Source organism: Corvus cornix, chromosome 5 (assembly GCF_000738735.6).
Source record: "Corvus cornix cornix isolate S_Up_H32 chromosome 5, ASM73873v5, whole genome shotgun sequence".
Classification (NCBI taxonomy): Eukaryota; Metazoa; Chordata; class Aves; order Passeriformes; family Corvidae; genus Corvus; species Corvus cornix.
Genome location: NC_046335.1, coordinates 44,636,738 through 44,708,826, shown reverse-complemented (window position 1 = coordinate 44,708,826; position 72,089 = coordinate 44,636,738). Strand labels below are relative to the sequence as shown.

At 40.1% G+C, this 72,089-nt stretch overlaps 2 protein-coding genes across 2 annotated transcripts in view; one reads left to right on the top strand and one right to left on the bottom strand.

Annotated features, from left to right (window-relative positions):
- Positions 1–96, bottom strand: part of ELF5 (E74 like ETS transcription factor 5) — a 4,393-nt gene extending 4,297 nt beyond the window's left edge. The window contains 1 exon segment of the mRNA XM_039552937.1: positions 1–96. This exon segment is cut by the window's left edge and continues 31 nt beyond it. Within this exon segment, the coding sequence (XP_039408871.1) occupies positions 1–96 (96 nt within the window).
- A 35,647-nt stretch (positions 97–35,743) lies between these two features.
- EHF (ETS homologous factor) lies at positions 35,744–69,655 on the top strand. Its single transcript, XM_010406098.4, has 9 exons — positions 35,744–35,885; positions 54,008–54,107; positions 56,566–56,811; positions 57,132–57,191; positions 59,528–59,596; positions 59,687–59,755; positions 62,713–62,772; positions 65,175–65,370; positions 66,194–69,655. The coding sequence occupies exons 2-9, from the start codon at positions 54,011–54,013 to the stop codon at positions 66,291–66,293; spliced, it is 897 nt and encodes a 298-aa protein (XP_010404400.3). The 5' UTR covers positions 35,744–35,885; positions 54,008–54,010; the 3' UTR covers positions 66,294–69,655.
- Positions 69,656–72,089: the final 2,434 nt, after the last annotated feature.

Below are 72,089 nucleotides of genomic sequence, written 5' to 3'. Positions count from 1 at the left end.
GTCACAGCAGAACTGCAACCACTCACAGATGTTGTGCTCACTCCAATATTCTGGGTGGGTGGATGGATGTTCAGAAAGAATTAGAATCTGTAACATATTTGACAAGAAAGAAAAACTGTAATGAAAAATTGACATAAACATATTTCAACCAAAACTAATCCTTTTGCTTTCTCCTGACTGCAGTCTTACTTCCTTATTCCTCCAGAGCACATCAAGCCCTGTGTTTTGCATTTTTCTTTCTGTTATATAGCCTTTAGTACTTCATTTTGTGTGAGATATTTCAAGAGAAAGTGCTTTCACCTGGACATAAAAAGAAAAACTTCCTCTTAAAACTGCAATAAAATTTTTTTAAAAGGTCAAAGTACAGAATTTGTGAAAATTTAGAACTCTGTAATAAAAAACAGTCATGTATTCCTAGACGGAAATAACTTGACTCTTACATGGGAAGGTACTCAGTCAAAGCCACCTAGCTACACTTTATGGCAGATAGATAACTTAAAATAATTTATTACATTTTTTTCATATAAGTCCAGCAAGTTCTTTCACTCATTTCATCTAAAATAATGTTAATGTCATCATAGGGAATATTTTTTTTTGTTAGATTAGAACATGAAAAATCTATTACTCTCAACACACATCACTGGACAAAGAGCTTCCAAGTAACCCTGCCAGAAAATTATAGCCTAAAAGTACTTAGCCAATTAAATTCCAAATTTTTTAACAGGCTTCTCTCCTCAGAAATGCAGTTACTGGGAAAATGTGTGGAAATATGTATATATTTGCAATAAACTTTTTTTTTTTTTTGCCTAGAAAAACTTATTTTAACTGTTACTGGTACAAAATCTAGGCCTGGTATGGTATATATACTGCAGCTAACAAGCATGATTTGTGACTCAAGCACTTTTTTTTTCCTAGAATCAAAGCACAGGCTTTTGTTATTGTATTTTTAACTTTTTAAGGATGACTAGTAATTTCTCTCAGTTTTGATTCTTAAGCAGTTACAGGAATACAAGTGAGGAATTATTGCTTTAGGAGTTTAAAGGATTCTAAATTAATTTAAAATATATTATCTGTAATATTTATTATATCACTTGAGTGGGGCAGTTACAGAACAGTAAATAGCAAAAGAAAGGCCATCAAGGATGTGAATGAAAGAAATATAAAAATGTTCAGTTCATTTTCACATCTCACAGCATCTTATACTTGACCTGTATTTCACAGTTTCTTAGTCCAGTCATCCATTATTCACAATGTAAGTTTCAAATGAATCCAGAACATTTGATTTTAGGCATTGCTTATATAAAATTGTAATTCAAAATGGGTTATGATAGCACTGCAAGTCAAGTGAAGAGTGTCTAGACAGCAAGTTCAGAGTGCAAAATGATGCAAATAGGCTGGAGGAGTTTCCAGAGTAAAACTAATTTAAAGGGCTTGAAATTGTGACAGAATAACTGTAATATGGATCTTGCATCCTACATGGCTTCTGTAAAGTAATTAATACTTCTAATTACTTTAATTACAACTCCTAAATGTTTACAGAGGAATTTGTGGTTGCTTTCATGAATCATTCCCATGCTATAAATATCTTCATATGTATGCACATACAGAATTAATGTAATACTGCCTGCTGCGTTTTAAACCCTTGGATGCTGCTATGACATTGCAGCAAAGCCAAGAGGTGGGCAGAAGCTCTGGGTCTGACTTTTGAGACCCATACCTTGAGGATATTTGAATCTCAGATTTCATTCACCTCCTCATTTAAAAGGAAAATCAGATGAGCTTAACACTGGATGAGCTTTATAAGCCCTGCAGACTGAACACACCTGGCTGTGTCAGGGTCTGAAGGCTTCTGTGGGGGAGAATGGGAGTGCTGGGAGCACCAGGCTCACAGGCCTTCTGCCAGGGGAAAAAAAAGCTTAAAAATTAGCTCTACAGGAACCCCAACTTCAGAGGCTGCTCAGGAAAAGCAGAAGGCTGAATCGATCCCTTTCTGAATCAGGCATATTTATTTATTTTCTTCTTTTTTTAATCCTCTGCCAACAGCCTCCAGCCTCCCTCAGGAAAAATAGAATATCATAACATCCTCAACTAGACAGATTTAGAGGAGATGAGCATCCCTGTGGAGCTGGGCATGAATCCAGACTTGTGTTTCAGGGGCTGCTCTGTGAGCTGCCACAGGCCAGTCCAGACCCTTTCCCTGTATCTGTGTTTCCATATGCAGCCAAATGAAAAGTTCATGGCATCGCTTTTCTATCTACAAGAGTGTTGGATTGCTCCTTGTTCTTCTATCTAAAGGTAATATGAAAGAAAACCAGAAGTATTTGTTTTGCCAATCCACAGGTACAGTGAATAACCTTGAAATACTTTGTCCATTGGGCTTGAAACTTTGATCTGATTTTGATAAATATATCCTCTGGCAATATTTGTACTGTCATATAAATGACAGGACATGTTTCCTTCATGGAACAGCACTCATCTGGTCCCATTTCTGTCTTTGCTTTGGTTTTGGAAAGACTCAGATCATGATTTTAAAATATTTCAAAGCCCCTTGTAGTACTGCTGTGTTTGATGAGCATTTTAAAGGTGCTGTCACCGAGACCTCACCTTCACACATGCTCATATCTTTTATATCTCATATCAATATGAGTAAAGAATTCAGGGAGCTTTGCTGTCTTGTAAATGCTGAACATGATCAAGGTATTATGCCACTGAGGAGGGAAAGATCAGCCAAAGCCAAAGGGTCTGTGAAAGATCTCAGGGGTTTTTTAAGGGAAAAAGAAAGGGGTGGGTAAAATTTCATACCACCTTACAAGAGCATAAGGGCCAGTACACCCCCCTGTGACAGGAACCTTCCAGAACTGTGCCTAAAAGTACAGCTTGATGTGTGTGGGGGAAGGTACCTGGCAGGATGATGGTGAATAGCTGAGGGTGGAGAAGAAAGCATAAAATTCAGATCTTCCCTGTTCCAGCCTTTTAAGGTGATTTTCCTCTTTTCAGGAAGTGATGGAAAACAAAGAGAAGGAATGAAAAGCTACACAATATTTTAATTGTCACAAATGTTAACATCCTCCATTTTGTATTAGAAAAAAATACCCTCAAATATAAATGCTGATCTATTCTGTTTGCCAGAAAATAAAAGCATTAAAATTACCAACATGGGAATGGAAAGGCAAACTTACCCTGTATTTCATCCCATGGGAACATGGGGGTGGCTGCAGTGTCCCAGATGACAGTCCTTCTATGGCTAGGGCCCTGTCTCTGATGAAGTGTGCCAGGACTATTCTACATTTTTGCAGAAAATATTTTAGAAACTGGCTCTGGGCTCATACATTAAAATACCAGTGTGCTTTCTAGAAGAGAAGCTGAGCCCAGCAATAGCCTGTAAATCAGTGGTCTTCATCTGTTTCTAGGCAGTTTTGCCACCACAGTTTAATCTCTTTTAATTGAGCTTCTATTTCGTTTCTACCAAATACAAAACAGGTTTTCAAAAGGCATCAGGATCACAGTCCTTAAGCCTATTACTGTCACCAGAGGAAAGTGTAGGTAGAATGTTATTATGCTGACCTACATTCTTCTCTGGCTTCACAGCAAAGTTCTTTTCTGTTCAAGGGCTGCCTGTGCAATGCTGGTGGTACTGCTGTAGTGGCTTTATCTGTGGGTGCGCAACATGTCATATGTACTTCTAGGATACCATGCAGGAAATGACAAGGGAATTCCCAGGTTGGTTTAAATTTGATTCAGGAGGGAAATTACAGTAACCAAGAAGGACTCCTAGAAAGCCTAAAAGCATCAGGAATTGAGCAATAGAAAACATGTGGAGGAAGAAGCATAGCTCCTACCTTGGTCAGAAAAGGTTCATTATTTCCTCAGCTTTCGTAGAGGCTTCTGACCTGATTGTTGTGTAAAGCTGCGTCTTTTACGAGCTGAGGGAGCTTACACTCAGCTACACGTGGAGTTCAATTTAGCATACTTTCTGGGGTGTAGTTGTTGCACTGCTGTTCATCTGGATGAAGTCAGAGCTGTGCAGCTGTTGCATCACAGACCTCACAGTGAAAACAAGTAACAGTCTGCAGTAAAGTTAGAAATTGCCGAAATGCCTCAGATGGGCTGCTTTGCCTTTGGCAGTCGCTGATCTGCTGATACCACGAGTTCCCTAGGGATTCCTTCAATTTCTGTGTTGGGGTTTTTTGTATGTTTGTTTAAGAAAGTGGAAGAAGATTAAATAACAAGCAAATCTTTAATAGAAATCAAAGCAATTCATGTAAGTGATCCAAAATTAATTTTGAATAAATCCTATCAGGTATTTAGAATGCATGTTTTAGGACAAAATATTTTCTGTGATTTCTGTAATTTCAAATTAAATTTAGAATTGTATTCTAAGATGGAATGAAAACTAATATTAAAATAATATGATTCAAAAAACCTCAATTCCTGCAGGGCTTTAAATACAACCATTTAGTTGAAGCAAGAAGATTTATATTCTACCTCATATGTCAAACTTAGTGATACAGAAACAAAACACTACATGATCAGTAGCTGGATTAGCACCACCAGAAGCCATGAGGAAATTACTGTTATTACTCAAACTGTGTCTCAGCAAGCAAGGTCTTTTCCATAAGATCAGCAGTGTTGTCATGTAAAAGAACAAAGGTAGCTTTGGAAGAGAAAAATGTTGCATGCACCCATAATTTTTTCCCAGTTCTGGCCAAAATTTTGGTTCATTAGCATGAGTTGGTTGTACTACCTCCCTTTTCAGAGCCTCTTGAATGATTCAGCCTGAGCGCAGAGAAGAGTTTCAGGACTATTTGGGAATTTGAACCAACTGTTTAGAAGAGAGAATATTTCTAACAAGCAGTGCTTACTTAAGCTTCTGAACAGGGATCTCATCTGACACCAGAACATTTGGAATGAATTCCTTCAAACAGAGTTGGGATTCCCCACAGGAAATGCAAGGCCTGGTGAAGTATAGGGTTTCCAATGCACAGAGTATTGCTCTCTTAACATTGGAAATTCTGCAGTGGGCAACTCTTGCATTATTACAGATGTATTTCCTCTGGCACCTTTCAGAATCCTTGTTCTTGCCGGATTAGTGTGTATTGACCTGGTCACTGCTTTCATTACCAAGTTGCAGAGCTTTTTAGGAACTAAATCCCACACTTGTACTCACACAGCTGGAGTGGTGTATTGTGTGGTGCTGCCAACTCAGTGGGCAGAAATAAACAGCTGAAAGCCAATTGCTGTCTTGGAGAGAATAGAATATCTCCACAGGTCATTGGAGAGACACAATTTAACAATGATTGCAAAGACAACCTGCTCAAAGTATCTCATTCACTCTCTATACCTGCCTCCCAGTATGTAAGATTTCCCACAAATAAATGTCTGGAATGAAACCCAGAATCCATGAACCACAGAAAATAGATATTCTCAAGGTGAAATAATATCTGGGAAGATGGGTGAACAAGGAAAGGGTGTAAAAAAAAAGTCACTGGATTGAAACTTAGAACTAGGCATGGACTTGATTTTGTAGTTATTGTGAGGATAACTTATTTCTCCAAGCTGGGAAACTGTGAAGTGGAATGGCAACCTCAGTCCCTACAGAGGACTGGATTTGAACTCACAGGTGTGGGGTAAAGCTGCCAGCTGCAAATCCTCTCAGCAGGTTTGACCACATGCCTTACAGGCAGCAAAAGCTATTTGGGATAGAAAACCCCTGTTTTATCCATATGCAAATATATGAATAATTACCATTAATTTCTCGAACATCCCATATAGAGCTCTGGATGTTCCAGAAATTAATGGTAATTATTAGAATTATTAGCAAAGATAATATATTTTCATGCATTTTATGCAAGCAGGATATTGGTTTGGGTCACATTGAATAGTACCTTACCATTAACTGGTGCTGTTTATGTATGCACATATCTGCTTAAATACACTTATGAGACACAGAAAGTGGAAGAGTCAGGCAGGTTTTTTTCAAACCACAGGAGAGCTTTACAGCTCTCAGTCTTACTCATCTGGTGCTGTGTTCACAGAATCTATAAATTAGCTTTTGCATTACAAACAATCTCTTTTGATTTAGTGATACAGGCTGAGATTGCCAATTTACTAAAAGGTGTTGAGGCTCATGCTTGTCTCCACCATTAGTTCATTGAAGCAAAGTCAGTTGTTTATTGTTGAGAAAACTGGTGATGCAGAAATGAGAATGGCAGGCAGTACATCAGTTGAGTGCCTGATTAAATCATCACAGCAAAACCATTTTGGCAGCCTACAGCTTCTTTATAAACAATGACTTCAGTAAAGAAATGGAGCTTGCTTTTAGGTAGGTGATTACTCCTGATGCAGCACTTAAGTCCAGAAGTAGGTCTTGGGAGCAAGGGGGAGCAGAAGGCTTCAACAGCAGCACAGCCCAGCACTTCAGGAATAAAGCCACCTACAGGACTGTGATATATGGAACACCCTAGAGACAGGCTGGTTTGGTTTTTCAAGTTCTTATACACACCCCTTTTGATGACAGTGATAATATATAGCATAGCAGAGCGCAGAGACGGGGAGAAACATTCTCAAGTACAGAAAGTTTATCCTGTGTTGGTTTTTTCCTCTTTGTCTAACAGTGTTGACTTACGCAAACGTGACTTATGGACAACCTAAGCAAACCTGCAGTTTAAGCACTTAACTAAGGAGAGTCTCACTCCTTCTTTTGTGACCTTAGTATGTAAGAAGGGCTGTCAAATTTTGTTCAGAGCTCTCAAAGCCCAGGAAGTGGTGTTCTCACTGTTTGCATCTGGCAAAGACCAGGATGCAGAAAAGTAACTGGATTAAAGCCATGCAGCAAACCACTGTGGGTATTAGAAAAAGAACAGCACTCACCTGAGGCCAGGTGCCATCTCTGTCTGCCTGAGCACCATGCCTCTTAGACCCACAGAAACCTGCTGGGTTCCGGTCCAGATACAGCTGCTTACAGGTCTGATATGATCATTAAGAGATTTGGATAGGATCCATGGATAGGATGCTTGGCATGATAGAAGCAACAGACGAGAGACACCTACACAGAGGTAGTGAGAATGAATTGGTGAATGAAAAGCATACATCTAACATAACACTCTCAAAAAATTTAAATTAGGAATAGTTTTGATCAGAGTAGATTGAAATATTTTTGTGTCCCAGAGCTCCATCTTAATTAGCAGTCTTTTGAGGATGCCTGCATAAACAGCAAGAGCAAAACGTTTAGGCACATATCACTTCAAGTGGAGGGATTTCTTTGCTCCATTATGTGCTGACGGTGACTCATGAGCTTCACCATGCTAGTGTCACGTGCATCTCACGCTAGTGGTGTGACATGGCTGTAGGCAGAAGCAGCTCTGACGCAAGGTGATGTTGCATGGTGTGAATGCAAGGAGAGGTGACTCAGAGGGAGTGCCACATTTTACCTCCCCAGCACAATAGGGGGCATGCCAAGAAATGCTGCTAATGGAGCTGGTCAAGGGCCACCCGGGTGCAGTGTCCCAGCCAGCATTTCAGAACAGCACCTCTTGTTACACAAGGTGATTGCTGACAAATGTGATTAAAGCCTACAGGCTACCTTTTGGCAAAGCCTTAGCCCTGAAGGACCCTCCTTCCTTCTCCCACTGCTCTCTCCTTGCTCTCCTTCAACTGACTAATCTCTCTACTCCATGCTTCTTTTTTAATTTCCTTCTCTGCTTACCTTTCTTCTATCTTTCTCTCTTCACATTTCTTTTGAAATGGTAGAATGGTGGAATTTGCTTCCACCAGTGGGGAAAATGCATATATACTGGTGCAGTTCCATTGCAGGAAGATCTTTCCAGAAACTCAGTTCGCAGTGTATGAGACCAAACATGTAAGGTTGTGCAACAGCTTATCACCTTGTCCAAAGGAATAGTCTGTTTCCTGCAATTTGGCTTTTGCATTGATAAAGCAGTGTATAAACTGTGGGATAATCCAGACAGGAAATTGTTCATAACCTTGTAAACATCAATAACTGTATAAATAAGGAGTTACTACACTGTACAGAAGGGATCTCAAAGGCTATATGAAAAATGTACAGATATAGGTGTAACCCTAAGAAATGAGCCATAAAAAAGGGACTTCCTCTCCTTCCCACTCCATGAAGATATTTAAACAATATTCTCATTTCTCAAGGATGTGGGAAAAGACCTCTCTTTTGATACAGTCTTACAGACATGCTTCCGCACTTGTGAATTCTCAAGTCCATGCTGTGTATTTGGTTTTGCACAGAAGTACCTGAGCCTTGGTGCTCAGGACATGAACAATGGTCTGCTGGTTTAAATAAAACTGACTAAACTCTTGAGATTAGCAGGAAGAAGTTATCAATGGATTAGTCCATGGCAGCATCTTTCATGGTATTTAATAAAATTGTCAATCACAGAGCTTTTCAGACCGATTGGAGAAGTACTGCTGGGGTGTGCAAATGGACACTGAAGAATTCCACAGTGAGATGTCTCTGATTCAGATACATCTCTGATTTTGACTGGCAAAAGTGGACTTTGTTCACAGTCTATTAAACTGGCTTCATCTGATATTTCTTAGTTTATAACCTGTTATTATTTTTTATTGCTCACCATCATAAGAGTGACCCGAGACTTTGACTTATATGATGTGGAAAGTGTGGGGATGATAATACCATAAATACTAATCTAGTTTCTTTTCTTTCAGCTACAGAAGCAGAGAAACTTGATTAACCCTGTTGCCTCCATCCAGAACTCACCAACACCAAACAATTCATGGTCAATCATAGCAGAGGATGTCATGAACACACTGCATCACATCTTCACCCCTACACATGCAAACCCTCTTAATAGGAATCATGCCACACTCAGCATTTATCCAGGCTTTTTCTATGTATCAGCTACTCCTACAAGTTTTCTATCCCCTGAAAAGGTACAGGATTGTCTGCACCAGACAGGGTGGGGCTGGAGAATGATGGAACCACTGACATTCTCCTTGGCTGTATGTGGAATGATCACTGTGTCTTAAAGATTCGCTCTCAAAGAAATGCTGCACATTTTCTGCTCTAAGAAATTTTTGTGAGATGACAGTGTTGAATGTTTTTAGTGTTAGAACTAAAACTGGTGACAGAAAGAAACACTGAGAAAAAACAAAGCCTGACTACAGCCTTGGTGGTGAAGAATAGGCAGCACTTGAGCTTTTTGAGTTTGTCTGGCAAAAGCTGCTTACATTTGTAGCTGTAGATGGATCGGGAAGGAAACTTTGGTTCTCCAGCCAGCCCATCAGCATGGGTTTGACTTTTCTACAGAAAAGAATGCTTTGCTGAGAAAGAATTTGTGCACTTTTTAACTCAAGAAATTGGATTTACTACATTGTGGGAGAACTTGTTTTCTCTCTTGCCTTTTCCTTGACAAAAAAGGAGGCAGGGCCATAGACTTCCCACAGACACTGGCCTCTTAATCCAAAATCCAGTTCACTGGGATGTGAAATGGTTCTACTTTTAGATCCCACTCTTCTTCTAACTACACTCCCAGTTTTAGATGCTGTGAGTGGGCAGCTGCTCCAACAAACAAAAGTATGTAGATAAGTCCCTGCTAAGGAGTATCAGGTGGAGTGACAGCCATTTTTCTCATGTCACCAGAAATGAGGGTCAAAATGCTTTGCACAACCGTATGTTATTTTTTTAAGGGGAAGAAAAATCAAGGGTGTGTCTTTGACCTTTGAAATATGATGGGAATTCCCCTACAGACTAAGGTCAGAGGAGTTAGGAAACAATAGGGTTGATCAATCTGAGACAGCTCAAGGGTTAGAAAACAGTAGGAGAGATCAACTTAGTGCTGTAAAAATTATCACCATTTAAAAATACCTTTCAACTCTTAATTTACAAGCCCCATAAAAAGGCAAAATAAAAGTGCCTAGTTCTCTCAGAAGTCTAGATGGCCAATATTCATGAAGAAGTCTATCTGCACAGGAGATCATAGAATTATTTAGGCTGGAAAAGCCCTCTAAAATCAAGTCCAACTGTTAAGCCAGCACTGCCAAGTCCAGCATTAAACAATGTCCCTAAACACCGCATCTACAGCTCTTATAAATACCTCCAGGGATGGTGATACAACCACATACCTGGGCAGCCTATTCCAATTCTTGACAGCCAGTGAAGAAAATCTCATTGAAGAAATTTTTCCTAATATCCTATATAAACTTCCCTTGGTACAACTTCAGGTCATTTCCTCTCATCCTGTCACTTGTTTCTTGGGAGAAGAGACTGACACCCACCTCAGTACAACCTCTACATGAAAGTAAGGATCTCAGGTAAAAGCAAGTAAAGCAAGGATCCAAAGGTAAAGAATCTCATGTTTGTTCTGACCTGGGGACCATCATCTGTATGCATTTGGTGCTACTCATCACATGATCCTCCCTGAAAATGTTTTCACTTCTCTGTTTAAAAAGTGTGGGACAATATGAATGGCTGATTTAGAGACGTGTACACACAACAGGTTTCTTGGTTTAATAAATCTATCTGTGTCTTAGAACAATATATTTAATCATTCTTAAGTTGAGGCCAAACTTTTTGTTCTTACTCACCAGAGTCTAGAAGGGTATAATGCATTAAATGGGACTTTAGGTAAGTCTGAACAAAGCTATACCCTTCTTTATGCCTTGCAGATTCTGTAGCTTTGTAAGCTTGAGTACCCCTTGTTGTAAAGTCCATGCTCCCATCCCTGGAAGTGTTCAAGGCTAGGCTGGATAGGACCCTGAGCAACCTGGTCTGAGGAGCAGTTTGCCCTGTGGCAAGTTTGGCTGAAGCCCTCTGTGCTAGGCAAGTTTTGGAGACATTGTTGGGTTTGCATGCCTTGAGCATGGTCCTTGAGAAAGGATGATTCTGGGTCCTAGTGAGGCTAGGCAGCATGCTTGGACATATTTTGGTGGCTTGAAAAGAAAACCAGCAGAAATTGGGGTGTGCTGTCCCCAGGCGTATCCTTACTGATCCCAGTTCTATTGCCTCCTCCTCTTCAAATCTGGATTACCTGCTAACTCCTGAGCAAGGATCCCATTTTTCTGTCTGTTGCCAGAAAGCTCAGTGTCATGTAAACTGACCTATGATCAAAAATTCTGCTGGTAACAGCAGGCTCAGAGCCAGCTGAGGCTGCAGGCATCTGTGTGATTTTCCTGTTTCTACCCCCATCACTCTCTGCAACTGGCAGGATAGAGGAGAACACCATTTGCACTCCACATCCTTCAACCAGGCTGTGAGGTCTCTCTCGGTTGACCTCGGACTTCTTGTTGGGACTTCATCAGTGCCCACCTGAAAAGACAGTAGTGGATAATACCCAGAGAGCTGTAACAGGCTGGAGAGTTTCTTGGTACTGCCTTGTACCAAGGCCCAGTGACAAAACATGCAAAGCTAAAATGAGCTACCATGAATGTGATCAGCCTCATGCAGAGTTCATGCGCATCCTCCCTGAACAATCACCCCCCTCACACACACCCACACACCCCAAATCGTGAGAAGCTGATGGAAAATCTGTAACAAAACTCCCAGATGCACCATCACTGACAGCTTCAGGTTTAAACAATATAACTCTCAAGAGAGAAATTTAAGATTAAAATATAAACATGAGTGAGAAATGGTGCCAAGCTTAGAGGGATTAAGGGATTCAATGAAAGATGAAACTTCATAAAGTGTTTGAACCTGTTTCAAAATCCTTGAAACTCAAAGGCACAGAAAAGTAACCTCTTAGTTGCTACACAAACCTGTGTATGCTTTTGCAACTGCCTGCAAAGGCAGCTCCTATGTTTTAGTGACCAGAAAATGAAACATCTTTCAACCACAGACCTGTGAACTGTTCCAGTTAAATAAACTCTTCCCTCTCTATCCATGCATGAGAAACACAAGGTCTCTCTTACCACAAAAAGCATAAAATCTTTCTTAGGCTTTTCTCTTGATACTAATCTAATCTCATGAAGTGTTCGTGACTTGAGGCACAAGAAACAGACTGTAAATATTCATCAGAGTCTTAGTCGGAAAACTTGATTATGAGAATTATTAAATCCTGCAAGACTCCATGATCACCAAGGGACTTGTGAATGAATGGGACTAACCAAGTAACCAGTCAGATTTCTCAACATTTTTTGTCACCTTCCTTGGTACAACACAGAAGGGCAAAATGTTCACTGATCCTGATTGAAACTCAGCTGGAGGATACAGCAGGAAAAGAGCAATGGATCTGCCCAAATTAGGCTGTCTAGATGGCGGGTTGTATAAGTAGGCCTCTTTCCACTGGAAGACTTTTTTCTTCCTAAACCAGTACACCATTAACACTGCATTCTAATTCCTTGGCAGAAAGTGTTGCTTCAAAAGCCCTTTCAAACTATGTTCAGGAAGCTCAGAGGGATGTGTGTTTTGTTTGGAACGCAGTGAAGGACAGCTCAAATTGCAGCCTATGGACCACAGAAAGCAGCCACCAACCAGGACACCTGTGCCTGACTTCTTGTCTTGCCATGCATTTCTTTGTAGAAATGCACGCATTCCACCTTTTGTTTCCTGAAAATTGGGGTAGCAGTAATTGTTCTGTAAAGAAGCACGGTGGGAGTCCACGACTATTTGGGAAGGTCACTTAAGGCTGTTTTTCTGTTTCATTTTGTTGAATTTCTCCATTAAATGACCTTGTCAGCTACAGGTGCAGCACTCAGCTGAAACTAACCCTTAACTAGACAGCTTCCAGAAAGAAATGACCATTTCTGTGTCTGCTGTTTCTCAGGAATGTTGGGCAGTACAGAAATCTTAATGCTGCCAATGTTATTGGCTCAAACACTGCTTTTGACATTTCAGGAATAAAGCATGAAAAATTAACAGATAAATGCACATTGTTATGCGTGAAGAACAATCCTTAACCCTTCACACATCCCCAAAGAACATTTGCATGGTCTGGGTGGGCAGGGAAGAGGCACTGCGGATGGGGCATTTGGCTTTCGTTTTGCATTCACACAGGATTCAACTCTGAACTTCCTCATTTGCCTCACATTCTGAAAGGATCAGAATACAAGAGTATACGACTAGAGCTCTGCAAAAACTTGACAGCAGATAGAATGACAGCTAGGTTAGGATGAATTATGCTTGTTAAAAGAAAGCTAAATATCATCACTTTAATCTTGAGGATTGGGCTATAGTGATTTAAGGCTACGTGAGAGCACTGAATTGGAGGTTTAACTTCCTTTAGGATATACATAACAACTTCACACACTTAACTAATTCATGTCCACTTTCCTGAATAGACAGATGACAGTCAGAGGTCAGCCAGAAAGCCAGGGAGTGGAACTGGGAACTAGCAAGCACAATGTCAGTTTCTGCAACAATTGCTATGTTTTTCTTTTCATATGAACTCAGCTGGGATTACACATGCCATACTCCTCCTATTAGCATGCATTAATTTTCTGTTATGCTGGCTTGCAGATCTCTCTCAAACCAACTCTTAGTGAAGTTTAGGAGGCATGTCCTCACTGCACATTGAATTCCTTTTACAACACTGAAATACTGTCAGGTCCTAACATGCTCAGGCTGTTCCAAGGCCAAGTCAGATAGTAATCAAGTTGTTGTGCTTGGAGAACATTTGCTCTAATATGTGTCTGTACATTTCTGTCAGCTGCCACCGAGGTGCCCTGGGAGGGCAGAGGCAGGGAGCAACGGGAAGCTGCCATCCTGCATGTGTGCCAAACCCCTAGAAAATGAGGAAAGTGTGTTTGTACATTTTTACTGTTGGGGTCTGCAATGGTGATTTCAAACCTTCTGTTTTCCCTTTGGGATAACCAAGAGTCTGCATTACAACAGCATCAGCTGTCCCATAGAGTAGACAGCATATGAGAGCGGGATACAGCTGTTATCAGATAGTGCTTCTGCAATTTTCAACAGTGTAAGCTTTACAGCCACAAGGACCACTTGTCTTTCTTGCTTCAGTTTTTAGTTCCCAGTCAATATTATTCTTTGGGCTCTTCTTTTTTCCTGTTAAGCTAGAAGGAATCTCTAGCATTTAATGGACTTTTAATAGGCATTTCAGTTTTCAAGAAAGAACAATCCCTTTATTTGTAAATTGTGCCTAGAAAAAGTCTTCAGTGCCTAGTCTGGCTGCAGTCCTCCTTCACTCAGGCACATGATGAGGTATATTTTAGAATGCCATTGCCATTAAGATAAATCAACTTCTTTAAGATATATGTATTATTAAGTATAGAAAGGTAGGTATCATCTAAGTGGTTCATCTATCATTGCAATATTTTTCTTGAAATGAATACAGTAACCATCCATGACCTATAATTTTCAGAGGAGAATATGTTTGTAAACCTCAACAGAAAGCAGGTTTGGATACTTCAGTTTGCTCAAAAGTCCTGTTAGAACCACCTATAGAACAAAGATAGAGGAGAATTGTCAATGACAAAGGCTCCTTTCTGCTCATTCAGGATACTGTTAAGTGTTCTAGAGCTCCAAGGGTTTGAATACCCTTCCATTAAAATTGTCATCTATCTATCTATCTATCTATCTATCTCTCTATCTCTCTATCTATCTATCTATAGCTGTCAATGCATGTTACTACTTCACAAAGTGGAACTCTGATCTGAAACTCATCATGCATATTAATCAATTAGCTACAAATGGCATCAATTGACTCTCTGCAGCAGCTTTACATGAAACCTATAAATTCATTTTGTAATAATCTCTCTTATTAGCTCATTAGGGAAAAAAACCAAACTCCCAAACAACAAACAGAAGGATAAGAGTGTGGTCAAGGAAAGAATGAAAGAATGATATATCTCGTGGCACTGAGAAACCTCAAACTCAATTTGGATAGAGAATTTTCAATAAAGAATACATTTAGCAAGCAGTCTGTGTTCACTGAGATCATAACATCATTATAAACAAATCTCGAAGTGTGAAGTTTTAAACTAAAATGTACTTATCTTAAACTTATGAAACCTTTGTGTTTAACGGCAGAATGGAAAAAGGTAGCTCCTTGTTTAAATTCTATTTCCATTTAAAAATAAAAATAATAAAAGAAGAGAATGTCTCTGGGAGGACACATACATGTCTTGAATGCACAGTTATCCACAAAAAAGCAAGATTACTCCATTAAGTGTACTCAGGCAGGCATGGGTCCCAGGCTGAAACAAGGAGCAGGCTGGACTGATCAAATACTTTCAGTAGGTGAGTCAAATTCTTAGTTCTCTTAGCATTGGCTCCAGGTCTGAGTTCACTACTACCTCTGGAAATTTCTCCTTGGAATATGCAGTTGCTGCTTGGCAGATGTAGTGTAAGCTACATGGGCAAGTCTTGGGGGCCATGTATCCTGCCTTTCCAACCAGATCAGGGCTGCCAGTGAGGAATGTAGCTCGTGGGTTAACCACCCTCTTTATGACTCCTTGTTGAGATGCAAGATCCAAGTTCTTAGCAAGAGGTTAGGAATTTTTTTTTAGATACTCATGGCATTTTTTTGTAAGTACTTGAATGCAGTGCTGGTGAGGAAGCTGCCAGGGCAGCATTTTTTTTTCACCAGAAAATTCCCTTTTGTCAATATTTCAAATATTTTGTGGAAATAGATCTACTTCAAAAGAATATTATGTGAAATGGCACTCTTGGTCAAAACAGGCAGTGATGAATTCTACCTGGTTCAAATATGAGAAGCTAAGTGGTAATAGCAGGATGGGCAAACAGTTTCTTAGAGCAGAAGATGTCCAAAATTATAATCCAGGTAAGAGAATACTTCATCCATTGAACTGTGATTTGCCAGTTAAAAGAAACCAAAACAACAAAACCCACAAAAAACAGAGGTGTTGATTTTTTGGTGAAGGAATATAGAAGTGCAAAAGAAATATCCCTAAATTGAATTAGAGGGTGGATTTTAAAAGACTGCAGATGTCTGTTGTTAGAACTGTGAAAACATAGAAGCAATTGTTTCCTTGAGCAATTGTTACTATTGTGTAAGTGGTTCCTAGCATGGTAAACAGCAAAGGTAAGACGGTGAGATACAGATAGCTTGGAGAAACACGTATTATTTGTCAATACCACTTTGGTGAGTGCAACTACAAATAGATTTGATATTGCATGTGCAGTGTTTGGTATCATTAATATTTGTGAGCAAATCCAAGAGTGTATAGCACCATCAGTCCTTTTATCAAGGACAAACTTCAAAATTCTGTATTTGACTAAATATTGTCTGTGTAATTTTCTCTTCTACCTGAAAGAGCATTGTGCTGGGTTTGGCTGGGATGGAGTTAATTTCCTTCATAGTAGCTGGCATGGGACTATGTTTGGATTTGTGCTGGAAAGAGTTGTGACACTACAGGGATGTTTTCCTTCTGCTGAGCAATCCTTACACAGGGCCAAGGGCTTTTCTGCTCCTCACCCCGCCCCACGCCACACAGGAGTGGTCTGGGGGTGCACAAGGAGCTGGGAGAGGATGCAGCCAGGACAGCTGACCCCACCTTTGGTCAAGCTCCATATCATACAACATCATGCTCAGCACATAAATCCACAGGAAGATGAAGGAAGGGGGACGTGTTCAGAGTTACAGTGTTTGTCTTCCCAAGTAGCTGTTACACAGCACTGCTTTCTTGGGAATGACTGAGCACCTGCCTGCGGATGGGAAGTGGTGAATTAATTCCTTGTTTCATTTTGCTTGCACGTGCAGCTTTTGCTTTAGCTATTAAACTGCCTTTATTGCAGTCAGTAAGTTTGCTCACTTTTCCCACCAAGGGGGAGCAGGCAAGTGGGCTGGACAGAGTACAAGACAGCTAAATGCTGTTAAAGTGAGGAAAAGAAACTGACCCCAGCTGAGGAAACAATTTAAGAAACTTGGTACAGCCTGCTTTTAATGTAATTTGCAAAGCTGCTGATTTTGAAGTTTCTTTTCAGGTGACCCTTGGATCTTCACTGTTGTAGAAACTTTAAATGGTGTTTGCTCAATATTATACTTTGAAACTACTACTAGATGTTTTTTCCAAATTACAGAATCATTAGAATTGGCCTGAATTCTAACTCATTCCCTTAATTCTAATGAATGTTGCACTTAGTTTTTCTAAATTGTGTACCAAATTGCTGCTTGATATCCTTCTGCTCCTATGTTGATACTCTTGCAGAAATACTCTGCAATCACTAGACTGAGATCCATTCATTGCAAAACAACCAGATGAGCTAATGGCTCACATTTGGCTTCTTCTCTTTGCAGTCTTGTTTCCTGAGAAAGCTTGTGTGTGTCTAAGTTCATGTGCATCTTTCCTGTCTGCCTCCTTGGATCTTTTTCAGCTATTGATCAGCTTTAACTATACTTAACACATGAGTAGGAGTCCCAAGGATGCCACAGGTTCAATGGAAATGGTCAGATGAGAAAAAAGAGACTTTTTTTAAAAAAACAAACACGTAATACCTGGATCTGATTCTGCTTAAGAATTCAGACCAAAAACATCCTAAAACTTCAAGCTTCCCCAGACTCCCAGACATGTTTTTATGTCATGGGATGAGCTGCACAGATTACACACATTGAGACAGATCTGATCTTCTGTGAAGAGTGTATCAGGGGTTCCCAGAGTTCTGCAGAGTGACTTAGAGGTGATAGTAATTCCTTTGCTCTTTACCAGGTGATGATAAAGAAAAGACCAGGAGAAACACTGCTTTTAATTTTGACCTGTTTTCCACCAGATGGTGCTCCTTCCCTTGTCCTGAGGTTGTTCTTCCTATCGAGTAATACCTATCCATATCAGACTCTCTGCATCTGTCTCTACCCAACCTGTATACTAGGGTGCATTGTTCTGGGTGTCTGCCTCTGGCCAGCACTGCTTTCCCAGCTCTGACCTGCGGCTGTGCTTTGTTTGGGGTCTGTTTGATTCTTCAAAGCCTTCTGCATTATGAAACTGTGATATTGTTGAGTCCAATCACATTGCGTCAGTACAGCTCAGTGCTTTGTTACCACCATACACATTCTCCTTTGTGGCACTGTCTGAGACAAGCAAACCAAGAAATGGGTGCAATTCCACACACCAGCATGAGTGTTAGAGGCCATGATGTATCAATCAAGCGTGGGATTACAACCTGTGATGGAATGTGTTAGCTCTTCGGAAATCACAGACTGGTTTCTCCAGACTAGGTCTGTATCAGTGTAAACAAGTGGATGACAATACCAAATTAAAAACAAAGGCTGACTCAAGCAGGAAACAAAATTGATTTTACAGTGTCTGCATCCTGTGTTTTCCAGAGCACTTGCTGCACTTACCTTGACACTGTTCCCTGCAGAGGGCTTGATCTTGCACCAGCCAGAGCCAAGGCACTTTGGATCACTCAGAGCAGATCTCCAAAGTACTCTTTAACTTCCACTTTTATCTAAGACCAGTAAGACAGCCAGAAAAGGATGCTGTAAAGGCATTTTTATCTCTACTAAAAGTATAAAAAGCTTGGACAGTGTCCCATGACTTTTTCTCTGCCATTTTAGATGTACGGAGCGACACTGCACAGAATAGTAAAGGCACTGACCGACAACTAATGCTCCTGGGACCTGACAAGCCCCCAGCCACTGGATGCTTAGTGGACACAGCAGAGCCAGCTGCAGCCCCATCCTTCAGTTGTCAGTATCCTCAACCTGCTCACAGCCCTCCCCTCTGCCTTTTTCATGGATCTGCTGTTAAGAAAACTCCTGAAATAACTGAACATATATTTTGCTACATGTAAGGCTTTCCCTTAATTTCTTTCTCCCTCTCAGTATATTTATCCTGCTGGCAGTCCCCACCCTACCTCCCACTCCCCCATGATGGTGCATTGTTGCTCTTGTGCAGGAGATACACTTACCAGATGTGTCAGGAAGAGATGGGTGGGGGTTCCAACATCTGACATAAATAGATGGTGAGCAGGTGGAGTTTCTTTTCTGCAGGACTTTTGTCCTTTGCTCTTACTACGTTACTGGGCTAGGAAGGAGGCTGGTTAGAGATTGTAGTGACAGAACTACTCCTTTTCATTGGAAGTTCTTGAAGTTTTTATGAGACTGAGAACTATCACTGCCCCATTCACCTCTTCCTGAACTGAGACAGACACTTGCCCAGGCTGCACAGTGAGTCACTGCTGAATGTGTATGCCTTGGCTTTAGCTTGCAATTCCATAATGCATTTTAGGGACTCTGTAACAACAGATGATATAAAAGAGAATTAAAATGCGTAAAGAAAACCTCAGTGAGACCAAATGACTATAACAAATCTAAGGGTTGTAACTGCTGAGTCCTATTCTCTCCTGCTGGATGGTGTTAATTCACGTTAGTCCTTACATCCATAGATCAAGAGCCACCTTAAAACCAGTTAGGACTTTTGCTTAAAGCTGAACTCAAATTCCATTTTACTTCTTTCCTTTCCCCCCCCCCCCCCCACTGTTTAGTGGAACAAAATAAGTTTTCAACTGTGAAAATTTTACTTTCCTTTTTTTTTCCCTAAAGATTACATGTTTTTGCATTACCTGTGCACAAAGTGCAAGTGTGGATATTTAATTTTAATAGCAAAAAGCATTATACTTCACTCACTGTCAAGCAGCAGAGTCCTAGAAACAGCTTCTTCACAGTCTGCCCATGTTCAGGAATGGTGACTGATTGCACAGACCTTGAGACTCATCCTGAGCTTAATTTTCCTTGATGTCTTGGTGATGCATCGGATCATGTAATTTGTTGTGAGGTTTGTATGCCCCACATTTTCAAATGCCTGGATGTTCTAACCTTCATGGGCCAGCTAAAAGGAGCAAAGGTATACTCCCACCCAGCTAAAAGGAGCAAAGGTATACTCCCACAGTTATGATTAGTGATAGACCCATTGCATGTGTTTGCGCCAAATATTTCATGGATTAATGACAGTAAATGTTATGGCTCAAGACTTGCATGTTAGTATTGATTGGAAAGTCTATTTCAGCTTGGTCTTTTTCTACCTAGAAGTTTGCTTCATTTCAGAAACAATTCATAGGAGTGTTCTCATCTTCACTCTCAAGCTGCTTTAATAGTATGATGCATTTATAGGAGAAGGAAAATTATTAGAAGAATTTATGCTCTCATCTGATTCACTACCCAAGAGAAAAAAAAAAACATTTAGAGTATTTGTGGCTAAATGTACTCCTTCTTTCCCATTCAGAATGGCTTGATTCACACATCTCTGGGAATGATTTGTGCCAGAGGACAAACTGAGTATGGAGTGGTCAGTGTGAAAACTGATTTAGAAACAGTCACAATTCTGATGAGGATGGGACAATAGGACTGCAGGAAATACTTGTTTGTGACGCAAGAATGCAAATTGTGCAGTGTGTGTGCAGAAGAGTTAATCCAACAAGAAGTGGTTTTATCTCAAGATGCAGTTTAAGACTGCTGCCCTTCCTTAGACATTTTAATTGCAGGTGGAGAGAGATAAGCTAGCACTCAAAGTGACAACAAGCTAATACAATGCTTTGTATTGAGAGCAAAGGAATGAATAGCTTTCTCATTACCAATTTCAGGCATGGGCACGCAGAAGAAAAGGCAATATTAAGATCTGGAACAAGTCTAGAGATCCTGTTTCCTCCCTGAACCAGCCAAATGGGGACAGTGGAAGCATAACTCCATTGCTGGGCTGGAGCAGTTTGGACTCTTGATGCTTAGTGATTACTAATGGGCTAAAAGTTACAGGGAGAAACTATTTTTGATGTTTCATAGATTCACATAATATAATGAAGCTAGTCTTGCACTGACAAAGAGAGTGGCAGTGGCAATTACCTGACATCTGAGTTCTATCTCAACTCCTAAATTACCAGGCTACCAAAGCTAGTGCTGGAGTGGGGTGAAGCAAGACTCTCTGAGGAAGGAGAGGACTCTGCCTCCAAAAGGTCACCAAGGAACATCTGTGATTCAGAGCTGAAGTGACAAAAGAAGAATGTGTTTTCCAGAAAGCCTCCAGCTATGCAGCTCAGATGGGCAGTGCTCCTGGCATGGAGCCGTGGTATCGATTGCTGGTGTCCTTGAAGCTGATGGCACACGTCTTCTGACTTTGCCCCCTGCATTCAGATTTGGGTGCTGGGTGTTAGGAGGCTCTTTTCTTGCTCTTTTTTATTCTTCTTTTTTTTTCCTAGACACAACAGTAAACATTCTGTTTGCTTACTAAAAAGAGCTCAATGTCTAGACCAAGTTCTTATTCACTAAAATCACTAAAATCCTCTCAAAAGACTTCCAAAGGCAGTGTAGAAGGCACTCTGCAGCACTGGCAGTGACAGTGCCCCTTGGCACCCACTGGGACATTGTAGTTCCTGTGGCTGATGCATCCTTTTAGAGGCTGTGAGCATTTCCTGGGGAAATACATCTAGCTGAAGGTCTTCCAGCCACATCCCTTTTTCTCTCGAGGACGTAAGAAGAGCACACCAAAACTGTACTCTACAGGTCGTGCACATTAGTGAAGCAATGATGAGTTTCTCCATGTCTTTCTCAAGGGAACTTTGAAGTCATTCAAAGAGCTTTGGGAATGTATATTTTAATAACAACCCAGGACTGTACTTGCTGGGCTTTGCATTTGGCTTTGCCATTTTGTTTACTATAGTGTTTGTGAAATAGGGACAAGCCATAAACATCCACCTAGCTGCACTTCTGCAATGACATGCTCTGACACGCACGAGCATTTTTGGTGGAAGTGCTCCTGCAGCCTTCTTCTTTGACGGTTTTCAAGTCATCCAGTCAGGGAGAAAAACAACCATAACATGTTACTGAGGTCACAGATGAATAAGACATTATGAATAGTCATGCTGGAAACAAAAGCTTTGGTGAATACTCAGTGAGAACTGTGGGGGATGACAAACGTTTGCAGAACAATTCAAATTAATGAAGAACATGGAAAAATGTTACCTTGTGGATAATTTCCAGGCTAAAAGAGTTTTTGAATAAATCGTTCGATGTTGGGATTTCACTTGCCCTTATTTTCATCTGAGTTGTGAATCATCTGATCATCGGCTTGAAGGTAAATCATTAAGTAAAAAAATTTAGCAGGCAGGGGAGAGAGGAGGGGGTGGCAATCAATGTGTCAGGTTTACCCTATGTCCCAGAGCAGTGAATAATTGCTGTTACTGTAGCAACTGATGGCTTAATGCCTAAGCGTAAACTTCTCCCCAGCAGTGTCAGATCTTCTGAGTGGGTCATAAATAAATGTGAATATATATATCATTTTTGCATCAGAAACTTTGCCAACAGATAAAATACCTTTCTTTCTTATGCCATTTTAAAAGAGAGCATATACTAACATGCCCACATAATAATAACTTGTCCATTTGTGACAAAGCTTTTCTCCATATCACGTCTTACTGCCAACAGTAACAGTCAACAACTTCCTTCATGAAGTGCTGCAATTTTATCTGGAAGTTTCAATCAGATGTGTGTTTGTAAGCTTTTCTCAGCTATAGATTGTGAACATTTATATATTTATTCTCCCAGCAGCTGTGTAAAATGATACAGTGCTTTACAGCTCTGGACCTGAAAGATAAATATCATACAACCTGCCTATAGTGTTGCAGAAAGTCTACAGTAGAAAGAGAAATACATTCCAGATTTCTTAAGAACAGCTCTAGAGCCTTACTTACATAATTTCCCAAGCTAAACATCAACTCTGCGGTCATGGGTCCAGACATATCTGTCCCCAATATGTTAAATGGCAGAAACATGCTGGCACAAAAAGATGGGGTGAAGTTGAGTGTTCGAATATTTACTTTTCTCAGTCTTACGTAATCTTAGCATGCTAATCTGATTTTCCTCCCTCTGAGGTAGATTTTACAGATTTTTCTGAAGTGATGAAACATACTTCAAGTTCACTTTGGTCATTCAGTCGCTTATTTCCCCTTTCTTCTGTTACAGTGGGGATACTGCAACACGTGTATCAGACAACGCGTCCTGTGGAAAGAATATATATATATGGACTGATTCTTGCTAGATGTTTCAGAGATATTTATTTCCCCAGCTGCATGGCCGGGGCTCTGCCGAGGAACTGCTCAATCACGGGACCCGAGGGTCCTTGCCCGCGGAGGGGAACACAAAACAACCAATGGGGAACGAGGCTGACCAGGGGCAGGGAAACACTGTGCCTCCCCCCAGGGCCCTTCTCCCAGGGCTACATGGCAGGGGGGAAGGGACCCCGACATTCTTCCACAAAACAAGAGAAGGTTTGCCACCTGTCAGGAAATTTCCAGTGAAAGGACAAAATTGGTGGCAGCAATCAGCTGAAAGTAACAATGTGCTTATTACATGAAAGTGCATACTTAGCAATTAAAATTTTCTAAAACAACATTGTAGTTGTTTTTGTGCTTTATATACAGTATTAAAAATAAAATAGTCTCCCACATGTAATTTATGAAAGCAGCTAATAATGAGTTCATTATTGCATAGCAAGACAATGTTGCAGTCGTGGTTACAGGCCTAGCCAAAGCCTTTGATCTTCTGGTTCATTAATGTATAAATGAAAAGACCTTAGCTAATTATCTCAGTAACTGGTCTCACTCAGGTCTCAGTCAGTTCTTATTCAAGGGCTTACTCTTTCATTTTCCATCCTCTATACAGGGAGTGAGTCACCTGAGTCATGATTTATTGTCCTTTCGTATAAGAGATTTGTTATTTTCATACCTCTGTCCAAGGGACTCATCTGTCTATAAAATTTGCAGTTGAAACAATTTGAAAAATGCCAGGTGATGTAGCTATTTGTAGTGACACCACTGGATATTAGTAAAGAGAAGCTGATTTTAAATAGGCAAATGCAGCACCTAAGAGTTGAGCCAGCCCCAGGGCTGAACTGAGTATCATCAGAGCATCGCTGAACTCTTCAGGCTCCTTCCTCTGCTCCCAGGCGACCAGGTTGTGAAACCCATGACTGGGGATGAGAGTCCATGTTAATAGGGCATTTAAAAAATCCAGTGAAGGTGAATTTTTGAATCTGCTAGCCAGGCTACTAACAGTGTACTCTGGCAGAAGTGAGCAGCAAATAATCTTCTCTATCAGCTCTTGGCTCTTTACACACAAACATGGTATAGTTTAAAGTTTTTGTTCCCTTTCAAATATTGCAAATAGTCACTTTTATTCAGATAAATTTCAGTCAGAATTACATATATAAGACATATTTATAAAATAAAAATTCAGTCTGCATTCTAAATTATTGAAATTTGATCTTGATGGTGATTCTAAAATGTGGTCTTTGTTTTATACACAGATTGTGGTTTCCAACTTGCATCTCAAAGAATAGTAATAGTTACCAAATGGTGCTTAATAGATCATTGCCAGTCTCTCTCCCCTTCTTCTCCCATCTTTTTCATTACTTTAATAATGACAGTTCAGTGACAGTAAATAAGAACATTACGTTCCTGACTTAGAAGTTGCATGCCAAACTATTTTATGCCAGGATTCTATGACACATCCTGTATTTCTTATTACTATAAACAAATCACATTCCATGAAGAATTATGTCATTAGAAAGTCACATCAAATTTGTATGTTACAGTATTAATATGATGAATTTTTGGAATAGTAAGATTGCTGATATGCCTTCAAGTTCTAGTATAATTTGGTTTTTGTTGTATCTTTCAATGAATCCATGCATGGACATATCATAGCTTATCTGCCTTGACTGCCATTGATTTTCCAGGGATGAGAACCTGGTGCTGGGAATGGAATCTGTTTTATGCAACTATGCTATGTAGAGAAAAATGCTGAAGGTAATATTTAACAATGGTTGGACTCACATACAATTAACCAATATTTTCAGGGGAATTTGCTTCTGTTATTTTTTTACTATACACAATTGTGCACGAACGGGTGGCTGCTTTCTTTCAATGTGTATCCTTATGGACAGTGGATTTCATGGTGCCTTGGTGCCTCTACCTACAGTATTACTGGAGATGTGAAAAGAGATATGATGTACAGTTTAGAAGATGAAGTGACATGGTGAGAGGAATATGACAGTGGATTATAACTGGAGCATATGGTTCAACAGGATCAGGGCAAAACTGAGCCAGATAAAACTTCCTGGCAGAATGTGACAAATCTCTGGAGATTCTGTAGAGGAACAGGTACAAGTACCATTCTAACCAGTCTAGATGACAGACTGGTTACAATGATAGTTATAACAGTAGTTTCAATTCATGAAATACACTGGATTGCCAAGAAACTGCTTTAAAGGGACAAAAAAAGCCCTAAAGCCTGTAGCAACCTTGTCTGATTACTTACCTGACTTTGGTTTGAACAGGAGGTTAAGACATGTTCTGAGGTCCAGGAGAGCCTGAACTGTCCTATGAAATCACAGAATGGTTAAGGTCAGAAAGGACCACTGCAGATCATCTATAAATATAAAAAGCAAATAAATACAATCAAATGTGCGAAGAAAAAAATATAGAAAGTGACTGTACCATTACCAATGAAGTTGAAACTCCTTGGGTTTTTTCCCTTTTTTCCACCTCTTTCCTTTTCTTCTCCACTCCATTTCTTCTTTTGTAAGTTTTGGGGATACTAACATATTTTCCTGTGTTTTCTGTGTTGTGATCCAAGAACATGCCTTCTGTGCTCTTTCTGTCCGTATGCAAGAATGCTCAGACCTACAGATCTCATGCCTGTCCCCATCAAGACCATTAACTAAATTATGTACTTGGCAGTAAGAACAGAATATCCAATCCATTTTAGTAGCAATGGTGCAATCTCCTAGCAGAGAAATTGAGTGAAAGCCTGTGTCTATTCTTTCCTCCAGATTTGGCAGCCCCAATAGGTGTTTCCTTCAGGTATGCTCTGGAGAGGCATTTCTGCAATGTGTATATGTGTGTGGAGGTGCATGATAAAGCCACTTGTCTCCGTAATCAGTGGGGGACAGATTCCTACCACTGGGGTGATTGCAAGAGGCATTGCTGTCTGTTAATATGTCTGCATTTAAGTAGAAGGATCTCCTGCAGGGCATGAGACCAGTGATGGAGTTTCTTGGAGATCACAGCTCCAGCTCCAAGGCTTTCGCTGTCTTAGGGAGCGGTTCAAGGAGAGACTCACTCCTTTGAAATTCAGGGCTGTTTAGCTGTGGGTCACTGAGCCCAGTTTGAAAGCCACAGAATAAATCCACTAAAGTCACTACAATTCTTCTCATTCTTACCTCCCACAGATGCAGAATGCCAGCTGCTAAAAGCCGTTTCACAAAGGGTATGGGAGAAACCTGGGAGAAGGTTTTTCTTTCTAAATAAATCAAGTCATTAATTCTGACTAATGCAATGTTGCATAGTAACCCTATACAGGGGTGATGAGGTGCCAGCTTCATGTTAGTGTGCCTCACTGCAGTGCCTTCAATACTGTTCCCATGGTCACCTTCCAGATTTGATAGTCTGGTTTGTAAGAGGCAGATGAAGCTCCTCAGTGCAAACACCCACAGAACTGAATTACACTGGCCCCTTGTCCTGGAAAAAGTGATATACGTATGTTTTAATCTGGAAAAAAGTGCCAGATGTAAGGATTAGAAACATGAAATCTTTGCTGAGTAAAAGGCATCTGGAAAACATTAGGGCTATCAGACATGGACAGCCCACCTCAAATACTAATGGAGCAGAACTCCAAGGATAGAGGCTGAACTTCTGTGCCCCTCAAGTTTAATTAGCATGGTAAGTACTAGTACAATAGTCTGGTACACAGTCTGGTATATCTAAGATTTTCCTTTATGGGATCACTAACAAGCTCTATAGAGTCTTCATCTCTAGACGTAGCCACTGAAACTTGGAATGCCTCACGAACAGGAATGCAGTCATCTTTATAGTGTTACATTGTTTCAAGAAGGGTAGCCTCCTTAGCATCATGAGTAGAGAGACCTCGAGAGGCAAATTGCTGAAAGACTCTGACAGAACCTAGAGGAATAACCCAGGGCCCTGAAGTCCTCTCTCTTTCCTGCTCAGCAGAAGTCTCTGCTCCACAGCGCAAGTTTTGTAGTGGGAATCACCTGACTTCCAATGCAGTCAGTGTTAAATATTTGCTTATTCTATTCCCAGTCTTCCTTAGAACCATATTTCCCCCGGTCATGCATGCATCAGACATGCATGGTCTCTGGCAGATAGTGTACTAACTAACTCCCCTTCCAACTAAAGGGTGTGAAGAAAACTCTTGGGACATACAAGGATATACCACATGTGTCTAGTGAGAGATTTTCTTTTAAATGTTAGCAAAGTGAAAGCATAGTAAGGAAAGGGTGCATCGTCTCAATTTCATTATACAAACAAATAAAAGTACTTGCAGTTCTATGGAATTTTAACACAGTTAATCATAAACTTGATATTTGCATCTCACAGGCACTGAACATTGTGTAGTTACTGGAACTGGGATAAACTGGTTTTGAAAGATTTGCCTGCTATAGCTATGTTCAAGGGTTAACCCTCACTCCCCTGCTCAGATGTTGGCAAAGGAAATCCTCTCATAATCACAAAGATTGGAAGTTAGCCTATGAATTGTTCACATCTCTATCTTGCAGGTAGCTGCTTGCTTTGAGATGCCCTCAAAAGATCTGTTCTGGTATGACTCCTAAGGCTAACTCGAACCATGAAGGGTTGGGTTTTTATTGTCCTTTGTACCCATATAGTTCTTAGACCCCCCCTTCACTCATTTCTGTGAAGCTATTCCAACTTCTCCTAATGGCAGATACATCCATTGCCTGACTCTAAAAGCTGAAATCTTGGAGTCTTCTTTAATATCCTTTCCCAAATGCATGAATGTACTCTTTTAAATTCACTCGGCTCACATTTATACACCACGACAGGAATGTGCAGAAGCAGCTTCTCAGTTTATCCCCTCCTCAGTCATTCAGTTATGCAATGCTCAATCACACACACACAGATATACATGAAAATGCACTCATCCAGAATCCTGCTCTTCAGTGTCATGAAGAGTGAGAAGCTCACATTGACGATCTTGGCCATGCACATATTCCTGCCGTCATGGGCCTTTGTTTGGCATATTCCTATTTGAGCAATCCGGGGGAGCAGCACTGCTACCATAGATCCCTCATAACTAATCAAATACATAATCTCTCAGTCAGATGCCCTGCACCTCAATTTGTCTGTCTCTGTATTCTCAGTTAGGACATGTGTTGTGCCATCCTGTCCTTAAACAGCTTTTGATCTAAATCTGGACATGGGTATTTGTGTCCAAGGTTGCCCTTGACTCCTCATCTCTCTTTCATTTTCCCATGTTGTGTGGATTACAAGGGTGACTGCCTTGCAAGCAGCTGATTACAGTGTGAATAATTCCCATTTTTTCATGTAACTGGCCCTGCCATTTCTTTTCAATCCCATTTTATTGGCTCCTAATGTGTTCTTTTAGTATCTTGTCCTTATTTTTTAATTTTCTGCTTTCCCAGCACACAACAGAAATTATGCGTGCTCCTTGTAGGTCTCTTCTAGAGATTAGCTCAGCCCAAATTCTCTTCTCTGAACAGCTTTTAAGTTTGGGAATATTTAAACCATTTCGATTTTTAAAGACTCCATAGGGCTCTTAGGAATCCAACACCCTTAAACTGGGAAAAGTTTACTCTGGTAAGACACACTGCATCATAAGAATCAGCACTCTGTAGCTGGAAGCCATATACCCACTTGCAGGTTTCCTAAAATGTTTGATATATTCTGTATCTCAAATGCAATAGTGAAATACAGTCACTGGTAAGGACCTACGTGCAAGAGTGAACTTGAACTCCTGTCCAGCCAACTTACAGTGCTTTCCCTCACTTTTCTTACAATTGTACTACAATGACAAGGTATCCACAGTTCCTACCTCTGTGGTCCTAGCCAAACCTGTTTCTATATTCACCAAATTTTGGGAGTGACAGGTGCAACACCCAGGAATGGTTGTGCCTCTCCTGGTCCTTTGTGGTTTTATCATGTCCTGGTTTATGAATGTAACAGGAGAAGTATTTGAGCCGTACAAAAAGTTTATCTCACAATATCTGTGCTCCTTTTTTTTTTTACTCTTTGCGCATTACTTTGTGTTTGCCTTCTTTATGCTCTCATAATTTTGCTTTGGTTCAGGCAGCATCAAAGTGTTTGCTAAGAGATTCAAACCACAACAGATAGAAAAGACTCATTAGGTCATTTTGCCCTGCTTGTTGTTTAACACCCTCTATTGCATAGTTACAAAGTTTTCCTCTGAAACATCATTGCACAATCAGTATTGCCTCATAATAAATTTTAAATCTTTCGGAGTCCTGAAAAGGCAGTATACAGAACTATATTAAAAATACTATTAGATATACATTGTCAAAACCTCACAGAAATCCATGGAACTGTGTCAGCTCATATGGGCAAAAGACAGTCTTATAAATAGTTTCTTACCAATTGATAGTGTTGACTCCTTACAAACTTTTTAACATTTTTCCTTCAAATCAGATGCAAAACATAACTGATGCTGCACTGGATTTAATGGTCTCCTCAGTGCTACGTATCTTTGCCACAGACATCATTTATTATATTATTATCTTAATCTTTCTCTCCTAATGTCTCATACACATTTATTCCTAACAGTGTGCAACAATGTTGTTACATTGAGTTGGTTTGACCTGCACACTGAGGAGACTAAAAAAATTAAATAATTAATTATAAACCTGTATTATCTCTAGGATTTGCATTTCTTTCTTTCAGTGTTTGTATAAGCAATTTGTGTTTGCCCTGACAGTTCATTCTGGCCATTTATAACCCTTATCTTTTCTATGGAAAACTTAATATGTCATTTTTATATATTTTTTTCTTTCTACCCTATCCCCATTCTATTTCTCAGTGCAGAGGTCTATTTTTTTTTCTTATGAATCTCTCTCTCAGAGCATGGACAGTTTTTCAGTGACCCTTGAAAAGTTTGTCACTTTTTTTTTCTGGAAGTCCTTAAATTAACAGATATACACTTGATTTTGCCTTTTTTGTACCTTTAGACTGACATGATGAGAGAAACCACTGCAATGTTTTAAAGAAAAAAATCCAGCTCTTGATCTGAGATGTGTGGCAAGGAGACCGAAGGGTCAAGGTGGTGCGGGTCCTCTCCAGGAACAGGAAAAGTGGTGCTTAAATGGTATTTTCTGGTTGCCAGATGGCTTTCTGGGAAAGGAATTTGAGGGGGGTTGCTTTTATCCCTTTGTTCATCAGGTTATCTAGCATCCCTTTTGAGGCATATCTGGATTTTCAGGATACGTCCTTCTCCTGGGGAGAACATACAGAACCAAGGAACTTTGTTACTCAATTAGTTTCAGTTTACCAGATTCAGCTAACAGAAAGCTGGGGTCGGTTTGATGACTGCTGTGTGTGTTAAGAAGCTGTAGAAATACTAAAATATGCAGATGTATTGGTTTAAAATGTCAATCTTCACAGAATTGTCTGCAAAGCTCATATTCTGCTGTGACGATTGCCAAGCCCCTCATCATTACTTTCTTTACTTACAATTTATCTAGACAGTGATCAGCAGAACTATAATGGACTTTTCCTTGAGATTGATTACGCTTGGAAAAATGCAGACAAAATGCTTAGGCTGTTTTCTAGACTCATGCCAACATTTTTTCATATTTAAAAAAATAATCAAATTTTTCCTTCTTTTCTGGGAGAAAAGGAGTCTGGTTTACAGAACTAAGTGCTAAGATCTGAAATAAGAATGAATGGTAGCTGTGCTTTCAGTACTTTACATAACTATAGAATACTAAGTGTTTTAAATACATGGTGCTCAGTCAGCTCAAAACAGATACCTTGAATTAATAAACACCTTTGTCTTGATCATTTTAGGATTCTCCATTAAAACAGGGGTAATAAATTATTACCTTCTTACCCCACTAGGGATTCATAAAGATCAATAAATGTTTTTGTGCTAATACTGTAATGTTAGTGCTAATGCATTAGTACAATGTAATACACTAATCTACATATATTAAATGTTTATTTACATTATAAATACATGTGTAACTATAATACCTAAAATACCATGAGGATGAACAGCATAAGAAAACTCATGAGGAAATGAACAGAAGTTTTCAGCACAAGTTTGATTCATGTGCAGCAAATACAGTTGAGGGCCACTCCCTGTATGCATAGTATTGGGTAGCTTCTCTTTGAATGATACCCCCTAGTCTGTGCCCTAAGTACTGTGTGCCTCCCAACCTGTCACAAACTAATAATGTTCTCTTAGTTCTGCTCCCTATGAACAGTTTCTAGGTTTTGAATACGTGGTGTGCAGAGATGGCTGTTTTGGCATTGAGTATCCTGTGGGTTAATTCCACGAATGAAGCCTTTAGCTCCCCCCTACAGACCTCTGCCAGTTGTACTGAGGGTAGCTGCTGGACCAAATGGAGGACTCATTGAAAAATTTGCTTTTTCAAGTTGGTGGATGTACAAGAATAGCCTTTGTTATCTGCTAGGAAAGCCTTGTGAAGCTAGGAGGTGGAGAACACTTGCAGCAAAAGAAAGCTGAGGGAATGAGGCTCTGCCTCATGAATCCATTATGTGGATTATTATTTGAGGGGAGAACAGTGGACGTTGTCTCTCTGGACTTCAGCAGGGCTTTCAACACTGTCTCCTACAACATCCCCATAGGCAAACTCAAGAAGTGGGGTCTCTCTGAATGGGAGGGAGGTGGATTGAGAACTGGCGGAGTGGCAGATCCCAGAGGATCGTGATCAGTGGCGCGTGGTCAAGTTGAAGGCCTGTCACTGGTGGTGTCCCCTGGTGCTCAATGCTGGGCCCAGTCTTGTTTAACTAATTCATCAATGAGTTGTAGGAAGGGGCAGAGGCCTCCTCAGCGAGTTCCCTGCAGACGCAAAGCTGGGAGGAGCAGCCCATACCCCAGAGGGCTGTGCAGCCCTTCGGCAGGCCTCAATGGCTGGAGAGATGGGCAGAGAGGGACCTTCTGAAATTCAGCCAAGGCAAGTGCAGCCTCCTGCTCCTGGGCACCAGGACAGCAGCTCTGTGGAGGTCCTGGGGGGGGTCCTGGTGGACAATGAGCTGTCTGTGACCAGCAGTGCCCTTGTGGCCAAGAAGGCCAGTGGTGTCCTGGCGTGCATTAGGAACAGCACTGCCAGCAGGTCGAGGGAGGTGATCCTGCCCCTCTACACACCCCTGGTGACACCTCAGCTGGAGTGCTGTGTCCAGTTCTGGGCTCCTCAGGACAGCAGAGACATGGAGCTCCTGGAGTGGGTCCAGTGAAGGACAACAAAGATGATTGGGAGAGTGCACCATCTCTCTTATCAGGAAAGGCTGAGACAGTTCAGCCTGTTCAGCCTCAAGAAGAGATGAACGAGAGAGGACCTTATCAATGTCTCTAAGTATGTGACAGGAGGGTGTCAGAGGATGGTGCCAGGCTCTTCTTGGTGGTGCCAAGCAACAGGACAAGAGGCAATAGGCAGAAACTGATGCACAGAAGTTCCACCTTAATATGAGGAAGAACTTCTTTACTGTAATGCTGAACGAGCACTGGAACAGATTGCCCCGAGAGGTTGTGGAGTCTCCCTCACTGGAGATACTCAGGATCCATCTGGATACAATCCTGTGGCATGTGCTGACCCTGAAGGCTGGACCAGATGACCCACTATGACCCCTTCCAACTTCGCCCATCTTGTGATTTTGTGATTCTGTGATTTATCAATAAGCTTTAAACTGGCTAGCTTTGATTGGATTTTATTTGGAAAGGTAAATAGTACACTCTTAATTTGACAGCCTGTTGTAATCAGTCTGCACTTCTAACATAAATGTTCCTGAGCTTTCCACAGAAAAGGCAGTAATATTTCTAACTATAAATACAAAGTACAGCACTTTCCTTAGCCTTTATTTAATTTGTCAGAAAAAAACATATACTAGTACGGATGACAATTACTCAAAATTTTGTTGCAAAGCAAATGTCCATGATGGAAAATTTCAACTTAGCCAAAGTGCTAAAGGGTAAAATTTAGCAAACAGTGAAGAAAAAATTACAAGGTCTTGCAAGCCTAAGTAATGGGCAACCTTAGTAATAGGTGGCATTTGCCTACAACATAGAACACAGCTTGGAAATAGTATCTGTCCTATTTCTTCTGGCTTCTCTAGTGATGTTTTTACAGAAAGTGTATTATTTTCCATCAAAGTTTATGAATCACTTCTGATTTTGCTGCAGCAGAATGAAGGCAGGAATCTCATACTCTGTATTAAATTGCTTGGCATGCCTAACCTACGTATCAGCTTTATGCCCTTTTGATATTCCACTGGAATTTAACAAATGAAGCAGAAATTAATATTAATGAAAAAGTAGAAATTACCATACATTTGTTCTCTGTTTTCATCAGGTGTCAGACATTACAGTAAGAGACGCCAACTTAAGAATCTAGACAGATTTAGGTAATTTCCTTGATGCTTGATGGCTATAATTAAATTAATTCTGGGAATCTGCACTGGCACTTCTGCCATACTGTGATTGTGGCCTCCAAGTTCCTAGTTATAAAGTTTTTAATGTTTTCTCTGCCACCTAGAACTGTGTGGGGACCAAATTCATGTTAATTTTGTGGCTGCAATGCTAAAGAAGGATACAGAGAGAAAGGTCTGACTGTCTCTGAAAGCCACCCGTAATCTTCTCTGTGCTGAACCACATGTAAGTGTCAATAAGCATACTTGGGAGCATGGGGGCAGCATAGTTGGCCAGGTAGGGCAGCAAATTTAGGGAGCCACCACCCTGTGTGGCACCCTGCCTTTGAAAATAGCACAGTAATAAATAATGCATGCTGGTGTGCCGACCAAGCTAGCTTCACCTTGTCCAGACCTGTTGGTACAATGTGCTTTTTTGCCTGTCTGGAAGTATTCTGCATCTTAGCAACCAGAGCTGTCTCTGCCCTTAGGAGCTGAAACAGAAAAGGCCAACAGTCACACAAACAGAAAGCGACATTCCAGTCTCAGTACCACATTGGAAGCATTTTTCTTCTGCTTTTGCTGATGTCCTGTTTAGCAAGAGGAAAATTCTGCTTTCCCTATCCATGTTGAGATCCAGTGGTCACATCCTCCTGTGATGCTTCTGCAGCATATAGATGATATGTATTTCAGTGTGATTCTTTAATCTCCCATGTTTTGCTCAGTGGCACAATGTAAGACTTGGGTTTCTTGCTAAAGGTATCCTTCCTTGGAAGGGAAGTGCTCTTTACTGCTTGCTAGTTCTTTGCTTCTTAGCTTTTCCTGCTCTGGACTGATCATTCATGCTGATATCTTGCTAAGGCATTATTTTGATGATGAAAGCTACAAATACTCACCAAGACACGACCTGGTATGCAAATACTTGGACTCAGTGACATGAATGCTTAGAGGAATCTTGTAAGTGCTAGGGCTACTTATCAAAATTGTTGCCCAGATGTCTGCAGGGACAACCTTAACCCTCGGTGTTGTGTCTACAAGACAATACAGCTCTCCAAGATGGGTATTTACAGTCTTCCTTCTTCCTCCAGGACAACTTCCTTTGAAAGGCGAGAATCAATGGAAGCTGTGGAACTTGACCTAACCTGAGTGAGAAATGATTGAATCTTCCCAAGCAACACTTGTACACAGGTGCACCTTATCTATGTGAACAAAAGGAACTTAGTTTTTAATTGGTGTTAGTGGGAATGATAGGAACAAAGGTGACATTCCTTGAGTCTGAGATCCATTATTTATCTTGAAATCAGGTTCAGCATAAGTAATATTTGTGAAATATTTCCCCTACGTTGACAATGAGCCTCGATTAATAATTAATAGTATCTCTGGATGTTGAAGGACAATTCATTCCCTGTGCTTGGTAAATCTAGCACTGAGAACTCTTGTCAGCATCTGTCAGGGGAAGATTTATGATGAGACTTGGGACCAAAAATGAGCAAAGACTAAAAAATTCACTTCACACAGACCACTGAACAGTCACTGAATAATAATATTTAACATTTCTTGTTTTATGCATACAAATTAATGAAACCTCAAAACCTTCCAACATTATGCATTTTTAACTGTTTCCATGTTGGTGCCTTTTCTGACTAGTGAAATAATGAGAAACACATGAGGCTTCATATTTTCATTTGGGCACCTGGTTTCCTGCTCAGGTTCATGGTTGCAGGCTGGAGGGGTAACTCATACATGCTCAAGGAAAATTTTGGACTGAGCACATCTACTGATTCTCTGCCCTGCTAACCTGCATATAGCTGAACTTCCATACTCAACCCCATATACCCACACACTGATGATTTTTTTCCTCATTTTGTTTCTTACCTACTCTTAAATATCCAGAGAAGCTGAAAGACCAATAAACTCCCCTTTCACACATTTTTCAGGATTAGGAATGTATAAAAGAAAGGATTGAGCCCATCACATGGGCTCACGCTGTCCACCTCCCTGCCAGCACAGGGTTATTCCACACCATGCATCTCCTAATGTTATTTCCAGACTAATTTTAATTTAGGACACTCCTGCTTTTCACTTCTCTCCATTCTAACTATGGTCTCCCTATCTACCTGAAATAACCTCAATTAAAAAAAAAATAAAATAAAAAAGAAGGGATGGTCTTAAAAAAACAACTACAAAGAAATCAATCCCTCATCCATTACCAGGTTTTTCTTTTGTTCTGGAGCCACGCGTGTAACCCGGTTAGACCTGTTCTCTTTGAATGCCGAGGACTGAGCTGGCCTTATGCAAACGCTCTCAACCTCATCTTGGTTGTTGTTGTGGCAGATCCAATCAAACGAACAGGAAGTGACCTAAGGAATTCCCCTATTGGCTGCTTGAGTGTTCAGCAAAATGTTTTAAAATTAGTATCACATCCATTTATCTTCACTCTTGGGAGTCTTTAGTTGACATAACCTAGTACCTGTGCTTACCCAACCTACTGTTCTGTAGACAGTTTTCCCATTGCCTCAGTTCAGGATTTCCACTCCAGAATCTGCAGCTAAATGAGGTAAGGTGTTTGGGGTATTTATTTTTTTTCTTAAATGCGCTTCCTTTAAAATAACACCAGTGAAAATAATTGAAAAAAAAAAAAATTGTCTGCTGGACTCCTGGCCACCATGCCAAGCCTCTCTTTTCCCACTTTGGAACAGCAGCTAAGCTCATTTAATCAAAAGGTTTTTTAAAGTTACAATAAAGATTTCTGCTTTTTTGGTTTGAACTTGTATCTTCTATTTAAATATTTCTGTTGTGTTTATGTCTGAGAGGGGACAGATTCTGAGAATCTTTTCTATTATGATGTATCTAATACTATTCCGGGTCCTAAATCTGCTACTTTTGTTAACAGAGTTGTCATCTGTTCAGTATGACAAGGGGCGAAAAAGTGGACTTTCCCAATGCTATTGAGAGTGCTTGTGTCGCAGAACCGGGAGATACTCCACAATCATAGTTTTTTGGTTCCTTTTAGTGATGAGAATGTTGATGGACATTGTGTTTGTAACAGAAAAGCCTAAAGTTCATTTATAATTTGGCTTGGTTTCAGCCTCAAGGCAATTTCTTGGCAGTTGTGTGGTGAAGGAGGTTCTGCTGATCTTAGTTCTGTCTAAGCAAAAACATTGCACAGAACCCAGCTCAGACACTGGGTAGGTAAATACGGTGTAAGGCCCGCAGTGTCTTTGCTTGTTTAATTTGTTTCTGTTCCAATGGTAATTTTATTTTAATAGAACCAGAACTGGCCCCTTAAGGTATAGACACAATTGTTTAAGTAGTTGTAGAAGAGAATGTAAAGAAAAAGTTGCTCCAAATCTGTGCTGATTTTGTAAAATATGTGTAATGGACTTAGAGACAAATGTTTGCATTTCACCACATGAGACATTTTAGGCACATACTTATTATTGAATTGTATCAGTAATGTGCTTTTTGATTACTTCATCTAGATATATGTCGTATTTGCTTCTAAAGTACATCCAACTATCCTTTCTTTTCTATCTTTCCCATTTTTTAGAATTAAACAATTACTAGAATTAAACAAGCTCATAATGACAGAAATATGCCTTGAGGTAAAGGTTTCATTTAGTCATTTTATTTATACTTGTCTCACATGACACTGTGTTAAACAGATCTAACTTGCACCAGTATCTCCTGCAATTTGTGAAAACTTCAGTGAAATTAAATATGCGCTCCTTCAAGTTTTGCTTTGATAGCAAATTTGCAGGGTGTAGTCTAAGCCAGTTTTCTGACATTGATTTTGCACTGTAGAAAATACCAGAGCTGCAAAATATAGCAGTTTTATATTTAATGCAAATGCAGAAACTAAAGAAAATGGTTGCAATTAAAACTAGAAAAACAACAGGATTAAGGTGTTTCACTTATAAATATCACAATGACAGTTTAATTCCTGCCCCTTACAATTTTCAAACCCAAGTGATTGTTGCAATAGCAACACAGGACTTGCCAGAATTTTTCAGAGATAATTACATGACTTCAAGTAGAGCTTATCTTGTAGAAAATTTTCAGTCTTGAAAAAAAAGTCCAAAAGTCCAGTGATGGGAAATTCCCCAGAACGTTTTTAAGTGCCCTAGCAATTAAATACCATTCTTCTAAAAATATTTTATCTCATTTTCAGTCTGACATGGTCTTGCTTTAACATTCACCCACCTGATTTTGTTGTCTTTTGATGGTTATTGTGAAGTTCCCATGGGTGGTAAATTTCTGTTCCTTGTGTGGTTAGCTGGGAATAAGTTCTTTCTTAGCCTAGTCTCTGATAATTGTGGTAGTCTGAGCTCCGAAGACTGTTCCTTTTCCTGGAGAAACTTACAGTACAGTGAAGGATCTCAACCTGTTTCACTGTAAGCTTTTCCATCCTTTAATCACTTCAGTGCTCTCCTCTAATTTTTCAACATTAACTGTGAAATGTGGATGTCAGGAAGGATCAGAGTCTGTAGGAACAGCAGTGCCAAACAGAGATATTAAGAGTCAATATACTGGGAATTCCAGTTCAGGGGTTTATGAAGTGTGCCCAAGGCTTTCTTAGAGCTGCCGTCCTCCAGACACCCTTCTCCCCCTTGAGCACTGGTCCTGTATGCAGAGACGAGGTTATCATTAGTAGAGTCACTGTTTCCTTGCATTTAGCATTTCCATTTTTTTCTATTCCAAGTGTCACTTGTAAAGCCTATAAAAATGGTAAAAATACATATTTCCTCCAAGTCCTGGTACTAAAGGGTCTCTCATCAGATCAGAATATCGCTTTGCTTGCCCCAGCACAAGTTAGGTCATGCTTCACAGCAACCTATAGGGTGATAACCATATATTACCCCCATCATGGTGAGATCGGGTAGTAGAATGTGGTCTGTTCAACATGGGATATTATTACCCTCTTGTCACCTGAGAGAGTATGCTGTGGTATTGCCATAGTAATTTCTTATTACTTTAGATAGTCTCAGGGTGTTGTGGGTTTTCAGCAGTGGTGGAAACAGACAATAGAACAGTTGGACAAATGAAATATTAAATCATTTAGCTCCCACTCAACTTCCTTAATTTTTTTTCATTCCCAGTGAATTTCATTGTTAACATCAGTACTTGTTCTGTCTGGGAGGTGAAAAGTAGCAAATTGCAATGGAGAGAAATCAAACTAATAAAGAAAAATCATCCAGAAACACAGATGGAGAGAGATTAGACAGGAAAAAAGAAGGATTTCTGTAGGTGTGTCTGAGTTCGGACAGGAGTGACATGTTAGTCTGTTGCATGTCCCACAGCAATTTGCACCAAACTCCTGTGTGAGGATGGAATTCTACACCTGCTGAAGAAGTGTGTATTTATGTATAATTCTCACAGAAAAGGATTAAAGATTTTATTGACTCAGCGAACTCAGAGAACTGCCCACGAGCCATGACACCTTTCCAGAATCAGTACTCAGCTTTCCTTCCTTGTTCGCCCTTTCCACACTTTTTAAAAATATGTCTAACGTAGTGTCAGGACCAAACCAGGGAAACTTTTCAGTAACTATAATGCAGCCTGGATCTGTTCTGTGGAGTCTAGAGTCACATGCTTTCTGTTGCTGTTAACTTGTTTGAATTCAATCCTCACAAAATTGTCTGACCTCTTTCTGCAATACTATGAATACCATCTCTGTGAACTGGGGTGATGACCTACGGTACAGAGAGACAGGTTGGAAAGTGGGTGCTCCGGGACAGACCTGTCTGGCTTAAAAATTTGTCAGTGTGCTGAGATCAAGATACAGATAGAGATGGATGATCCCTTCTTAATCTGAGGCAATGTGCCAACCCTTTATAGGATTTTCTGTGGGTTTACAGGGCTCTCTTTCTCATCAGCCTTCCTACAGTTGTAAAGTAGGTATTCTTGCTGAGGTATAGGCATTCCTGCAACAAGCAGCACATAAAAAGAAAACGGCCACAAGCTTAGTTGTCATTTGTCATTACTAATGACACACAATATTAGGATGTGGTGGAATGAAATGTGAAGGCTTTGTCGTACACAAGGAAATGAACAGAAACATTATTTTTGTAGCTAGCGTAGTTTGTGATGTTTAATGAAGTAAGGTCTCTGTTCAATCTCACAGCTTCATTACTACTGAATTTCAACCATAAACTCATGGAATTTTCTTCCTAATAATAAGTGCCTTGTGAGCATTGGTGAAGTTCAACACCATCTTTGGCAAAGCACTCTGGCTTCAGCTGCTCAGCCAGCCCAGTGTTCAAGGGCACTTCAAGATCTCTAACCACAAATGTCTGCGTCTGTCCCTCACTGTCCCTGCCTCAGCACACTGCAGCTTACTTGTATTATGGTCTCTGATGATCCAAGGAAGTATTTCTGTAAGTTTTCAAGAGAAGGGTACATTGTAAATTTGGTAACAGTGAAACTCATGGTTAACACTTCTGATCGAAAGGCTAAGCAAAGAAGGATTTGTTCTCACAGCTGGTATACAAAAGAAGTAAGGATTGATTTGGTTTTTGTGGAAGTCATCAGGAAGTCATCTTAGTGTGAGAGCTCCTTTGAGCTCTACTGGGGATGCAGTTTGCACCAAATCCCTCACTGAATGCCTAGAATACTTGGGGCATTTGTTGGTCATTGGTCTACAGACGGGTGAGAATGAGTAAACATGGAGTCATGTAGCCAGTGGAGCAGTTGACAGGCATTTGGCATTTTGCATGTCTCCCTCTGAGGAAGAGCCCTCAAAGGCTGCCTTTCCAAAAGCTGACATTGCACATGGTTATCATTACCTATTCCTCTGCTGATCTTGTGAAATGTGCTTCACAGGGAAAAGTATGAGAACTAGTAGACACAACAGCCAAGTGGAGCTGGGTAATCACTGGTTATAGACAAATAAGATGGGGTAATAAAAAAGAATTGCTTTGTGGTGGTGGAAAGAAAGTAATTCTACCTAAAGGATCTACAAAACTTTAGAATAAAAATTCCTGCCTAGTATGGAGGAAGGATACAGACATAAACATTTGAGATATTTTCTCATCTCACAATCAGATGCAGCCAGAATAGTCTCCTGAGCACCTATAAGTCTGTAAGGATTAAGCAACTATATGTAAAAATATGTTCTATTGCCTAAATTACTAGTGCCATCATAAGAAGAGTTGGTTTTGTTTTTAAAACTGTTCCAGGTAACTAATTTATGTTGCTATATAGTTAAAGAACCCTTGTAAAACTGCCCAAGATGCTATGGTCAGGAATCAGACTAAGTACATGATATAGTGACTACCCCTAAACTTTCTTAATGATTTTTACTGCAACATGTAATTATTATTACACAATAATTTAAAAGCTTGCATCTTGATGATGCACTTTCAAAGTATGCTTGGTTAAGCAATTGTCTTATAGATTGGAGGGGCTTTATCAGGGAGTCAAATTCTGACACACTCAAGGGTGCTGTTCTCATCTCTTTTGCAGTGAGATCTAACATAGTACTCACATAAAAGACTCTTAATATTCCCAGGCACCTGCCCTGACAGAGGAAGATGAAAAAGTTTTAGAAGACTGAATTAATAGGTGATTAGATAAGTAAGATATCCTCATAGACTTATTAAAATTGGAATGTACAAAATTAAATAGATGCAGTTTTTTTCTACATTTAGTGACTTGCAGATATTCTTACCCTCTCTAAGACTTTTAATGATGGAGCTGTAGTATTTTGCAACAACAGGTAGAAACTTCCCTTCCTTCTTTAAAATCTTAAATGATTAAATATTTTTGGGCGAGAGTCAATCCCATAAATTTCTTTGTCTGCGTGTTGCTGATTCCGACAGTCACAGCAAACACTCTGCTTTAAGTATATGGAATTATAGATTCATTTAGGCTGGCAAAGATCTCTAGGATCATTGAGTCCAACTATTAACTCAGCACTGCTGAGTCTACCAGTAAACCAAGTCCCTAAGTGCCATATCTACCTGTATTTTAAATATCTCCAGATATGGAGACCCGGCCACTTCCCTGGCCAGCCTGTTCCAATGCTTGATAACCTTTTTGGTGAAGAAATGTTTCCTAGTATTCAGTTAAAACTCCCCTGGTGCAACTCAAGACCACGTTCTCTCATGCTGTCACTTGGCACCTGAGAAAAGAGACTGACGCCCAAACTCCTTTCAGGTAGTTGTGGAGAGTGATAAAGTCTCCCCTAACCCTCCTTTTCTCCTGGCTAAAAAACCCTAGTTCCCTGCCTGTGGGTTTTGCCCTGTGCTGCAGTAGGTTTTTTTTGCAGGAACACGTGCATGGCCTGAGAGCTGGGGTGCCCAGGGCTGCCCTTCTCCAAACCCTGGACTATTAGCAGCACATCAAGGCATTAGCCTTCCTTATGCTATGACACATCTTCAGTATTTAAAAATCTAATGAAGATTTAATCAGTAAAGATAAAAGAAGACAAAAAACTTCCCAGCGTGTGAAAGTAGCTGTTATAAGGATCTGTGATAATACTCCTTTCCCAGAACATTGTTAAAACAGGTATAATTCCATGGTAATAAATCTAATTTTTGGGGAAAATAGTTGTTTGAAATAGTCTGAAAATATTTTTATTGGTTTTGTTGAGGAAATCTTTTCCAGTTACATTGACAGCTGAGATACACAGCAGTACAGGGGAGCAAAAAGAACTGGAGGGAGCAAGTTTTTTTTTCCAATTTCTAACTCCTCCAGCCTCCCTCCTATAGACCAGCTACAAACTCCACAGTTGCTCTAAGACGTGGCATTCTTGTGCCACAGATAGATAATTGAAGATGAGATTTTAATCTGTTTTACTGGTTACAGGATTATGATGTTATGGAAGGAAACTTGTCCAGGTCAGTCAGTCTAACTAATTAAAAGGCAAAAAATTAAAAAGAGGGGAAAAAAGAAAAGAAAATTTAAAAAAAGAAAAGCAAAAGAAGTAAGCAGGAAAATGAGGAATAAAGGTATTCAGTGAAAAAGAAGGAATGGGATCACAAACTTCACGTCCTGGTTTGGTTTTGAGACAGTCAGAGGCTGCCTGCATTTCAGGATTAGTGTGGTTGGGCTCTGCAGAGAGTTCCCTGGTCACCATATGCACAACAGCCATATTAGGTGAGTTTATTGCTCCCAGCGCAGCTGCTCTGGGGTGATATTACTGCCTGTGTGCCTTAGTTTTGTGCTTCACATTTCTGTCTTTTACAAACAATTCCACATGACAGAGTCGCACATTTGATACTTGAACAACCTGAATATAGGTTTTTACATGTCAGTTAATTCCCTATTGCCAGGGAACTTTCTTTTAAAAATTCCTTTCTTTCATTGTGATTAAAAAAGAATATAAAAGAAACCCAAACAAACAACAGCAAAAAATCCTAAACCACACAAACAAACAAAAACCAACCAATCAACCAAAAAAAACCAAATAGACAAACAAACAACAACAGCAAAAAAACCCCCAAAAAACAAAACAAAACAAAACAAAAAAAACAAGGGAAAAAACCTATAAAAATAGCCACAGTTTCACAGAACAGAAATTTTGAATTTCAGCCAGCTCTGCTTAGGAATTTCTAGCTCATTTTCAGGATCATACATAGGTCAAGGGCAGCTTTTTTGATTTAATACTTCAACTGTAGATTTAATTGTTTGGCTAACTTATCATTCAAATCTCTACTAGTCACATAATAGCCATGATGCATAGAAGAATCTTGGTTTTAGTCTGAACAGGTCTCTTTTTGTCTTGAGAATTCTTTCTCTTGTTTAATACCTTCTCTCTGCCCTCAAAAAAACCACATTCAACTTAACTCATCTGCATGTTGAAAGATTTCCTGGAGATGTGATGCAGTGGGTAGCAATGGAGCTTGAGCTGGAAGACAGGAGTTGGACTGACTTCTCCATTGACTTGTTATGTGACTTAAGTGAATACTTTCAGCTCAGTGTCTCAGTTTTCCTATTTGTAATGTGGATGAAATGCTGGTTCCTTCCTTCGTTTCTGTGTTTTGTGCTATTTACTGCCTTTGCTGTGTGTGCGGACTCTTCCTTCTCTGCTCCATGGTTGTCAGTGTTTCAGGAGTTCTTCCACCACCATAGATGCTGTTAGAGTAGATGAGCCCTGCAGGCTTAATTTTAAGGAGAACTTAAAAGTAGCTCAGTTCCCAGCTGAGAACCTGCTTCTCATGGACTCAATGTTTTTTTTTCCTGTGAAATAGTAGATTAAGAGTTGGAGTGTGTGTGGGTTCATATGGGAAAGCAAACCCTCCCAGTCTTTCAGGTTTTCTTTATCTCTCAAATAAGTTCCTTTACTTTTTACACTTAATTTGCTGCTTTTTCCTAGTAATTTCTGAACCACTGTGTCTTAGCTGCTTTTTCTTCATGTATTTTGTATGATACTACTTCTGACTTTAGTCTTAGAACAGGGTGTTACTTTGACTGATTCCATTGATGGAAAAGAAAAATATTGAGTTCTTTTCTGACACCAGGTTATTCTGTAGCAAAGGACTACTTGTGAAACAGGAGAGAGTTCACATAAGAATTGAAAGAGCGCATTTGTACAAAAACCCAATGAGAAAAGCTCTACCGTCAAACCGGCCCCGGCTGTTGAGGCAGATGCCTGGCTTTGCTTTTTTTGTTTATATTCCAACAAATCAAAGTTGACCTGTGTTGTTATCAGAGTAGAGCAGCAGGTGCAAAAAAATAACTCTGCTGCCAACTCAAACGAAAGGGTAAGACTAATACCCTCTGGGAGGTATTGAGGAGATAACAGAGCCATGCCAGCAACTGAATTAACGGCTCTATTTACGGTGGGTTTTACTTAATAACCTGCTCCTAACACTGACACATAAATACTCCATTGTATTGTTTAACGCAACCTCTGGAGAAATCAATGGAAACAGGATGGGCAGCTCTTGCTGTGCCAGGTGAGAAGGAGCAACGCCACAGAAGCATTGCTCTTCTAACCACAGGCAGGAGGGAGACAAGGAAGGCGTTCTCGGCTTTTACAGAAGTGGGGAGACATCATTTCCCACAACTGCTTGACTTACCTGTAGAAAGTGGCTACAGAGCAAGGAAACCTCATTCCCCCATTTTCTGGTTGCTTTTAATAAAGGCAGTGAGCATAAATAGATGGTGGCATATATGTAAAGTACTGTTCCAGTGCCATGTGGCTCTGGGAGGCTCACAATCCTGGTAGCAGGGGGGGAGTAAGCCTGCTGCCACACCCAGCAGTAAAGCAGACAGCTGTTGTGCCGCCACTGGAGTGGGATGCCAGGAAAGTGGTCTTGCAATCTGTTACTCTTTTCACAACAAATACAATATGAAGAAACCGCATGGATACAGCTGGGCTCCAAGTAAATGTTTACTAAAAACACGCAAGCATGAAAGACTGAGTGGTAGGCAAAGTAATGGTCTGACAGAAGCTTTCTGAAACAGGGTCAGTGAGCTCCACTGGGCTGTTTCAATGATAGCCACCCACTTGGGGACAACTTCCTTTTCAAACAGAGGCTCACCTTGGGATACCTGGTAGTCTGGGGAGGAATGCAGGGCAAGCAGGCGTCCTGGATGAAGCTATCCCAGAGGTGGGATCAGCAAGTCCCAGCTTGGTACTGGGGAATGGGGTAGAGGAGTTAATAGCCAAATAAACCCTCTCTGTCATCTCTGCAGAATGACCCTTCCCACCATGAACCTTGCGTTGCCTCTGCTACATCTCCTCTTTGAAATATGCTTTTCCTATCACATCTGCAAAAAGTATGATCATATTGTGGTTAGTCAGGCAGTGGGTTGTAACATGGTATAAATACTTCTATCAACTAGGCTGAATCCCCAGAAAGCTGCATAGTTTAGCATAAAATTCTTTATGCTTAATTTCCAGCTTCTCTGTCCTAGTTAATTTGTGCTGTGACTCTCACATATTTAATGAAGAAGCACAATCAGTTTGTTGATTGAATGAATCAATTAATGTAAAAAGTAGTAGTCCAAAGGGAAGATTTGCACATTCCCCAAGACACTTTGCTGTTTTGGGTCTCCATCCCAAGTTCCTTATTCTGTTTGGTTCTCACTCAGAAATCAGCCCTAAAGAGGAACCTTGCAGTTTCCAGGCAGATGCCCTTTATTAAAACAAAATATATGAAACAGAGTTTACAAAAAGGTGAAAAAACACAATTGCTTTTTTTTTTTGAAAGTAGGCAAATTAGTGGTTGTTACTGTTGAAAACCAGACTAGTCCCATAGCAAAAGAGAAGTGCTGGTGGTGATAGTGGTTGAAGTAAACTTCCACATGAAATACTGGCTGCTGCTGCAGTATATATCCGAGTGGTTGTTATGTCAGCAACGAGTCAGCATCTAATGAGAGCCAAACATGAATACAAACACAGTTATTACTGTTATTATTGTCATTATTCACTAACAACTGAACAGTCACACAGGCCATATTAGCAGTATGGAAAACAGTTCCCTCAATATGCTGTTAGTCTTTAAAGCAATGCAAAGAGAAGCTGTCGTGGAAGGTAGAGGGAAGTGGTTGGGGAACCAGAGCCAAGGGAAAAGGAGAAGGTGTTAGAACATGATGGTAATATTTTGTTAGCTGATGAGGTTCACGCGTAATTATAGACGTGTGGCTTGTCAAGTTACAGGGCCATCTAGAGTGCTTTTTGGCCATTTGTATATTTAGTGTATTGTAAGCAAAAGAAAGGTGTTTAGCAAAAGGAGATTAGGGAGATGAGTTGGCTCCTGGTTAGAGGAAGGATGTACCAGAGAGATAGGAAGGACATGAAAGGAGGTGTGAAGTTGTTCCATGAGGTGTGGTATTAAGTGCTGAAAGAAGAATAAAGAGCAAAGGCAGTTTTTCCCATTATTGTGTTTCCAAGACTCTGTATCCCTGAGGCTAACCTGATGAATCTATGGCAAATGACTTCTAAATATTCAGGAAAAAATGGTTGACCCAAATTATCATGAACTTGCTGAGGTGGTGCAGACAGTAATGAAAGCATCGCTATATACCAGTCAAAGCCAACTCTGAAAAATGAAAAAGAAAATAGCCCGCTTATTTTTGGCCAGTTTTTAGTGAATCTGTCTACGTGTTCCAAACATTCTAAGAATACATTACTGCGAGTATAATCCAAACATCTATCACAAGAAATAATTTTTTTTTCTTGACTCTCTTTTGTCTCAGCTCCATGATAGCAATTTCACTAATATTATATGGATCTGTGCACAGAACTTCTGCAAAAAGGAGGAAGAGTTTTTTGACAGTAAAATAAATGATGATATTATTCTATTCATATTCAAAAACTAGTGGCATGGCAAGAAGATGCACATCTAGCCTGTGATGTGACAGAAAAGCATGAGTCTGAAACACCAGATCCTTGTTAAGTGGCAGGTTCCATTTCACTGTTTTCTCTGCTAAAGTAACATGACAATGGGTAAAATTTGCAGAAGTGCAAACCTTTGGTAGTTAACACTGTCAGACACATCTATGCCTCGAGGACTCTCTTCACAATCTGCCTTCTGTTTGCTTCTGATTTAGAAAAACAAACAAACAAAAGCCCTCCTGTTTTAAAAATCTTCCTTTTATTTTCATTTTACTAATGAGTACCTTGAAAATTGAAGTCAGTTCATATGAAGATTATTGGGAAAAAAAGGGGTCAGGGAAAAACAACCTATGAAACTTTGCATATAATCAAGTAATTTTTTTTTCTTGCATTCATAAAGTGAACTTTGTTCTCTCTCAAAAAGGAAACTGAACTATGGTTTTGTCTTTAAATTACATCGTTAAAAGAGAGATAAGAACCAAACCCAAACCCTGGAGCAGAGGGATAGCTCAGATACAGATCTAGATCCTAACTTTTCTACCCAAGGTTCTCTTTAGTTAAAATATATATGCAAGATTTTGAAGCATCCATATGAACATGTTAAAACAACCACCACATATCTCTTACAAAAGTTGCCTTGTAGTGCATCATGAAAATAAGATCTTTAGTAATAAAATATTCCAATCAAGCTTTATTTGATTTTGTTTATCATGATCCTATCTATAATGTAGGTATATGTTAAACACTCCTTTTCTATTCATCTTCCTTTTTCTGGTCTTTCAGTTTACCTTCATGTATACATTTAATATACAAGGTTCAAAGAAAACAAAAGAATAAACCAAAGTCTTCCTTTCCAAAAGCCCACAACAGTAAATGATCAAGGTCTCAATGTGGTCTCTGAAAGCTCACTAAGAGCTCACCAGTTTTGCACATGCAAAGGTGGGTTTATGCATATGAACCACAGCTGTATACTCCAAAAATACGTAAGCATAGAAACATGCACTTCAGAGAGGTGTAGTAGGAAAAAAGATTAGCCCCAAAGGCCCGAACCAGAATCCTGAATACTACGAATTTTGGAGATTATTTAGAAAATTTTATTATAAAAATGTTTCCTTGAATTTTATAGTCATAATGTGATTCAGTAAACAGGTTTTGTTACTATGGCCCAAAGGCACATGAGGTGGATTAAAAATGAAATGCATCAAATGCTCAGTATGTTTTACAACAAATACTGAGTGTGATCAGAGTGTTTCATCATATGAACTTTCTTCAAAGCTTTCTAAGAGTTTTTCAGTTCTCTTAGTTGTGAGTCTTGAGGTTATCATCAAACAGGTCAAGCTGCATAGATTGTCACCTCAGTGGTACCTTGTGGGCCATAGCAAAGCGGTCCAAAGTTGAGCTTTTTGTTGTGAAGCAGATGCCTGTGAGTAATCAGCCTGCAGATGATTGTTTCCCTTGAGGCTTCTTTCTGCTCTATAGGCACTTATAGGTATGGAAACAAGGAAGTGCATGATAGCTACAAGTGGATCTACATGGCCAGAAGAGATACTGACACGCTGCAGAAAAGGTCACATCTGAAAGTGAGCCATGGCAAGGATGCTATCTTATCTGGGAGTCTGGCGCAGACACCAAGGATGAACCTGAGACCTTTGCAAATTAGACAGATAAAGATCATAAGGCAATCCTTGGGTCAGCCATAGCTGTATGTATTGACACACTGGCTCAGACTAGGACCCTGGAGCCTTGGTAGTAATGCACATTAAATGAAAGGGAATAAAAAACCCCATAGCAGAAGACCCAAAGCTCACAGTAGCATGCAAACAGGCTTTCAACATTCATATATTCAGTTTGTGCCTGCCCTTACCACCACTGGAGATGTAAAATAGCTGGTTGGAATGCAAAGCAGCTAATTGATCATATACATTACAAGTACAAGGCATTTATGTTTCCAAAGTAGCCATGTGTGTAAAACAAGTCCACGTGCTGTGTCGTACATGTCCTTTGTGATGTTTTGAAAACTCTGCCCACTTAATAGTCTTTTGATTTTTCAAGAAAAGGATTAAAAATCCAGATTTTGTTACTCTTCAGTTGCAATTATCACTTGGTGTTATTTATTTTAGATTACTGTGTAAGTCTTTGACTATAATCCAAGATGCAGTAATGATCTAAAATATTTAACATACTCTGTAGATACTTGTTCCATAAACTCCAAGCCCTGAAAAGCAGGGATTGTGTCTTCACTGTGTACATAACACACTTCAAAGAAAATAGGCCTGGGTGAAATCTACATTTGAAGTTCAGCCATGATGGTAAAAGGGGAAAAATGGGGAAGAATCCCATAGGTAAATATGCCAAAAGAGATCCACCCTTTTGGACACGCCAGGAGGAGCTGCACTGAGCTTGTCTCAGCTAGAAGTCACTCCTAGACTTTGCATAGCTTACAGGTGGAGTCATGGCTTAGTAGTTTCAGTCTGTTTTGCCCTAGACATCGTTGTTGTGTTTTGCGCAGAGTGCATGGCTTTACCAGAGGGATGGCTGGAGGCCCCCTTCCCCTATGGGCCCCTTTCCCCTATGGGCTGCCCTTCCACATCCCCTTAGTTCACATCACAGCTGTGTCCATGAGCAACTTTACAAATTGGTATAAGAGCAATCACTCTGGTTGTACTACTTTAGGCTTCAGTCACTTTCTCTGTACCGCTTATTTGCCTTTCCTGTGTTCAAAATTTTCGTGTCATTTAATATAAGCTGTTCTTGAAAGATTCTGGTTCAAAGAAAGGAGAAACTCTTTATGTGGATGTTAAGATTCATTGGGTTGAATGTGGAAATGGGGATCAGAGTAATTTATTTTCAGAGCACACCTGTAGTGCAATAAAATAATTCGCATAGAGTGCACTATACAGTGTTCAAGGTTCAAGGATTTGTAAACATGTTTTTCTGCAATGCTGCATTTGCTCGACAGGCAGGCCATGGCTCCTTGCTCTTTCCATTGCCACTGTTTACTCAGAGTGGTCAGGTGGTCATGGAAGAGAAGAAGAGCAGAGCAAATGACCTCCTGCTACAGCCAAGTTGCTGGGTTGTGGCTCAGCCAAAGCTCGTCTGGACTCCAGTGAGAGCTTTCACTAAGAGAGGCCTTCAGGGTTTGGTCTTAGAATACCACCTGATATAATGAATGTAGGTGAAAGAATTGGTTTTTTAAAATGCATTAATCCCTTATAATAGGACTCTCTCTCTGGAAAGAATTTTGTTGAACACCTGTGCACAGCTATATTTAACTGTGCTGGTTGAGTAAAGTGTTATTTGCATAGTGTTATAACTCCAGAGATGGCACCTCTTCAGGGGAACAGAATGGGAATGTGTGTACAGACACTTGCTGTGCACAGACATAGACGTGTGTTATGTGTATAAAAATACATGTGATTATATACTCATATGATATTTCATATGTGATTTCATTTATAATGTACCATGTCATAGTAGAGGGACAGATCTCAAGACTTTTTGTATTATTTGCCAAAATCTCAGCTCAGCTAGAATCCCTTTTTAACATGGTTTCCAGAGGAAATGAGGCTTTCGTGGTTTTTCTGTCTTTTGGCTTTTACATTTGGCCTGTAACAATCTTTGAGTTTGATCGCCAGTTTTAATTAAATTTGATATGGGGATAGAAGTCCCAGAGATATGAAGTTTTTACAGGATTAATGAAAACTGGCTGCCAAGTACCGAAGGAAAATCCATTAATACTCGATCTGAAAGAAAGAGTGACGCTTGAGCTCACTGCTTTTGAGACAATGAGATATTATGAATGCCCCAACCGTGGGAAAAACTTCAATCGGCACTCACATCTTACTAGACACTAGAGAATCCAACCACAAGATACACATTCATAGGAAACCAGGCTTCATTAGTTACACAATTCACTTTGATATATGGAATATAATTAAAAGAAAACTGAACATCTTATGTGTCCTTCCCCTTGAGGTTTCACACCCTTTAACCAGGTTTGTCTGTACACTGGGGAGGTTTGAGCTTTTGGCCCTGAACTAATGAGGAACGTGCTGCTTCCAATATCCTGACTCAAAATCTTTTCAAGTATGGGATGAGACACTGCTGTAAGCATAAAATCTTCCATGAATTTTTAGCAAAGAAAGGCATATACAGGATCACATGAAGAAAATACCACTTTAGTTTTCATACAGAAAATATTGTTGAGCATAATGCTGTATGCTTCCAAGCAAAGGTGTGGAAGTTGTTAGTAGGACTTTATACTCCTCCTGAGCAAAGTGCTAGAATGATTTCCAAATAAGGAACACCCTTGCATAATGTAAAGGAAGTGATCTGAAAATTTTCAAGACACCAAAAAACTCATTCCTTGAATAATACACAGAACTTTGGCAAAGCTTTGGTTAAAGCTAAATCCAGTCCTCTTTCTGTGATTAATGTCATATAGTAAATTCTCCCTCTTAGGCACAATTGTTCCTACAGGTGATACTGGAAATGAATTAAGTTATTCTGGTTGAGATAATTTATTTAGCTTCCAAAACCAGGATGTGTTGATTGATTAAATTGTAAAGCAAGTTTCATGGACATTATTTGAAAAGAATATTAATGTTGTTCAGGGATATGGTGAAGAGCAACTGTCTGCTAGACTGTGACAGGGAGAGGACATTTTAAAGGAAAATAACTAAAATCCAAATCTCGGGAAAAGGCTGTCAGAGTTCTTTTCAGATCTCTAACATGCATTGGTTTTAGTTACTGCTGGGGTAAAAATGCAAGACACATGATTTGGTTTATTTAACTATCCATAGCTTCAGTTGTTGAGTCAAAGTGTCATCGGATCTTTTGGTTTGGAAAGTCACCTGATTAGTTATGAAGAAGAAAGAATTAACTGAATTTTCAGGACAAAATTACACAGAAATCATTTCAGTTCATATGCACTCGTTTCCCCAGACATACTTGTAAGCCTTTCGCACAAGTTATGAAATCTGTGTAGGATCCCAGAAACTACAGAAGTTGCGGAATACAAAACCACATAACACAGCACTTGCAATTCTGAGATAGCTTCTGTAAATGTGACTTCAGATCAATGGATTTAAGTTATGAAGTGCATGTTACAATTTTTTAAAAACAAGTGAATTCAGCAAACTAAGTTTCTAAGTGTGTTTTCCTAAACCTCAAGTTTTATAGTTTTCCTGGAATAGCTGGTGTGCTACCTCACCTCTATTTGATACTGTAATAAGGTCTTTTTCATTAATATTTCATTCATTCATACCTAATTGTCTTTAATGATTTAAACCAAAGTTAAAGAAATAACTTGTTACGTCATCAACCTGTACAGCCTCAGAAGTGTATGTATTGACGGTCAAACATACATTATTGCTTAAAAGTTCTTATACATCAAGTATATAATTTAAATAAGCTATAGGCTGAACACCTTTATAGGCATGATATTGAATTCAAATGCTTCCTCACACCTTCTCACTCACGATACTAAGTCACTTGGCCTATACACAGGGCAAAAAAATGTCTTCTAACTTGTAAAAATATACTGACTGATGCGATAGTCATCTTTCATTTGGCCACAATGGGGCAAGAAGTATCTCTCTCAATTTTAAATATTTTATAACCCCATATACCTACGATGAGAAATTAAATCCTCCTTGCTGGTGGTCACTGAATCACAGTTTGGCTAGAATTAAAAGTGGAAAGCAACTGCCAAATCATCCATGGTTTGATTTTGCCATTCTGTGTAGCTACCAAAAAAAAAAAAAAAGCCCTAAACTAGTTTATATTGTGAAGCACCATTCCCTGCCCTGTGATAAACTTCCTTAAACTTCCTAAGGCTTTGGCTTTTTAAGCAATTGTCGGTAACCTCTCTCTCTCCCTGTCCCTCTCTAAATATATAGGGGGATAGAGGGGTGGGAGGGGAGAAAATAGATACTTGTAACTTTTAAGTTACATGATTTATTTTAAATGACAGAGGAAAAAGCCAATCCAAGTCCTTTCCAGATTGCTCCTTTAAAACCAAGGCTGTTAAGTGTTTCTATTGACTCCTTCTCTTTTACCAAAAAAGGTTGCTGGCATGAGCTTTTACGGGGTAGAGATGTGCTCTCTGTGGATGTTTTTTCACTGGCCTCAGTAGATAAACAGCCAAGACCAGTGACTTTGTCCTTCACAAGTCCATTTTGTATTTCATAACCTTTTTAATTCTAGGGTGAAGGCTGGTTGCATGCACATGCCATCCTGATGTCTAATGTTTTGTTTTTACAGACTTTGCGGCTTTCAGTATTTTTGAACAGGGGCTTGGTTTTGGTTTTTTTTTTTCCTGTGCATATAAGAATTAGAATCCAAAGCCTTTGTAACATTTAACAAATTACTTTCCCAATCTCCTCAATAATATCTTCGGTTATAATGTATGTTTTTAAACTTTACAACTTCACACAACTGAAAGATAATGTAAAACATCAAGAATACTCATCACTGGAGAATTTCGTATACTTTCATTGGAATGATTAAACATGGGATAAATGTAATATTTTTCTAGAATATCATACAAGTAGGGGTTTTTGTTAAGTATAAAAAAGTAAAGGACAATTTTACTCATGGTGCTAATGCTAAGATACACGGAAAGGAAAGTTTGCTTAAAAGAGGGAATACTGTCTTGTGGGTGGGGTCACTCTAAAATATTGATTCTGTTATAACAGTGGCTGTCTCATTTACAAGATCTTTGACCATCTGATTTATTTGGTGGTTTGAAGTGTATGATCTGAGATATTTGTTACCAAGAAGTGTTACAGACACTGCTGACACAGATCAGATAAGAAACTGGGTCAGCTGACAAGATATTCCCGGGAAGGCTACCTCCCTGTAACATTATATGTAGCCTTCTGTGCAAAGGATTTTCTGAGCAGGGGGTGTAGTCTACTGTATAGTTTCATTTGCAATTATTGAAAAGTTCTTCCTCTCTCCTAAAAAAAAAATAAAAGAAAAAAGAAGAACATGTTTAAATCATATTTCTCTTTAAAGCAGAAAAAAAAAAGCGCAAAACTGTTTGGTATTTCGTTTCTCAAAGCTTGGCAGTTTTCGTGTATTGCTCTGTCAGGATCCTTGTCTTTTCATTCGGCTTCTTTTCTGATTACAGATTATTCATTTATGGATGGGCAGCTGTAGAAACTTGCTTCTTGCATATGCAAATTAATCATGGTAATGTTTATCATAAGGAGATTTTGTGGCAGTGGAAAAGGGGTTGTGTCAACATGTTCTTGATTTCAGTTGTATCTTCTTCTGCAAATGGAATTGGCCTCCTTGCTTTACCTTCAGTGGATTTCTTTTTTTTTTGCCATTTACCTCTTGGACTAGACGCCGCTCACTAAGCAAGCTGTTTGATTCACTTACAGATCATGATTTTGGAAGGAGCTGGCAGAATGAGTATCAATTCCAGCAGCAATCTACTCCACCAGCAGCCTTCCTGGACAGATGGATATTCTACATGCAATGGTAGGAGGAATTCAACTGCTCTGAGCCGTGTTCTTTTTAGGGAGGCCAGGGGAAAGGGGCTGCTACACCTTTAAACATGTACAAGTATTATTTAGTAGTACTAAATTACTGGAGTTTCACTTCTGGTAAGAAAAATTTCCAGTTACTTTATTTGTAAAAAGCTGAACTTGCAAAAGGAACCAGTTTATTGTTCATTTCCTTACTGGCTCTTTTTCTTAAAATTTAATGGTGTTGAAAGTGCCAGAAATTCTCTCTTCTCAGTCCAGAATCCTTTCTCTCATACCTTTACCCCTTGCGCTTGCTCTGAACCAACATTACTCTTTAATGCTAATCACCCCTCTGGCTTTCCAGGGAAATAGTATTTTGTTTCTTTGCTGTATTTGCTTTTTCTGCTCAAATTACTAGATAGCTTTCTAATTAGACTGGCATTAGAGCACTAGATAGCTTGTGGCTTGTGGTTTTATCTCTTTTTTTCTACTTACTGTTTTCTGATTATATATCTGTGTACATAAAAATGTATTCATATATATTCTCTCAGTATAAAAATATATATATAAACCTATATCTTTATGTATAGTGCTTGACATAAGTTTAAAATTCTTTTCATTATTCAATGGACACATAAAACTTAAAATCTAAGCATACAATCTCATACTGCAGTTATCCTTCTAATCCAAATAATGCTGCAACAAAAGTTACAATTAAAGTTCCCACTTAATGAAATGCTTATGCTTTTTTATGTGTAATTTCTAAATACGCAGGAATACATCAACATGTGCCCAATGAATGTGCCTCTCTGTCTATAACAGTGTCATAGAGAAAAAAAGTTCTATCTGAGTTTCACTTTTCCCACAGGATTTCATGGGTGGAAACGGTGGGGGTCTATGTCAAATTTCCAGTGTGAAGCTCCTCAGGATTCACTTATGTTTTAGAGAGACAGGAAGCTCAAAGCTCAGACCAGCCTGTGCAGTAATTCACCACTTCACTTACTTTTTATCTAAGATACTTTTTTCCTCTCACTGAAGTATCTTTGCTAACATTAGGATTCTAGTGGCCTCTGAAATCACTTTACTCTTCTGAAGTGATAGGAATACAAATCAACCTCCTTTTCAGGGCATATATGACAGCTCCAGCAAACCTTTTTTCTCTGACATGCCACACTTTTAATCCTTTCCACACTCATTCCCCAAATCCTTCAACAGGAGGATGAAGAACAGTCCTGCAAACTCCCTAAGTTACTTAACACAGGCCTTGTTGGCTAATACTGGTAAAGAAGGCTAAACAACTGTGGGGATTGTTTTTGTGTTACCTGGAAACTGTGTCCTGTATCTCAGCAGAAGAGACCTGAGGTCTAGTGCACCTGAGTTAAGGTGATTTCCTAAAATGTGCCAACTCTGATGCTTGTGGTCCTCTAGCAATATCCACTGTTGTCAGTATTTCTTGCTGTGTGGTTAGTCTTTTTCTAGAGGAGACTGGGAACAGATTCCTGCCATATCTTGGAGTGGGGCCACTGCAGAGCTAGGCCATGGCAGTCTCTCCTCCTTCTGCAATCTCTCATTCCCTCAGCCTTAAACACTTCATGCACTTGTGAACATTTTATCTCACCGTCACCTCTGTCTGGCCTAGTCTGTTTTCCTCCTTTCCCAGGGAATAAATTGCACTGAACTCTGTGAGGACAGACCAAAGCAGTCCTGCCTTTGCTCTTATCTTACATAATGATCCCATCCCATGTACAATTTCTTCCATTTGCACATGTAAATTATTGTCATGCAATGACATACAACTGAGAGCAGTTTAAGAGATTGCCAAGAAAGGACTCAGACATTCTAACAAGAACATTAGACAGCTTCCATAACTAAAAATGAGTTTTACGACTACATTCAGAAACCACTGTACATAACTACGGCAATAATGTGCATCCATCAGAATGCCAACTCTGTCATGAAACCATGGTCCACACTGATAGGCTTTTACCATGGAGCAGTATGAGAGTGCTTTAGCTTTTAACCTTCCCTTTTCTAACCCCACAATTCATATTCAGCTCTTACTAAGTTCTTACTCAAAGAAAGTTTTCATGTTACCTTATGAGAGTTTTGGAAGGCTTTTCCATCATTTTCTGATACAATAAAATCATTTTCCCATATACCCCTTTTCAACAGTACTTCTGTAATGTATCCTCCCTCAGAGAATTTTGGTGTATTTAGCCAACATTAAAAAGTTAATTCCTGCAAATCAGTCAGCCAAGACGTGTAATGAAATAGTGCCCAATTTTTAGTTGTAGAACTGTGGCCAAAAGCCCCGCAATACCTTCTCTAGCAATAGCTACGGAGCCAGTGTTAAGCACTGAGAAAAGCATCTAGATCTGTAGACTTCCAAGGTGTGCAGTTTGGCTATAGATCTTTATTGCTGGTGACTATTATGCTATCAGAGAGAGTAAATATTTTTTTTTCTTTTCCAGTATCCAGTAGCTTCTATGGAACCCAGTGGCATGAAATACACCCGCAGTACTGGACTAAGTTTCAAGTCTGGGAGTGGCTGCAGCACCTCCTTGATACCAACCAACTGGATGCCAACTGCATACCTTTCCAGGAGTTTGATATCAATGGGGAACATCTGTGTAGTATGAGCCTGCAGGAGTTCACTCAGGCAGCTGGGACAGCAGGACAACTGCTTTACAGCAACCTTCAGCACCTAAAATGGAACGGTAAATAGATATTAGAGAGAGACACATGTACAGCGGTCTGAGTTCTGAGATCTTCAGAAGTCACTTACGTTCCCCAGAGACCTGCCTGGCAGATTATATTTGCTATGTTTTCTATTTGGCTTACAGCTCATTTAATGTATTGCTAAATTTCTTAGATATGACTTAAGGCAGAAATCTGAAGGACCAAGAGGAGACAGTATGTTTCCCGTTCCAAAAGCAGCCCTCTGGCACAGGTGTAGAAGTTGCTGCTTGGAGCTAATGCATTTGATTCCTCTGTGCTCATTCTCATACCTACTATCTGCCAATTTGCTTTCTTGCAGGCCAGTGTGGAAGTGACATGTACCAATCTCATAATGTCATTGTGAAGACAGAGCAAACAGGTGAGTAGCAGTTGGGTAAATTGTCTTTTGAAAAAGGGGGACCTTCCAAGAGAGACAAATAAAAATGGCATTAAAAATGGAAAGTGTATCGTGCAGAATTAAAGAAGTAATACAAATGTCAGTCAGTGCCTACTTCTGACATTTCAGGTAATACCATGTGCATGTGGCCACTTTTCCTGGGAAACCTCTGCAGTATCAGCAGTCTACACTGATGTTCAGAGTTTGGACTAGTTTGAGGAGCTCAATGGAGGCAGCTTTGTAGAGGACTTCATTCTATGCTTATTTCAGCAGATTTCAAAACAACTATTAACAATATGCTCAGAAGAAAGAAAGAAAGAAAGAATATATTGTGCTGTTAATGTTTGAAACTGGAGGACATTTCCAAAAAAAACTGCTTGAAGAGAAACCAAAATGTTACATTTTAATTTCTTCATGTTTCAATGAAACTGAAATTCAGGCAGTAGTTTGCTTTGATCAAATCTGCATTTTTCCTGTTGCTGTTCTGTTTCTGAGTGTGTTCATAGCTAGATCCCTTTCCTCCCAGGACTTTGTTTCACTGAGAAAAGAACTTCAGCTTGGTTCAACCGTTCTCTTTAGGCACAATTATTTTCCTGGTTCCTTTGCCAGATCACACCTGTCCATATCCACACACTGTCTATCCCACTAATCCCAGCCTCTTTGTATGTAGGTGTGTCCATGAGCCACGTTTTGATATCTGCTGGCAGAACAAATACAGATCTGTTGCATGTGGCATCTCCAACAGATACTGTCAGCCTGTTTATCCAACTAACCTGCTGGAGCCCAGCCTTTCCAGCCAGGGACACTATCCACCTTCTCCTTGCAGCAGGCAAGGATTGCAATCTGCAGTCCACTCCTGGCCTGTGCCATATGGGAGCTGTGCATGAGGCAGCCTCGCTGCTTTCCATAGAGGCAGCTCCAGTAATCCTTTTAAGTCCCCATTTATGAGATCCTGGTATAATACTATTTCCTCCTCCTACTAGAGATGAGGGCAAAGTACCTCAGCTGCACATCCTGGAAAGGACTAAGTGATGGATGGTTCCTCCTGGATGTGCTGAGTCAGGAGTGGCCTGGTAGGGCTCTGGTGATGCCAACCACGGGCAGTGGGAGTGGGTGCTGCATGTGGGGGAGCAGGAATTGTGGATTAGGGCTGCTGGGCTCCTTGTGAGGCAGCAGGGACAGGGCTGGTGGTTTTGAGGGGAAGCCCGGCTCACTCCAGTAAATCATCACAGCTGCAAAGACATGGATACTGAAAAAGGCCAAAATGGGAAGGTAAACACTGTCCCCGTGTTCTGGCTGGGTAAGCCCTGTTTTCAGAGGCAACATTAGGCAAATCAGGTGTCCAAGCAAGCAAAGGGTGTGTGCTGTTGTAGGAACGCAAGCTCTGGGTGCCCAAACATGCAGCTGTTAGTTAGCATGCCTGCTGAATTCCTATGTCATAAGTGGTAACGTAGCCAAACATGATGATTTACCTGTAACTCATTTTGGGGTTTTTGATTTCATTTATATGAACATGAAAAAAATTAGGTTTAACCTAGATTTGAACCTTGTATCTCATCCTTTTTGACCTAGTTTCAAAAGAAAAAGAGATTTTTAAGGCTTCTGACCTTAAAAATGCACTGTGAAGGAAGTAATTTCCAGACCAGTGTTCAGGTCATAAAGACAATACTTCTGTTTTGCTTATATTGATCCATATGACCAGAAGGTCACTAAAAATTATTCCTCTTTAATGATGAAGGTGGTTTTTAGGTTAAGGATGGGGACTTGGTGTGCCTGGAATAAAATGGCCCTTCATCTAGGATTAGGCTTTGATGTTTCTCACTATGTGCTTAAATATGAAGCTCTGTTTCAGAGAGGACTTTCGAGTTCTACCATTATAGAAATAAGTACTCATCATAAGCATCCTTCTGTTTTACTAGATATTTGAGAACACTTTCATCTCTGTGGCTCCAATGCACTGTCACAATCATCAGGGGCTGAGAGTTCAGGACTGGATTGGGTAGAATTAGAGTTGATCTGGCATAGGAAACCTCCTCCAAGGCCAGGCATAAGTGATATATTAGTCAGGAAAAGGAAGAGCATACTACATTATTTCTGAAAGTCTGTGCTTTGTGTAAATACATTTGCCTGAATATGCAAAACTCCATGCATAATTTAAGTGAAAGGTAATAATTTTGTACTTAGCCCCTTCACTTCTTGGTTCCCTTGACAACTTTTTTTTTTGCACATTCTTAATTGTCTTTGTGCTCAATACTTACCTCTGTGCTAAAAAATTTTCTCTTAGTAATCTGATTTTCCTTTTGGTCCTTTGCCTTCAGATCCGTCATTGATGGTGTCCTGGAAAGAAGAGAACTATCTTTATGACAGTGGCTATGGTAGCACAGTAGGTAACTAACATCACAATACTTCGTGCATTCTGAGATGGCTTTATTGTTGTCTGAGGCTATTAGTTTAAACATCTTCTTTTTAATTCCCAGAGTTATTGGACAGTAAAACATTCTGTCGTGCTCAGATTTCCATGATGACACCTAGTCACCAATCTTCTGGTAAGAAACTTGTAATTATATTTTTAATTGTTTGTCACTTGTCCCAGAGCTACCGACATGCAATAGTCTCTGTGGTGTTCTGTTGTAGGATTACATCTGAGCCTCCCGTAATTTTAAACTAAGCAATGATGATTCTGACAGATTTATTAGCTGTCATTATTACAATAGGTTTCTTTAAAGAAATACTTCTGTCTTCTCTCTGTCAAGAGAGAGATGATCAAATAATCTGTAATCTCCACATATCTTTTAAAGTGACTGAGTCAAAGGGGTAAACTCTAGTGCCGGAGAGACGAGACATTCCAGCTACACCATGCTTTTCTGTGGTATGGGCAAACGAGTGCCCTATTCCTCCCCAGAGGTGCCCGTGATTCATGCTGAGTAGGTTGCTGGGTTTGGGGCCAGGTCCGGGTTGGCTGTGGGCAGGCACCAAGCCCCGTGCCCAAATGCACCGGCACAAGGGCTTCCTCCTGCAGCCTTTCTCAGCTGACTGCAGGGTACTCACTGAAACTCCCTTGCCTTCCATGAGGGAGAGTAAAAACGTGCCTGCTAAAGGGCAGGAGAAAGGGCAAACCTGTTTGCTGTAATGCCTGGTGAAAGCGCAGTCTGTTCACACGTGTCAAAGGCCCTGTGGGCCCTGTCCCAGGGGCTGGCACCAGGCCGGAGGTGGGAGAGCGAGGCAGTGGGAAAAGAGTGAAGCAGAGATGGCAGGGGAGGAAGAAAGTGGGGAGGGAAAGGTGGGTTCTTCTTAGGAGGCGGTTAAGCAGAGATCTGAGGGAGAAAGCAGTGGAAGTCCTGGGAGGATAAGAAAGGAGAGCACAGTTGCTGTAGACGAGGCCTTGCCCTGGGGGCAACCCTGTGCTTGTGCATATGGGCAGCAGCCCTGGCCCCTGTGCCCGCCATCCCCTGCGCCTCCAGCCTCCAGAGCTGCATTTGCCACATGACATACAGTTTAAACTAATGCTCTCAGCTACAAATTAAAAGAAAAAAAAGGAGAGAGAGAAAACTTGACCAGAAGAAAACCACAAAACCTTAAAAAACTCCAACCAAACACCCTGTTTGCTTTCTCCACCACCTCCGCCCACTCTCACAAGATGGCTACCGGGATTTCAGGGCTCTCTGAAGGGCTGGGGACGTGTCCGGATCCTGCCATGGTGTGTCTATCCGCTGACTGCTTAAGCCTAGAGCTAGGGTGGCACGCCAAGGGCACAGCCTCCTGTAAAAACTAAATTTGTATATCCCGTAAAAAAATGGCTCATTCCTGAATCATATGCAAATCATGTGTAACCTTTTGTCAAAAGTTTTGCAAGACGGCTTTGTTGAAACTGCATCATAACTCTTTTCATCTGTCAGGCCTCAGCCTCCTAACACGGCATGTTCGAAACCAGTCTCTGTGTAGGAGCTGTGGCAGAACAGGAGGCTATTTACACAGCTAAAATCCAGAATAAATCACTGGCTGGGCAGAAGGCAACTGAAGTTCCAAGAATAAATCTCCAGCTAAGCAGAGCATAACAAACATTTGCAAGCGAATTGTGGGATTTTAAAATGAGAAGGATTTATATGAGGGCAAATAAAGAACTGGGTCCTGCAGTCCGTACCTGGAGTTCCCACAGGCTTTTAATAACATATGGGGAATCATAATCTGAGGAAAGGCAGTGAAATAAGCCTCATTTTACTTCCCCCACACCACACCCCCCTCCAAGCTGAGTGAGGTTCAGGCTAGCTCATGCTTTTCGAGAGTGGGAAAGCAAAATGACTCAGAGCACGTTTGCTGCTTGGGGGTCAAGGACAGTAATTTATCAGGCGCAGAATAGCAGAGGTTAGGCCCATCCCCATGGGCCTTGTTCAGTTTATGTTTCCAGTTATGTATGAATAAAGCAAGTGTGTGAATAACTTTGCATCTACCTTTTCACATGCAGTTATTGCAGTAGCTTGTGCAAATCTGACAAGTTTCTATGCAAATAAATATTTCCTGTGAGTCATTTTCCCATGCAAATGCCTGGTTTCCATGAAAAGTATGATAATTGTGCATTCATAGAAGCTGGGAAAACATGCGTGGGACCTTAAGCTTTGCTTTATGGGATTCAGGGACAAGGTATGCTGAAAAGCAAACACAGAAGGGGCTCCCTCTCAGGTCTATCCCACAGATTTTGCGAGACTTAGAGCAATCAGATGAAAGCTATTCATTAAGTACAAGAGCAGAGCCAGGCTGTGGTGGTTTGGGGGCGGGAGGGTTGAACGTGCAGACTGCGAGGTAGGTTACAGTCATGAACAGGCAGAACTTCTTTTTTTCATTTCTGAAGAAATGCTTGTGCCAGAAACTCTATTCCTCCTCTGTCTGGCTGCAGGTGATAAAGTACCATTGATGAGAAATGGCTTGTTCCTATGGCTCTGAGCCACAGAAAAATATGTGCTTGTCCTGCTGCCAAAAACTCCTTCCAGCGCAGCCCCTTTCCCCCACCCTGCCCCCCTAAACAGCAGTGCTGTGCCAGTTCATTATGTTTTAGTCAGGTAGGTGTTCTGTGCATTGGTACCAGCACATACATTTCCCATTAGATCATCTCTTCAGGAACAAATAAGCCCCCAAAGATACGTGCTTCAGCAAAGACTAAGATAATGGGACAATTCAGGATTCCTTTTACAGATGTGATCATCCTATTTTTCTCTCTCTCACACATAACATGAGGTGAGGTATTTGTTAATCAAATTTACGTTTCAAAAGCCAAATGTTTACCTCTGCATTCATTCTTTATTCATCAATGGTCTCTTTGAGAAGTGTGCTGATTAACATATAGTACAGAAAACAAAACTCTCCCTCCTCACTTAGATTGCCTTCCGAAAAGTGATTATCTTTAGAAGAGATATTTGTTCTTTTTTGTGGTTTTATTTCTTTCAACCTGCTAGTCAGTGGAAAGCCTTTCATCAAATTTACAAATAGCCTTCATTTTCTTTCTCTGCAGACTCTTCAGACGCAAAAAAATCTCAAGATCATACCCCAAAGTCGCACACCAAGAAGCACAGTAAGTCAACATCCATGCTCATGATGGTGGTTAGTTGATTGAAGGAAAAAGAAACAAATGAAAATCAGATCCTATTTGAGAGGGAAGAGGAAGTATTTTGAACACAAAACTCATTAAATCATTATTATGATTCAATTCTCCAATGATCTGACTGTCTAGTACTGCTTGTTTACATCATTTTTTGACTCAATATTGTTAAACTTTTCAAATTGTTTTTATTGGTGAGGACCTATGGGGAAGCAACCAGAAACCAGCTTCCTCTGCCCTGTGTTGAGCTGGGCTGGTGGAGTGGAGTAGAGGAATGATGAGGAAGGCCCAGGATTAAATCAGGAGGGCCTGTGCGTGGGCACAGTCATGCTCGTGCCTGTGCCTGCCAGGTGCAGCACACACCACAGACCCTGCTCAGCATCGCCTTGCAGAACTTCTCAAGCATGACATCACAAGCAAGCACCTATCCCTCAATCTTACCATGCTATCCCCTGATACAACAGTCTTTCCACTCCCTTCACCTACATTTTCTGCTAGTTTTTATTCAACCTGACGCTGGAGACAGGTTACCATAATTGTGATTTCTGTACATCATTCTATTAATATATTGAGATTTTTTTATGCTGAAATATCTTGTGCATGTCTTTTGCATCCTGTGCAATTCCCTGATTATAATAGAAAAGCTTAATATTGGTCTTTCGCTGCATTTTGTGGTATTTGGGTTCATCCTGTTTCAGTATGACCTCCAGATTATTTCTCTTCCTGACTCCTCTTTTTACTCTCTTCTGCCACTTTGCCCAAACAGAACTCCTGAATTTTATGTCTGTACACAGATATCTGGGTGAGTTTTTTTGTGTGTGTATAATAAGGTTGTTACTGAAAGGATTAGACAGGACTGGTCTGCAGAAAGACCTGTGAAGAACTGAGGTCTGTCAGCTTGTTCAGCTTGGAGAAGAGAAGGCTGAAGGGTCACCCATCCCAGTCTACAGCTTCCTCAGGGATGGCAGTGGAGGGGGAGGTGCTGATCTCCTCTCTCTAGTGACCAGTGATAGGACATGAGGAAATGGAGTGAAGGTGTGCCAGGGAAAGTTTAGACTGGATGATAGAGAAGGTTCTTCACCCAGAGGGTGGTTGGGCACTGGAACAGGCTCCCCAGGGAAGTGGTCATAGCACCAAGCCTGACAGAGTTCAAGGAGTGTCTGGACAATGCTCTTAGTTATGTGATTTAGTTCTAGGACATGCTGCGAGGAGCAGGGAGTAGGACTTGATGATTTTTATAGGTCCTTTCCAACTTGAGATACTCTGTGATTCTAAGAACTCAATTACAGCCCGGGCATACAAAACAGGTCACATTGGCAGTATGAACTAATCCCCTTCATTTCCAGTTTCTTCAGTACTGCTCTGTATCATGACCGTAAGTTACCGATGCCTAGATAGGCTAGGTCCACCGCATTTTACGGGGTCCAGAAAACAATTATAATAATAAAGAAAAATTATTAGATTACTTGACTGAAATCTAATTCTACTTACACTGCACTGTATACCATTTTCAAGTTACCTTCACATCTTTGACTAGCTTGTTTCCTTCTAAATTTGGTCTAATTGCATGCTTTTGAAGTCAGACCAAAGGACTGCTGTCTTTCTGGCTCACCTTGTCACTGTGTTTGTTATTCATTTGTAAACTACTTCATCTGACTTGTTGCCTTCTTTTTTTTTTTTTTTTTTTTTTTGACCTGGACTTTCTGGTACCATCTTTATAGTAACTGTGAGATGTATTTGTGCTTAAACTGGGAGGTCTACCTGTTGAACTTGGAGATCTGTTTTTGTCTTTTCTACACCATGGTCAAACTTTTTAGTACTCCTTTTACATAAAATTTTGGCTGGCCAGTTTTGTCATTATCCCTCTATCCACTCTACACCTTCTTACTTATTCATGCAGAATGGCAATTCACCTCCTGTGCCTTCTGTCTGCCTTTTAAATGCATGGAGGTTTGGTGCCTGCTTCACGGTAATCTCGGCTGTTTCATGTGCCACACAATAATATCAGGGTACACGCCGTGCTGTAGACGGGGATCAGCAGAAATGGCAAATGAGATGAGGGGAAGGCTTAAACATGTTCTCTTCAGGGCAGAAACAGTGCCAAAGGCAGAAGGAAGCAGTGGGTGGTTTGGACTCTGCTTCCCCTGCTTGCTGGGGCCCCTACCTGCCTGCCACAGGGCTCAGACTGCCCGAGGCTGACACTTACTTCCAGTGTAAAGGCTGCCAGTGTTTTTCACCTGTATATCTCTGAGGTGGGGGTCCTGTGCTCCAGAAATTATGGCCTGAGTGTTCACCCTCCGTAGATGACATAAAAATAGCCCAGAATAGCCCAGAGAGCTCTTGAGAAACTCCTTCCTGCCCCTTTCTTCTTTCAGATCCTCGAGGAACTCATCTTTGGGAATTTATTCGTGATATTCTTCTCAATCCTGAGAAAAACCCAGGATTAATCAAGTGGGAAGATCGGTCAGAAGGTGTCTTCAGATTTTTAAAATCTGAAGCTGTGGCTCAGCTGTGGGGAAAGAAGAAGAACAATAGCAGCATGACTTACGAGAAACTCAGCCGGGCTATGAGGTGAGCTGGAGTTGCTGAGGAAGACTGTGGCACATACACAGACAAACTGGATGGAGAATTTGTTTGACTTTTAAAAATGATTTGTCAACAGCACCAGTTGCTTTCTCTGACAGTGTCTCACTCTAATTTTGAGACTGTAGCATCTCGTTCTTTGTCTTTTCTTCTCCTCCTATTTCTGTGTAATATATAATACATATAACAGAAATAATTGTATATATATATATAAATTCTGTTTCCCTCCATCCAAACAACCAAATTAGGAAGGGAATATGGTTGCAGAAACCTGAAAGTTCACATACTACTAAACTGAGAGTGTTTAAATGGCCCAGTAATAGCTGGAGACCTTGTTATTTCCAGCGATGTTCAGAAACTAGACATACCCCACATCCATTGTCTTAAAATAGGTGTTAGGATTTTCTTTCCTCTTTGATTTAACACTTTGAGAATTTTTCCATAATCTCTGAAACTTCAAAAGGTATTTTGAAAAGGAAGCTGAGGTTCTTTCCTGGTCTGATTTTCAGATCCTGGTTTATCTGGAAAAAAATCCCCATGAAATCTCATGAGTGTGTGATAAATTTAGCAATATGCTTTGACGTGAAATACGGTGAAATTCAAACTCAGAAGCTAATTAATAGAAAGTAAAAAGAAAGCATCCATTTTTCCTTCTTTGTCATTTAATTATAATGATCTTAGGTATTATATATATCTCTCAATAAAAAATAAAGACCTTGTAGTCTGGCTAAGGGATTGTCTATTTGGCAGTGGCCTTTTAGGACTACAGGTGAATTTATTTTTATATCTTTTTCTGTTTTTATTTTAACAGATACTATTATAAAAGAGAAATCCTGGAGCGCGTGGATGGTCGGAGACTAGTATATAAATTTGGAAAGAATGCCCGTGGTTGGAGAGAAAATGAGAATTAAATCTATCAAGAAATAACATTTAAAACACACGGATGTAAATATTCAAGGACTATTTTCTTATATTTATGTACCAAACTGGGATGAAAAAACAATTCTACTTCTGTCGGGAAGAAAGAACGTTATCATTATTGGTGTTAAAATTATTTTATTTGAAGTATGTCCTGTATGGGGAAAAAATGTACACAGTTTTCTGTGATATAAGTTAACATTATAGAATTATGATTATTTTTCCCTTCTTGTGAAGCTTTCCTTTTTTTTTTTTTTAAAATCATACAGGCATAATGTGATTTATGAGTCATGCAAAGAAAGGGAAGGAACTAAATTCTAGGGCATTTAGGGAGTATGATAATCCACTTTGGAAGGCAACTATAAGTGGAGGAAACAGTAAAGCATCTCTGAGCCAAGTAGCCTTCTTCCACAGTCAGATGGTTTATAACTTTCCTTGGCTAATACCACTTGTTCCTTCCCACCTCTGATTTCTGAGTGTTTTAATACTTTTCTGGCTTTCAGCTGCTTTTCTTGAATTAGACAGTGGGTTCCTCTTTAGCTGGCTTATCCCAGCCACGAGAACAGTGGCTTTGCAAGGTGGCTGTCAGCATTTTTTTGGAGAGCCCATACTACCTCCACCATTGCAACCTTCTTTTGTAGGCAGACATTTAGGACCAGACCGTACCTGGTTCTCAGTGTCCTCCCTAACCTCCAAAGAGCATTCAGCTCGCCCCAGGAAAAAGGCTATTTGTTATTAACTGAATATTGTTGGGGTGAACTGCTGGAAGAGAGTCAACCTTGGGGACCAAAAGCTATTGAAGGAAGATTGTTTTCTGACTGGGCAAACTTATTAAAAGGCACTGGTTTCCCAGTAGGAATGTTAATAGTCCTCTCACCCTCTTGCACTTCTAATTAAAGCTTTCAAATCTGTGCCATATGAAGCAGTGAGGAGGTGGGCAAGCAGAACATTTATTAATCCCATGGCATGAGGAAGAAGTCTCCCCAGTTACTTCAAGCTTTGTGGTCCTCCTGGAAGGTCAAGTCTCACTTGGACAGATACTTTCAAAAAAACTTTGAGAAATGCAAAGCTAAACTGTGTGTAAAGTATTAGTTCCCTTTGCTTTCCTCAAGTCTAACTCTATACTGTACTTGTATTTGTCAGTTGTGCTTGGGATTCTTAGTTGGAGGGAAAACCCCATCAACATAAAGACACTGAGATTTTAGGGACATTCAGATCTGGGTCAGTATTTTGGGTTCACCTCTAGCAGTGCTATGCAGACACTGAGCGTTCCTCGGCAGCTTTTCCTTTCTCCAAGTCACAAATGCTTTCTGCCAGCACTGAGCATATACAGAACATAGGGAAATAAAAACTAGAGGAGGCAGCACTTCACCAGGTCACTGACTATGTGAGATGTGGGAGTTGAGAAACAGGATTGTCTTGGTGATGTTAACAGAGGTGAAACCAAGATCATTTTCAAATCACTTTTTCAGGGATGAGGAGTTTGGGAAACAATAGCAGGGACTGAGAAGTCCAGGATTAAAAAAAGAAAAAGGGAAAAAAAAGGAAAATTAAGAATATTCAATCCATCCAGTATCCATTTCCTCAGGCATCCCCTGGGTTTGAATCCATATTAGCTTGAAATACAGCAAAATACAGCTGGAGGTTGCAGGTTATTCCATTTTTGTTTGTCTTAAAAGGAAATAGAGATGAAACTAAGAGACAACAGAAGTATCAATATAAAGGGTATAAAACGTGCTTAGCAACAATTTGTAGGCAAACATGAGAGCCTAACTTGTTATCTACACATGTAGGGCATGTTAAACAATAACACCACCTCCTACACTCTGTATGCCAGAGCTGTCACCATCAATTACCCATACATGACAATTTTTACTTTTCATAACCTGGGTGGAGAGAGGTTCATCTTATTTACAAATCAAATAATAAGCCTGTGTACTTCAAAGCATTTTTTTCTCTCAGTCTATCTCTGCTGGTTTTTTTTATTTGGCTGTCTGTGCTAGCCTTGCTTGCTTTTGCGCAACTCAGTAATTTCATTTTTTAGCTTAATTTGCTACATTTCACTTCCTTTACCATCATTCTGTAGTTGATAGAACAAGAATCAGGCCACCAGATGAGAAGAGCACTTTCACTTTGCTTGTAAGACCATTTCTTCCCCCTGCCTGATGGTTATTTGTAGCCCTTTGCTCCATGCTCTTCACCTCCACACCTTGGGTGAAAATCTGAGATCAGTGGTACTGTCACAAATCTGCAATGTAGTTCTACCTAATCTCAGGTTAACATGTATCTTATAGCAATGGATTGCAATACTTCATGAATTTGCTTTCTACCTGATCTCTCACAAAATTTCTTGGGAGACAAAACAAACCTGTGATATATGCGTGTCACCACTTGGTTGCTGAGCAGCAGCTAAACCTGCCTGTAAAGGTTTCAAAAGATAAAATTGTACTTAGAAGCATACTGTATAAATTGAGAGAGTGGTTTACATTGGGATGCAGTATAAATGGTCTTCCACTGTCACATCTTTCAGCACGTGGAAATCATGCAAGTTTCTGTTTCCACCCTGCAGAACTTTGCAGAGTACTAGGTACTCGTCATTCAATATTACAATAGCACAAAGTTGGAATAGAAGCCAGCCAACATTTACTCTGTTTTACAAATATATTAACCTTTGCCTAAGACAAACACAAAGGACTGTTTAAAACTACAGTTCTTGCCAAGGACAGATGCAACCAACCAAAGAGAGACTTTTTACCAGACCTAAGCAAACGGAGAAAATGAAGAGATGAATTTTTATGTAAATTGCTATTTAAACAAAAAGCATTTCTGATTGCTCTTTTATTTTGTATTTCAGAGGCTGAGCAATCATATTTTTAGATGTATCCTTTAAGTTAGCAGCTGCTGAACTGGTAGCACCATGTGTATAGATTTTTATTGTACCATAATTTTTCATATGTATAAAGCTCTAGATAGGAAAGTATATTGTATTTATACAGTTACATGCAAATCACAATGTCAAAGGGTTGGCATGAGCACTCTCAACATTTTCTGCACGAAATTAGAGCAACTTGCTCTAAAAACATCCTGAGAAACTGTATGTAGGCTGTTGAACTACATAGACATTAAAATGTTTAGTTACATTTTCGTCTTTCTTTCTGCAGCACATTGCATAATTCCTGCTTGCTTCTCATAGCATCGTCTTCAATGTCTACGTGGGGAAACAAATCCAAGTTAGCTATTTCACTATTGCCATTGTAAATCTCAGCTTGGAGACAATGTATTCACAAAATGGTTCTAAAGACTGTTTCTATTTTTGTGAATATAAATTCAAATAAAACACTCATGAAAGAAATTATTTGAATAATGTTTATCTTCCCTTTTTTATGTCTTGTGATTGGAAGTGACTAATGTGAATTCTTTCAGTACTGACGAATATTTCAATATTGATGAAAGGACTGCTCTAACTACAACAAAATCCAATGGCTTAAATTTACTAATATGTTGAATAGCCCATCTGTTGTGAAGATATTGGATTTCCAAACCTGTTTTGTGTCTCACAGGCCTCACTGAAATAATGGATTATGTCAACACAGCTAGATTGCCTTTCTTGTTTGGCTGCTAAACTGAACAAAGGCCTTACTTCAGCACTGATTTAACTTCAAGGTATTTTGAAGTGTGTGCAAGGGCTAGGCTGATTAAGGATGCCATTACTCACACTGAGCATTTCCTTTACTGAATCAAAGCAGCTAAAACGATGAAATTCTGTCCCTCGTGTTATTTTTCCATCCAAGTGGTGGCTACAAAAAGGGGCCATCTCTCCCGATTTACTCTGCAGTTTGAAGTAAAAAAGTGAAAACGCCTATAATTAAAAGCAAGTCAAGGCAGACCCCTGTGGCATTTGCAGTCTGGGGACTGTAGCTGTGCCAGCCGGCTGCAAGGGTGCTGTGTGTGGCCTGCGAGGGGCCACCCTGCAGCCCCTGTGCTGCCCGGCTGGGTGTCCCGGGCTGGCAGCACGAGGTGGTGCAGAGCAGCGAGTCTGACACAGACAGCTGAGCCTGCTGCTGTGCCAGCACGTCTGGAGTTGGGCTGGAATCTCAACCAGGAGCTTCACTGCAACAGGACAAGTCACACCATCACACTCTATAATCTGCAAACGTGCATAATTTTAAGCAAGGGAGTGATTCCCCTGCCTTTGAAATTATGCATATAGGTGTTCAAGGATGGTGGCTCTAGGAGTTTTCAGTCTATATTGAATCAGCCTATATTTGAACCTGGAATTTCAAAGGGGCTCCAATATTATGTCCACATAAACAGGAGAATGGGTTTGAATTTTCAACTCAAGTATAATCAGTGTCCTGAAAGGGTGGTCATAGTTTGAGAACTTGGGAGTCCCAAATTTGGTTTCAAAAGGAATTGGAACTAGATTTCAGGCACGTTCAGACTGAGATTTAAATAAGCACACAGCTGGTTTTCCAGTAAATGGTTGGGGCTTTTGTTTCAAGCAAGATGAGGCCAATATGTGAGACAAACACAGATGAGAATATTGTTTGGAAACATGCAAATAAGCGCACACTTAATAACCTGCCCCCCCCCAACAAAACCCCTGAAAAGCCAAACCAAACCAAAAAAACCCAAGACAACTAATACTCTTCTTTGATTGCCACTTAAAATAAAGTAAAACTTCAGCTTTCAGCTGCAGTCTAAGGCCACATGAAATAAAAATTCAAAGCAAAATTCAGTTTGCAAGTCCTATGTAAACTGAGAATAAGTAAGAGGAGTGCTGCAAACAGCCTACCTACATCTTAACGTGATACAAATTTGGGTGCATGTCTGCATCAACAACAAGTGATAATTGCTTCAGGTAAGTGAAATCTGGTACTAGCAAGAGAAGAGGTGATTAAGAGTTACCAATACTAATAGCTTCCAGTAAATGGGTTAATTACAATAATTTGAAAGGTAGGTTATCTATCTGGGTTTTCAGTATTTGCTTCCTTGCCGATGAAGCTTTGCACAATGCAGTCTAAGTCCTAAACTTTGTGCAAGCCAAGAATTTTCTCCAACAACCACCCTTTCCCCAGATATTTTGCTCCTTCAGTCACCTGAGTGTTAGAGAAAATAATAGGGAAAGAAACAAAGTAGGAGGAAGAGACTGAGTTGATGACCAGGTCTTAATGCACCAAACAGTTCGATGAAGAAATACAAAGGTTGTATGTGCAAAAAAATTTAATAACATCCAAGTAAGTCTATTTATAGTCTTTCCATCAGAGGTTGGTTGCAAAAATTAAACATAAATTAGTGTTTACAAGTTTAATTATAACTTTAGGAAGAACAAGAAATTATAGCAATATGCCTGTGTGTACCGCATCATCTTGTGTACCTAAAAAAAATTTAATTATGAAAAATGACTGAAGCATTATTTCTGCTGAAGAATTTCTCCCCTCTGTATTCAGTATGTGTGATACTGTCTTTGCTTTCATCTTGGTTTGAAATTCAACAATAAGATTCAATCTCAACACAGGGAACGAAGAAAGAGATGTATGATCTGTATTGTTGTAGCAGGTACTTCAAAACAAATAGGCAAACTGTAGCTTCTTCTTTCTAAGTGTTTTGATTCCTTATTTAGCATTTATACTGTCCCTGGGAACAAGCTGTGAAGTTGGGGGTAAATACCAGTATCAGTGATACATCTTGTGAATTTTGCAGAGGAGCTTTCTTGTCTCTCTCTAGGAGTGGTGAAGAGACCTTCAGAGCATGAAGATGGTGAAAGCCTCCTTCTGACACCTGAGTAT

What these genes read in the sequence shown, in the direction of transcription:
- EHF (XM_010406098.4), top strand. Translation starts at nt 54,011, where the DNA reads ATGATTTTGGAAGGAGCTGGCAGAATGAGTATCAATTCCAGCAGCAAT. An exon ending in TGGATATTCTACATGCAATG is followed by an intron (nt 54,108 to 56,565) that starts GTAGGAGGAATT and finishes TTTCTTTTCCAG; the next exon opens with TATCCAGTAGCTTCTATGGA. An exon ending in TGGCTATGGTAGCACAGTAG is followed by an intron (nt 59,597 to 59,686) that starts GTAACTAACATC and finishes TTTAATTCCCAG; the next exon opens with AGTTATTGGACAGTAAAACA.